This window comes from Magallana gigas, chromosome 10, assembly GCF_963853765.1.
Source record: "Magallana gigas chromosome 10, xbMagGiga1.1, whole genome shotgun sequence".
In the NCBI taxonomy this organism is placed as follows: Eukaryota; Metazoa; Mollusca; class Bivalvia; order Ostreida; family Ostreidae; genus Magallana; species Magallana gigas.
The window spans coordinates 4,371,380-4,432,327 of NC_088862.1; the positions used below are offsets into that span (position 1 = coordinate 4,371,380).

General features: G+C 32.6%; 3 long non-coding RNA genes across 3 annotated transcripts; all 3 read left to right on the plus strand.

Moving 5' to 3' along the window:
* The first annotated feature begins 10,878 nt into the window (after positions 1–10,878).
* Positions 10,879–13,375, plus strand: LOC136272394 (uncharacterized). Its single transcript, XR_010710399.1, has 2 exons — positions 10,879–11,226; positions 13,139–13,375. It is a non-coding gene; the product is annotated as an uncharacterized lncRNA (long non-coding RNA).
* A 17,933-nt stretch (positions 13,376–31,308) lies between these two features.
* On the plus strand, positions 31,309–34,358 carry LOC136272306 (uncharacterized). The gene is made up of 3 exons (XR_010710279.1): positions 31,309–31,401; positions 33,925–34,151; positions 34,227–34,358. It is a non-coding gene; the product is annotated as an uncharacterized lncRNA (long non-coding RNA).
* Positions 34,359–46,550: 12,192 nt separating this feature from the next.
* On the plus strand, positions 46,551–51,933 carry LOC136272335 (uncharacterized). Its single transcript, XR_010710312.1, has 3 exons — positions 46,551–46,624; positions 49,866–50,051; positions 51,862–51,933. It is a non-coding gene; the product is annotated as an uncharacterized lncRNA (long non-coding RNA).
* Positions 51,934–60,948: the final 9,015 nt, after the last annotated feature.

Below are 60,948 nucleotides of genomic sequence, written 5' to 3' on the forward strand. Positions count from 1 at the left end.
GAATCAGCTTGGTCTGTGATATTTGATTTTGTAACTTTGACAAACCTATACGATCACGCTTTTCAACAAACTGCTTGTGAAACTACTTTCGGACTTATTGGTTCTTAAGTTTGCACCTTAATGTGATTAAGAAGACGGACACATTCCAAGTAAATATTATCAAGACGGGTCAGCGTTTTCGATACACCGGCATATCTTCTCATGAAGTACATCATAAAAAGTTTTGTGTCACAATTGCCAGAGGTACAGATCAGTCCTTATATCAGATTTCCTTATACCCCTAGAATTTCATGTTTTGTAAAACAGCTAACGGTGCCTAATGTCCTCCGGTCTGTCTGCTTATGAAGCGGATTTTCTATATTTAATATACAGTATAGTGAAATTATCTTCAGAACTAAATGATAATTTCAGATGGAAAAAGAATGCGAGACAGAGAAGAAATAAATAGACAAAGAGAAAATGCCTTTTCAGTTTTAAATGTAATGAAATATTTATAAACAACATTTGGATAAAAAAAAATTCGGTAATGAACACGAAACTTTAGCGACATAACGCACAACTACTTTTACAAATAAACGCGTTTTTGTTGCGAACGAACCTCTAAATAGTTAATAGAGTAAAAATAGGTTCGTTATATCTCTTTGTATGTCGCTGATTAAATGGAAAAAAGATATTGATGTACATTTCATGAATAGTCAATATTCCTCTTTGCCTTTATAAAGAACAATACGGAAATCATAAAAAAAATATTATTTTTATTTCAGTTATAAAAAACATTACATATACGGATCGTGTATCAATTTTCTTAATCATTTGTTTAAACACTGAAATAAAAGAAAAGAATAAACAAAGATTTAAATAAAATAAAAGTTATTTAATGCAATTTAACTTAATTTTATTTACATTTAGGCATTTTGTTGTACACGCTCATGTGCAGAGTTTGAAAATTTAACTAGTAATCGATTTAAATAAGATCGATCTTTTTTTTCTTTTTCTTTTTTTTTTTCTTAAGTTATATCTCTGTATGAAAAATGTTTTTACGTCGAACTACATGTACAATGTCATGTATAATGAATGATACTTACAAAATTAGAAAAAGTGAATAATTTTGATTTTACCGTACTTTGTACATTTCATCATTATACGAAGCTAACATCCTTTTATAGCGTGCCATAGTAAGAAAACCTCTTTGTATACACAGGATATGTTCATGCCTGTACCATTCTTTGATAACATGTCGATTTCAAAGGATGAAAAATTGAAATAATGATGACAATTTCAATATAAACAAATTGGACAAACTCATTAAACAATTTGTTTTCTGGGCATCTTATATCTAGATTGTACTCCAAGGTTTTCCACTTATCTACTTTTCAATATAACAGACTACGGTAAACAATTTCAATGATTTATTAGACAATTTACATTGCAATAAAGTGTTCCGTAAAAAGATATTAAACACAATATAAAAACTCTTAGGATTACCGACAATAATATGAACACCCCACACAGCGTCAATGCGCATGTGAACTATAAATATAAGCTGCCCAAAAATTGGCATTGATATATAGTTCAATTAGATGTTACATATTTCCAAAAACAATTTTACCTGTTACACATTACAGAGATTTTATGAAGTATCTAATGCCCTAAACATCTTAAACGTCAATGTACAAGTCATATTCATGTACATTGCATTTTAATCGAATATCTGTTCTAAAAAAATCTCATCAGACATTCTGTATAGAAACAAAGGCCTACGTTTTCACCACTGGCCAGATAAGAAGTTTTTCTGCTGAGTCGCAGTATTATGCGTCTTAACCACTTTATATTTATAAACCACGTAACAAAAGTGCTTTGTGATTACAAGATTCGCGATCCCTGGACATCGGACACATCGGACTTAATTCTAAGGGATGAAAACAACCCTGCACAAACACCCCTGGTAGCGTGTTTTTTTCAGAGACGAGTATGTCTTCGGCTCAACAACTCAACGACTTTGTCCGCTGGGCTGTCGGTCCATGAAGAAGAATTTTGGACTTAAAATATAAATATTTCAAATGCAAAAGAAAATATCTCGTTTTAAATGTGGTTTTTGAAGATAAGGGACAAAGAGAAAAAGAGGAAAAGAAAGAAAAAGGGAGCTATTAAAATAGAATAAATTGTCCAAACACAATAAATATGACTAAATTGTTTTTTTTTTTCTTTTAGAAACTACTGACTTAAATATACCTGTTTTTAAAAAAAAAAAATACATTTTTTTTTCAAAATTAGACCAATGTTGTTGCCAGTCAGTCTATTCAAATAGTAATTCAAACTTTCAATCTTGATTTCATCCTGTCTAATATTTATGGTCAACTTGTCAGATTTTCATCTCTTTGTTCGCGATTTAAAAATTAAAATTATGTATTTCAAGGTAAAGATGTAAGATGTGTTATTTCTAGAGTATAGAAATATTTGCTGTGTATTTTCAGTCGCAAAAATTAAGACTTTAACATGAATAACTTCATTACTTTCTTAAATTGCTTCATTATGCAAACTTTGACTCTAAAACGCAGTATAGCAGCAAAACTTGATAGCATGATCTAATATTAAAAATCAAACATTACAGGATTTGATCTCTATCTCTCTCTCTCTCTCTCTCTCTCTCTCTCTCTCTCTCTCTCTCTCTCTCTCTCTCTCTCTCTCTCTTTACATTTTTAAACTGGTTCATACTATGTGTATAACTTGCTATGATGGTTCTAAAAAGTAAAAAACCTCGGTTTTTTTAAACAAATACATGAACAAATTATTTGAATGACAAAAAAAATTTCAAAATTTTAAACGCAACATATTCATCGATAAAAAGACATTCTTAATTGGAGAGTACAAATTAACAAATAAAAACTTTTTTAAACTATTGTGACAATTGCAATTGAAAATGTGTGAAAATGTAAATCATTAGTTGTCAAGGTAGTACTTATTTCACATTTTTTTCCATATCATTAGAGGTTACGATTTTTGACCGCTAATGATATAAATCTGAAATTATATTGTAGTGCATGTATTGTAATTTGTGTCGGGCTCGAACATCGGGTTCGGCGTACTGTTTATCTGTCGGTTCTGAATAAAGATTTGAAAGTCTCGGACGTGCTTTTTGTCCCCGCGGCTTTGTGGTGCAATTGGACCCACACCACACCCTGTACACAGCACCACACTGGTGTCAGAAGTGCGTTTTAATCATACTGTAAGTTTTGTCGGAATTTGTGCGAGATTAGGTCACTTCAATTGTAGGAATTGATCTGCGTTGGTTCTGACCACGTGCATGCATCCAGGGGTAGTGTGAATCCGCTCCTCTGTTCTTTGCGTGCTTTCTTGTATATTAAACTTGTTATCAGATTGTGAGAATCCGCATCTGTATTTTTTAATTTTTTTGGTGCTTTTCTTTTTATTTCTTGGGATCATTATTTTTGATCTTGCACCCCCCCCCCTTCCAACAGCAACTTTACATTATTGTTAGGGGTCATTTCTCGATTTTGTGATTTTAGGATAAGATAGATCAAGTGGGAATATTTTCATTAATGAGCTTGTCAAGTATCACAAAATATCTGGACAAAAACCCACTCCAAGTTCCTCCCAGTCCCATTACCAAGTTGCCTGTACTGGTGTCTGATAGCTTAGGAAATTGTTTAAGAGTACATCACAACAGTAGAATTCCCCTTCAATTCTTCACATATTCAGGGGCTACATCTGCAGTGGCTATCGATAGAGCAATACCTGAACTTGAAAAGCTGTCAAGGGGTAGCAAGCCTTTAGTAGTGTATGTTTGGTTAGGTGTTTGTGATATTACAAAGAAAATACACAGGGGCCCTGGTCACAGACAGAGGCAAATTGAATTGAGGTATAATTCTTTAGGTGCAGCAACGACCAACATTTTAGAACAGTTTGATAGGATAAAAAAATTTGTCATTTCAAAACAAGGTTTTCTAAAATTCATTACTATTCCAGTGTACTCTGCAAAACTGTACAATACCTATTTAGGGCACCCTAATCCTGAAAACTTTGAGACTACAGACAAGTTTTTGATTGAGGAAATAAATGGTCTTAACCAGCGAATTTATGATCTTAATCAGTCATTAGGTCGTAATACTCTTCAGTTTCACCTTGATATTGTAAAAGTCAGAGGTCGTGGAAGACAGTCTTTTAATCATAACCTCTTGAAAGACGGAATTCATCCTGATAGCCAATTATCTGAAAAGTGGTTAAGGCGATTAGAATTAGACATAGTGAATGAGTGCTGGTCTGATGCAACACCAGATGTGCTAACATTGAATGTTGACCCACAGGAACTACTGACTTTATAAAATTAATATCAACAATTATGTCAGAAAGCGACAACATACTTGACAACACTATTACTGCTACAACAGATACTGATGACTTCAATAATCCTTGTTTAGTCATTCCTTCAGTTGAACAAAGTACTGTCATGGTTTTAGAAAAAGTTGACAGGAGCTTAGGTAGCCTCACCCTCAACTTAGAGGAAGCAACAAAATTGATGTTAAGTAAGCAGGATTCAGCTTTAGATAGACAAATGCAATTGGTGATGAACAATGAGAGGCTGTTATCTGCTACGATAGACAAACAATTAAACATTATAAAGAATCAAGAGCGACTTCTGTCTGAATCGATAGAGAGTCAAAAAGAGATGGTTAGGAGACAAGAAAAACTTTTCTCGGACATGACTGAAGGGCTCACACAGGTCCTGGAGCGCTCACTTAGTCGAGGGGACAGCCCCAGACAGGTACACGCATACCAGGACCACAAAACAGAAATGTTGAACAGTCAAGGGGACAGCCCCAGACTGTACCAACATGACGAGGAAGGAAAGCGACAACACAATGCTGCAGAATGGCTTGGGTTTTCAATACCCCATAGAAATACAAACACCAATTGTCATAGCTCATCATATTCAGGTCAAGCTTTGCAGAGAAACCACCAGACAAGTAACGGCTTCAGACAACCTACCTCGACTCCCATACCTGGACCAAGCAACAAACCATTCCAGCCATTGCTAGATATAATAAACCAGTTCGAGTCTGGCCGAAACCTAGGATCTATGAGCACAAGAAATGATTATATGCCAAGGCAAAAGTTACCAGTATTTGATGGGAGTGGAGACTGGGAAGGATTCCTTCTTCCTTTCAATAGAGCAGCACAGAGATATGAATGGGGAGATGAAGAACGCCTTGACCGATTCATAGAATGCTTGAGAGGCCAAGCATCAAAATACCTATGCAGCCTACCAAAATCTGTTCAGAATGACTACCCAAAGTTATTAAAACTTATGTCAGATAGATTCAACCGAAAGGATCCACCTGCTACTGCAAGAAAACGACTAGAGGAAGTAAGACAGAAGGGAGAATCTGATGATGAGTTTGCCGAGACTGTGCGGCGTTTGGTTTCGCAAGCTTTTCCCTCTGTAAGCATTGAACTCCAAGAGGAAATAGCTGCAGAATCCTTCTTAAAGGGTTATAAAAATGCTAAGATTGGATATGAAGCGTTAAACAAAATGCCGAAAACTATATCTGAAGCCTTAGATGTTGTTATACAGTTACAACACAACTTCAGAGCTACAATAGGTCGTGAAAATGTTCAATTCCAACGCCATTCTAGAAGAGTATCCTGGCAAGAGGACCTCTGTAACATTGACAGTGAGGAAGGTAGTTCTTGTGAGAATGTGCGATCAGTGGCATCCCCTGAAGCAAAGGAGAAAACACTGAAGGAGGCAATTCAGGAATTAAAGGCCTTGATAGAGCACAGAACAGCAGAAATGAGATCATCTCAAAGGTCTTCATCCCCCAGAAGAGGTTGTTTTAAGTGTGGAGAATATAACCATTTTCAAAGAGATTGTCCAACATCTCCATTACAATCTCCTAGAAAAAGCGAATTAAATGAGAAGGACACCTCGAAGAAACTTTTTCAGATTGGAGGTGAAAATGGGAAAACAATTAGAGTACCAGTGCAAATAAATGGGGAGCAGACTCTAGCAGTGATTGATACTGGAGCTGAAGTAACTGTCTTATCAGAAGACTTTGTGAGAAACAGAAGCTTAGAGTATTCTGGTGGTAACAAAACAACAACACTGTTAAATGCAGAAGGTGGCAATAAGATGTCTGCAGTTACTGATGTCGGAGTAAGAGTTGATCTGGGAAGGTCATCCATTGATTGGAAGGTCTGCATTGCACCCATACGTGATGAGGTGTTGATCGGGATAGATTTGTTGATGGCCCTTGATGCTGTTGTTTTGACAAGACAAGGTGATTTGTTGGTTAGGGGTGAACTCGTAATTGGAAATGTGGATTCACCAAACAAAATGCATGTAGCAAGAGTTAGCATTGAAAAAGATACCACTCTGCCCCCAATGAGTGAGACAATACTTAGTGGATGTGTTGATAAACCCGATCAACAACTAGTGGGAGTACTTGATCCAGCATCTTTGAAAAATGGTGCTCACACTGGATCCGTACTAGTAAAAATGAATGATCGAATACCTGTTCGAATCCTTAACCCAACCCCCCAAGAACTAAAGTTGCCTGCAGGTACACATTTAGGTAAATTAGTGGAGGCTGAGACAGAGCAAAACAACTCTTACGAGCCACCTAGTGATGTGGAAGGTAGTCAACAGGGTCAAGGAAGTGTCGAACATGTACCATTACATTTGGAGAAATTAATGGAAAATACAACAAAGGGATGTTCAGAGGCAGAGACCAAGGAACTAAAAACATTGTTACTGAACTATCAGGATGTTTTCCCTAAAAATGCCAATGATGTCGGGTGCTTCTCCAAGATTTCCCATCAGATTGTTACAGGAGATGCGTCACCAGTGCGCCAACCAGTGCGGCGAACACCCTTAGGATTTCAAGAAGAGGAAGAACAACACTTGCAGAGTCTTCTTGACAGTGGAGTTGTAGTACCTTCAACTTCAGACTGGGCATCACCTGTGGTTCTGGTCAGAAAGAAAGATGGCGGAGTCAGATGGTGCATCGATTATAGAAAATTGAATGATGTCACCAGGAAAGACTCATATCCACTCCCTAATATTGAAGAATGTTTAGACACCCTTGCTGGCTCTACCATTTTTTCAACTATAGACCTCCAGCAAGGATATCATCAAATTGAAGTGGATCAAGCAGATAGGAGAAAAACAGCTTTTATAACCCGCTACGGGCTCTTCGAGTACACTCGCATGCCTTTTGGGCTGTGTGGAGCCCCGGGGACATTTCAGAGAGCAATGGAGTGTGTTCTTAAAGGTCTGCAATGGAATATGGTATTGATTTATTTAGATGATGTTATAGTTGCCAGCCGCAACATGCAGGAGCACATCATGCACCTCAAGGAAGTGCTCCAAAGATTTAGAGAGAGCAACTTAAAGCTAAAGCCATCTAAATGCCATTTTTTTCAGCGAAGTGTATTGTTTTTGGGGCACCGGATCAGCGCAGATGGAATAGAGGCCAACCCTGAACTGACTCGGGTAGAACAAAATTGGCCTCAGCCTCAGAGTGTTAAGGATGTACAATCCTTTCTAGGACTCACCAACTATTATCGCAGGTTTATTGATAAGTACTCTGAGATTGCCGAACCACTGTACCAATTGACAAAGAAGGGTGTGACATTTAAATGGAGAGCTGAGCAACAGAAAACATTTGATGTTCTAAAAGAGAAGCTTGTTTCTCCACCTGTTTTGGCTTACCCACTGTCTAAGAATACATTCATTCTAGATACAGACGCCTCCAACTACTCAATTGGAGCAGTACTTTCACAGTTGCAGGGTGACTCAGAGAAGGTAATTAGCTATGCTAGTAAGCGTCTTGGCCCAGCACAATCAAAGTACTGTGTTACACGCAAGGAACTTCTTGCTATTGTCACATTCACTCAGAAGTTCAAACACTATCTCTTGGGCAGACAGTTCATCGTTCGTACTGACCATGGCTCCCTTACATGGCTGTATCGTTTTAAGACTCCTCAAGGGCAGCTTGCGCGATGGTTAGAACACCTGAGCCAATTCAACATTGTTTTTCAACACAGAAAAGGCATAAACCATGGCAACGCAGATGCCTTGTCTAGATACCCTTCAGAGCAATCAAAGTGTGACTGTTACACTGTTGGATCAAGCGTATCTGACTTGCCTTGTGGTGGTTGTAAACACTGCATGAAAATTCACCAGGAGTGGTCTCGCTTTCATTCTGATGTAGATGATGTCATACCCCTCGCTGTCAAGAGTGATAGCAGTTTAGTACTTTTGGAAAACCAAACAAATCATGGGAACCCATCTTGTGATGTCTCTGACCCAGATACTTGCTCTGGAGGACACAGTGTCCCCAAGCAGGATGAAGAGACAGAAACTGTTTGCCAAATAACAAGGATGGATGAGTCTGATGATGGTGATGAAGATGAGGAGGTCAGTCCCCAGATATCCCTCAACGCTTACACCAATGAAGAATTGGGACAGAAACAAAGAGATGATCCAGAGCTATGTAAGATTTTTAAGTGGATAGAGCAAGACTTTCCAAAACATCGAGAGGAAATGTTTGCAGAGTCACCAGGTCTGAGGCACTTTTGGCTGATGAGAGAAAACTTGTTGTTGAGCAATAATTGCCTATTCTACAGATGGGAATTTCCTGAAGAAACCCGAAAACTCTTTATAGTGCCAGATGCAATGAAGGGCGAAGTAATGGAAATTGCTCACTGCTCACCATTATCAGGGCACCCTGGAATAAAAAGAACCATACAGCGCCTTCGACAATCCTTCTACTGGTATAACATGACAGATTATGCGACAACTTTTGTAGGTGCATGTGAAAAGTGTGCACTAAGCAAAAAGGCTAACAAAGTAAACAAGTCTTTGATGCAACAGTATTGTGCAGGATCACCAATGGACAGAATACAGCTGGATATATTAGGACCATTCCCCATATCCAAACAAGGAAATAAATACATTCTTGTACTAGTTGATCAGTTCTCTAAATGGACAGAGTGTTATCCACTACCTGACCAAACTGCAGAGTCCATAGCCAGTGTTCTAGTGAAGGACTTTATCGCTCATTTTGGAGTACCCCTAGAACTCCACACAGACCAAGGGCGGAATTTTGATGGTGAATTGATGAAACGACTAGCAGAGTTAATGGGCTGGGCAAAGACAAGAACAACTCCATACCATCCCTCCTCAAATGGGTTGGTAGAGAGATTTAATAGGACTCTTCTCCAAATGATGCGATGCTTTGTCAGCCAGAATCAAGATGATTGGGACGAACATATCCCTCTGCTTGCTGGAGCATACAGAAGTACTCCTCACACCAGCACTGGCCTTACACCTAACAGACTAATGTTGGGTCGTGAGGTTCATCTTCCACAAGAGGTAATGTTTGGTTTAAACCCAGTAGAGGAAGATGAAATTCCCTTCATAGATAAACTGCGATCGTCTATGAAAAAGTGTGAGAATATAGCTCGGGAAAACTTGAAAAGTGCATCAAGAGGTCAAAAACGCTTGCATGACTTGCGTACACATGAGAAGTCGTACAATCCTAGTGATCTAGTATACATTAAAGATGATGCTAAGAAGGTTGGAAAGAGCCCAAAGTTACAGCCATTGTGGAAGGGTCCAGCAGTTGTTGCCAGAAAACTTGGCCAAGTATTATATGAAGTCATTACAAAGAAGGGCTCTACAATACTACATCATGATCGTCTCAAGCCCTGCCTTCTAGAAACGGTGCCTAGGTGGATTTCGAAAGCTCGAAGACAGCTTCAGTACTGTATGGAGTTTGATGAGAGGAGGGAGCAGGTAATCCAACTAAAGGACCTTGAAAATCACGGTGAGGAAAACACCCAAAGTAAAAAGACTGAGGTCAAGGTCATACCAAAACTACCTGATGTTGGCGAGGACATGAATTTAAAAGACGATTCTGCAGAGGAGTGTCGAGACACTAACTTGGAGGATGACTGTACGACCATGAATACGACAACTAGGCGTGGAAGGAAGATTAAACCTCCATCCAGATATGCGTCTTAAAATGACATTATTATTTGAACATTTAAATTGTGTTTATTTTAGCTGATGAATGATTATCCTCGAACAAATGATTAATTTTCATTTCAGAACACTGTTGTTGTGTGACATTTTCCTTAGAAAAAGGGGAGTAGTGTAGTGCATGTATTGTAATTTGTGTCGGGCTCGAACATCGGGTTCGGCGTACTGTTTATCTGTCGGTTCTGAATAAAGATTTGAAAGTCTCGGACGTGCTTTTTGTCCCCGCGGCTTTGTGGTGCAATTGGACCCACACCACACCCTGTACACAGCACCACAATATCATTAGCGGACGGTTAGGTACTTCGTTAATGATAAAATTATATCATTAGTAGTCAACATCCTGACCACTAATGCAACATTATATCATTAGTGGACGTGGACGTGGATTAGTGAGAGGTTGCTACAAAGCACAATTAGAACAATTTACACAATCGTGTTGAGTAAAGGATATTTTGTTTGAAATAGATACAAACATTGTTTGGTTGTCAAGATGTTTACAAGATAGAACACGTTTAATGTGTTCTTGGGAATGTTATCTTAAGGTTTTATTGAAGTACAATAAAATGCTCCATGAGATTCTGTTATCAATTCGTTTTCTTTTATGCCATACCAAAACCCACAAAAAACCTCATACACGTGCCTAATATGTTTGTCCCTTCACATCTAAATCTGCCAAACAAGATATAATATTTTAATTAAGACATTTATTTATGATTTTGAAAAGAACTTAGAGCGATATATTAGTCAGAACACGATTAGATAGAGATCTTAAATCTTAAAATATCCTATATAAAGCAGAGACATAGTTAAAATCCAGAGAAGGTTGACAATCATGTCTATTTCACAGACACTCTTGTTGTTTTTTCTTGTTATTTTAACAACAACTTTCTCCGGCGCCTTTCTTCTCAATGACCATGCCAATGCTTCCGTAGGCCATCCAGACAGTGGCAATTACAACATTTACTCGAAGATAGACGCCTTAGAGAGAAGTTTCCAAAACCTGGAGACGACTGTGCGGGAAAAGACAACACATTCGGACACGCTAATGAGACAGGTGTTACTCACTGTTACTGAGATGGATGCCAAGATGGGAGCAAGCGATTTACTTAACATGAGTCTTGAAATAGAAGAAATTAAAAACAATGTGAAGAATATCACAGGTAAATCACGAAATAATATTAGTAAATGATTTTCTACGGAAATATGTCGGGTTTTAATTGCAAAAAGAAGGCAGTGGGCAAACAAATTTTTTTGCTGAGACAATTACCAAGGCTTTTATGTATTAAATTAACAGATAACTTGGTAAAGATATTTAGGACGACAATTTTAGTTCTAAAAAAATATTGAGGTGGAACAGGACACTGATCACCTGACTACTACCTAGCAATGATGTTTTTATTTGCTATTTCTATTATGACGTCATAACTGTTTTGAATGTATAATGCTTTGATGTCTTTATCCATGATGACGTCATACAAGATTTGATAGATCTTTATCCCGTACATAATAGCTCTCGAATAGTAACTGTCACAACCTGGGTTTGGGAAAATTTAACATTTTTAATTTTAGATATGTGAATGTACATAATCACAAGTAGTTAATATAATCAGATATATAATCTGATAATGATCTGTTTGTGTTTTGATAAATCTAAATGATGCATTACTTTTTTAGTGGTTCTATAACGTTAAATTGAATTTGTCACAAAATTTCATAATTCCAGAATAAGAGGTAGTGGTGATTTTTTTTAAGTATCTCTCTCGAATGCCAAGAAAGTGGCCATGAAATTTTATAAGTTATAAAACATAAGCTAAGGTTGATATATGAAATATAAAAAAAAAATCATTGACAATTTTTTATCTGCCATTACATTTTGTTCAAATTTAAAATCAAAAACTTCCAAATTTGAAGTGCTAATTTCAACAATATTTTAATAAAGTTATGAAATTGCTATGTACAAAAGCAATGTTGTAAGTATTCTAGATATTTGTTTCCATTCTTAAAAGTAATGAATATAATTTGGAAATAAATTCCAATAAATGATATAATTATTGCAGAAAATTAAAGTTATTATTGAAATTCATAATGTTAGAAAAGGGGGATAAGTCCTATCAAAATATCTCCCTTGCAAAGTAAGATAGTAGTCCTGAAAATAATATATGATGTAGTGGACATCTAAATGTAAATGTTTGAAAAAAGCAAAACAATTCATTGCAAATAATTTTACACTGCAACTTCCTTTCCACCTAAACTCGGGCCGATAACAGAATGTCACTGTGACGATACTTGGCAACCAGAGAACGGATCTTTTGCTCTCTTGTTTATTTCTGGGAGTTGATATTTTTAGATCAACTCCGCTATGCAATCGGTCGCTGCAAAAGTGGATGGCCTTTTGTTCTCTAATTGAAAAAATCGCTGTATGAAATAGTTTTTTGAACAAATAAAGATGTTTATTGTATTTATCAAATAATGAATTATTTGAATTATTTTATGAAGGCTGGAGGGTCGTAGGCATTTTATACTATATTGGTCTTCTTAAAAAGCTTTGAATTCAGAAATAAAAAATACTCAAATTTAAAGCAAAGGACAACAGATTTTGTATTTGCAGAATAAAAACTGATAAACAAATCATATCTAAAATTTTTTAGAAAGAAGCTTATAGGTAATTTGTTGACCACTTCTTAGTAAACATAAATCTTATCTTAAATTAATAATAATGAGATATCTCCCTAGTTCTCAGCAATGCTCACTTGACGGTACTTGAAACACAGTTTGAATCATTGATACAATTGAAGTGATGATAGTTTGGCGTGAGGTGATTTTGCATAGAAGCTTTACGAAGTTAAATTTTAGAAATGCGTGTATGTGTATTCCTGATTAGAGTGAAATTACATTCAGGTAAAGAGCGCATATATTTAAAGCGCTGATGACGACGTTAATTTAAACAAATATTTATCTGATAATTAAAGCGATCGGTAATGATTTGTTTTTTCCTGCATATCTCTATATTTTTGTTTTATTTTAAGTATTCATTTCAAATCTATCATTTAATGCATTTTATTTGTGTTGTAGCTACTAAAAATACTTATGTGGGATTCACTACAAAACTACGGTTCTTACAGCAGCACCACCAATGTCATCAAAGGTAATCAAATACTGTTTAACCAAGGCAACGCCTACAACGGAACAGTATTCACGTGTCCAAGTTCTGGTCTTTACTTCTTCCACGTGTCTGTCCTAAGTATGTCGAACGGGAATGGCGTCTATATCTACAAAAATTCGAAGCGATTAACCCTCGCATTTTCTGGTGGTGATCCGCAAAATAATGGTGCTTCGGTGTCTGCAGCCATGTGGTTAGACATTGGGGATCAGGTGTATCTACTGCCGCATAGCTCGTCATTGCATTTAGATAGCAACTCTGCATTTACCGGCATCAAAATTTTGATTGAATTGGCTCGTTTAACAAAGCAAAGTATTGAGGTTTCTGTCATTGTCAAGAGTTTATTAATATTAAAACAATGAATCAGTATTCTTTTAAATGGAAATTAAAAATGGTGTTTTGAATGAAATTTATGATTAAAAGTTTTTGCTTCTTATGAAAGATGAATAAATTACTCTTGATTTAATTTTAAAGAGTGTTGGAAATTATTATATCCGTACGTGTTGTAGTTATGTTTAATCTATTCTCTTGTACGTTCTTTATGTAGCAATTAGATTCTTTATTCATTATATATTATGAAATATCTTGAACTGAAAAAAAACGTTTTTACTAGTCAGCAATTTTTGGTCAATATCAATAAACTTTGAAAAGAAAATTATACATGGTCTAGTCGTACGTGTTAAGACCCTAGTTTAAATATAACAAATAATTGTTTATACCAAGTTTTGCTCAATATGATGTTAAAAGAGAAACCATTGGATATTTTGCTATCGTAGATAAAAATTTATTAATGAAATGGTCTGTCAACAAGATAATTTAATTTCATAATTTCAGATGAAGAACAAAAGTTCAAATTTCAAAGTTTATGAGATTTGTAATCAGAATATCACATGAACTGCACCAATTAACCGTCAGCCGTCCCTCCGAATGCTTTATTTTTTACTTTCTTATTATTTACTTTTTTAAAAAAAGAGGGAAACTTTACCTGATATGTATGGCGTTTGTAAGCTTATGAACGAATATGACGAAATAATTTATCAAATTCAATACTAGTAAAATATTTTTGGAAATTTAATGCCAAAAAAGTGAAAAATCAAATGACTATTTTTAGTTGATATTACTTTAACGGCTGTACATGTAACTATCATAATTTATATATTGGAATTTTAATAATCCATTTGGCTTGAATTGAAGAAATGGATTGATGCTTATAAACCTGCGGTATATTTTAAGTTTATGGAAAAAACGAGTCACGAGTCAGGTCACAAGTATCTCGACATCCACCATGGAAAAAAAAAACACGGTGGAAAACGGTCTGTGTATGTGTATTGGAAAATTTAAGAAAAAGCACTGTGTTGCACCGTGGCCGCCTATACAACTCCGTGGCCACTGTGTTACTCTGTGGATATCATTACCTAAGACGGTAAAAAATAAAACGTATGCTTAAATCTAGTTGAAATACGTCTAAACAAGGATTGAAAGATATATAATTTTGTATATATGATTTCCAAATTTAAAAAAAAAATGCTGACTTAAGTTATGTGGACCCAGAAAATTATTGGGGTTTTCAACGTGATGTTTACTTTTTCTGATCTGAAAACGTAAAAAGGTTCCTTTTAATTTATCTGTTCTTAGATAAATTCAAAAAGATTTGCCAAATATATTTCTTAATCAATTGATATATTATCAAACTGTAAATCAATTTAAGCCATGTGCTTTTTTTCTAAACAGACGTAATGTTGTAACTGACGATTAGATTAGATGTTGGGAGCTTGCCTAAACATCTTATTTTCTGTTATCGGAAAAACCCTTTTGATAGAACATTTTTTGATTTGTTAATTAATTTAAATATAAACCTTAAACCAATTAAAATGAGAAATGAAAACAATTCAGATCATGTTTTTAAATATGTGCAAATGTGCTATATTAAATGACAACAACAAATTACCAGTGACACAAATAATGTGTACTTCAGGGCCCAGTTTTTCAAAAGGTGGTTAAATTTAACACTGCGCTAAGGATAAAGACATGCTAAATCATAATCAATTGATCAGCTAACGCAGTGGTTAAAATCTGTTGATTGAAAGCAATTAAACGTAATGGTTAGCTGACACTGCTTTAACTGAGTTAACCACTTGTTAATCAAGTGGTTACCCATAATGCATTTCTATGTCCTATATATGAAGAGAAAGAAGATTTTGCTTTGGGATTTCAATAAGTTTGATTTTAGTGAAATATATTTAATATGATTATATGTTAAACATCTTTATCATTTCTAGGGTTCCATTCTATACAGTCTGCAAATTTTCAAATCCTTTCATTTCTTGTTGTCTACATTATACTGTTAAAGTGCAATGTAATAGCTTCAAAATACCAATTATAAATTCCTTTTAATAGGTATATTAATAAGGTATATGTATGTATTCTAAAACACAGACCAAAAGCACAAAAATATTTGTAACTAATTTATAGGGTTTCACTTGCACTAACAATCTATGAAAATACATGTCAACCCTTCAGGTGAAAGACCTTTTGATTTCGTTTCTGTTTTTTTTTTGTATTTCTTCTGGTTTTTTAAATATTTTTTCTTCTCTTTTTCTCCAGGGAGAGCTTTTTTGTTTCAAGAGATATTGAAAGAATTTTTCTTTGTGTTATTGACCATTAAACGTTATGGTACCAAATGACCCTTTGCTTGATACCTCTCAGAACTTACACAGTTGTTGCCCTTGAGTTAACAAATTTGATATCGCTACTTCTCTGAAACCATGACAGATAGAGACTTATAACTTTTACCAATGCCTTTACTACACTTAGAGGGTTCTTCAATTTAATCATACCGAAAGAATCTGAGCCTCCTTCTAATAGTTTTTGCTGCTGAAAGTATTTAAATTTCTATAAAATCACTTCCAACTTTTTTTGTCATAGAGACTTCGGACTACTTGGGATGGAAGCGCCTACCTTGGCCGAACAAAATGACATAAAGGTCAAGGTCATTTTGAAATCCGTTTATCTATGAGTTTTAAGATCTCTTTTGTTTAGGGTGGTAGAGAAAACCTTTTCATGAATTACGTACATGTAGGACATCTTAAAACATTTTAAAATATGGCCTCTTGTCTCCTACCTTTAGAGATTACAGAGTTATTGCCGCTATTGTACGATCTGCTTGTTATCGCTACTCTTCTAGAACCAAAAGAGATAGAGACTTGAAAATTTTACCAAAGTCTTCAGTTCACTTAGAGTGTTCTTCAATTAATTCATACCGAAAGGATCTGACCCCTTCTAATAGTTATTGCCCCTGAAAGTATTTAAATTTCTTTAAAATCACTACCATTTTTTTTTATTTTTTGTCATAGAGACTTCGGACCCACTTTGGATGGAAGCATCTACCTTGGCAGAACAAAATGACATAAATGTCAAAGGACAAAGTTATTTGGAAATCCGTTAATTAATGAGTTTTTAGATCACTTTTTTAGGATGGAAGAGAAATACTTTTTCATGGATGTAGTAGGCCATCTAAAGATATTTTAAAATAACCCCTTGACTCCTACCAAAAATATTTACAGAGTTATTGCCCCTATTGTATGAAAAGTTTGTTATCATAACGCTACTCCTCTGAAACCGTTAGATGCAGAGACTTGAAAATGTTACTTATGTATTCAGTACATTTAGGGGTTTCTTCAATCTCTTCATACCGAAAGGGCCCAAGGCCCTCTTCTAGTAGTTATGGCCCCTAAAAGTTTATTTAGTTTGTTACAAACACCTACAACTTTTGAACTTTACATCGTAGGGCCATCAAACGACTTTAAATTGAAATGTTGACCTTTACCAGTCAATATGACATAAAGGTCAAAAGTCAAGGTCAAACAAATAAAAAATGCACATTCACCTTTTTTGCTTTTTTTTATAAAGTAACATTAATTTTTTAATTAATTATATTGAAACAAAACGTTAAGGAATAATTAGGTGGAAAGACCTCTAATTGTTCGAGAACAATTAGTTTACTACACAGCCTTTTTTATTTCAAGAGATATTGCAACATTTTTTTTATATTATTGACCATTAAAAGTTTTGGCACCAAATGACCCTTTGCCTGATTACACCCAGAACCTACAAATTACTGCCCTTTGTGTATGAAGTGATTGTTATCCCTACACCTCTGAAACCTTAAGAGATAGAGACTTGGAACTTTGACCTTGACCTTTGACCTCTTAGAACTGATGTGTCATTAGTATTTGCAACATATAGATTAATTTATATGTACAATTAGCTCTGGCAAACTTCTCCACCCCCTTATTTTCAGGCTTGACTTTGACCTTTGACCTTGACCCTCGACCTTTGACCTTTGAACTCGAAGAACTGATGTGTTATAAGTTAATTGTATCTGCAACATATATATATATAAGATTCAGTTAAACGTACAATTAGCCCCGCCCCCCTCCCCCCCCCCCGCTTATTTTTAGGTTTGACATTGACCCCTGACCTTGACCTTTCACCTTGACCTTTGAACTCTAATAACTTATGTGTTATAAGTATATGCAACATATATATTAGATTTAGTTATATGTACAATTAGCCCCTTCCCCTCCTCCTCCTTTTTTTGTACAAGGATTGAATTCTTAAATGAACTCGAACCTCGATATTTGAACTTGAAGTTTAATATTTCTTTTTGAAAATATCACCTTACTAAGTGTTTCAACTGTTTGCAGAATTTTTTACAAGTCTGAACCTCTGCCTGCGATTTGACTCGTGACCGCGTTTTAGACTACGCCTCCGAATAAAACTTCAAGCTCCAGTAAAACTCTGTAGAACTTGGCGAAAATTTATGGAATTGTTTCGCACACCTGCATCTAAAAGCCTGCTAAATTTCAAACGAAATGAACTATATTGAAGAAAGTTATCCACTCCAGCGGCATCAAACCATCATCCCGAGAAACGTAGTTCTAAGGCTTCGATATTTATATCTAATAAATTCATGCTCAAATTTCACTGAAAATCAGTGTTTACATTCCTATCAGCAACCTGTGACGACTTGTGTTGAAGTTTTACGAAAGATAACTTCCTTCCCAGACCCCGATTTTATATGAATTTAGTTTACATTTTCTTTCAGTTTGTTTATTTCCGGACTTGGCTTAAATACACGACTGGCCTTATTTCAGTTCAGATTTTCCGTACTCTTAATCTACAAATGCACGACAGATTTCTAAGCACGGGCATTTCAAATCAACAGGAGAATGTGCATTAGTTGAGCCGACGTGACATTCCCAAACACCTTCAAATACCCGCTGGCGACAAGAGTTTGACCTGGCCTGTTTATTTCGAAGTCAACGCCATCCGGCCACATTGTTGACAAGCAGTACTGGTTTTTATTAATAAACTGATGAACAAATGCGGTCCTCTCAACCAATCGCTAAGCGCCTATCTATTCCAAAGGTTTCATAACATTTGGTATCAACTTCAGATGGACGAAAGAATGCTCCATCTCTTCTTTCTATCATCATCCTATTTGACTACACAACTCAACAAATTTTACCTTTTTCAACTAACAAACGAAATAGCGTAGTGGCTACACTCTCGCCTACAACTCTTACGGTTCGATACCGCATTGCGGAAGTATTTTTTGTTTTTGTTTCGGTTATTGATTTTTCTCTAATTACTCAATAATTATCAACATTTTTGGGAATTGGTTTTAATCATTATGAAAGGTCCGTGAACAATTAGTCTACTAGTCCTTATTATTTTTCTATTCTATTTTCCAAGGGACAACTTTTGTATTATTAGACATATTGAAATAATTTTCTTCATGTAATTGACCATTTAAAGTTTTGGTACCAAATGACCCTGTGCTTTATAACCCCCTGAACTTACAAAGCTTTTGCCCTTTTGTACGAAAAATTTGTTATCGCTACTCCCCTGAAACCATAGGAGATAGAGACTTGGATCTTCTACTAATGTCTTCAATACACTTAGAAGTTTCTTCACTCCCTGCATACCGAAAGGATCCAAGGTCCAAGGTTAATGCCCCTGAAAGTATTTAAGTTTCTATGAAATCACTTCTAACTTTTTTTTAATTTTTGTCAAAGAGACTTCAGACTACTTGGGATGGAAGCGCCTACCTTGGCCGAACAAAATGACATAAAGGTCAGAGGTCAAGGTCATTTGAAAATCCCTTAAATTATGACTTTTTAGTTCTCTTTTGTTAAAGATGGTAGAGAAAACCTTTTTAATGGATGTAGTGGGACATCATAAGAAATTTCAAAATATAACTCTTTGACCCTTACCTTGAAACAATTATAGAGTTATTGCCCCTATTGTACAATATACTTGTTATCGCTACTCCTCATTAACCATTAGAGATAGAGACTTGAAAGTTTTACTGATGTATTCAGTACACTTAAACGCTCCTTCAATCTATTCATACCGACAGGGTCCAAAGTCGCTTTCTAGCAGTTATTGCCCCTGAAAGTTTCGAACACTCAATAACAAACACAAATAACTTTTGAATAAATAATTATATATACATTGGACCACCTGGTATTGAAGCGTCTACCTTGTCAGATCAAAATGACATAGAGGGCAAAGGTCAAGGTCAAGTAAAAAAAAGATTGAAAACTTAATCTTTTGACACTTTTTATGAAGTAACACAGAAAAAAATACTTTATTCTATTGAAGCAATCTTTTTTTAAACATAAAAATCGATGAGATGGAAAGACCTCTAATTATTCGAGAACAATTAGTCTATTAGTTGATCATTTTTTTTCTTTTTTTTTTTTTTCCAGGGACACCTTTTTTATTTCTAGATATATTGAAACAATTTTTTCTTTATGTTATTGACCATTTTAAAGTATTTTAACAAATGATCCATTGCTTGAAAAAACCCAGAACTTACCAAGTCATTGCCCTTTGTGTACGAAAAGCTTGTTATCGCTACTCTTCTGAAACCATAAGAAATAGAGACTTGGAACTTTTACCAATATCTTTTGTACACTTAGAGGGTTCTTCAATTTCACCATACGAAAGAATCCGAGGCCCACTTCTAGTTGTTATTGCCCCTGAAAGTATTTGAATTTCCATAAATTCACTTCCAACTTTTTTATTATTTATCATAGACTTCAAACTACTTGGGATAGCAGCGTCTACCTTGGCCGAACAAAATAACATAAAGTTCAAATGTCAAGGTCGTTGAAAAAATGTTAAATAATGAGTTTTAATATATCTGATGTTTAGGGTGGTAGAGACAAACTTTTTTCATGGATGTAGTAGGACATTTTAAGACAATTTAAAATATAGCTCATTGGCTCCTACCTATAAATATTTACAGAGTTATTGCCCCATATTGTAGGAAATGCTTGTTATCGCTACTACTCTGAAACCATAAGATATACATGCAGAGACTTCGAATTTTTACCAAAGTATTTATTACACTTAGAGGATACTTCAATCTATTCATACCGAAAAGATCTAAGGCCCCCTTTTAGAAGTTATTGCTCCTGACAGTATTTAAGTTTCTATAAAATCACTTCAAACTTTTTTTTATCATTTATCATCAAAATTTCGAACCAGTTTGGGATGGAAGCGTATACCTTGGCCGAACAAAATGACATTTCGGAAAAAAGTCAAGGTCATTTGAAAATCCGTAAATTAATGAGTTTTTAAATCTTTTTTTAAGGATGGTACAGTAGGACTTCATCAGACATTTCAAAATATAACCCTTCATCCCCTACCTTTTAACAATTATAGTTATTGCCCCTATTGTACATCATGATTGTTATCGCTATTTCTCATAGACTGTGAGAGGTAGAGACTTTTAACTTTTACCAATGTCTTCAGTAAACTTAGAGAGTTCTTCAATCTATTCATACCGAAAGACCAAGACCCCCTTCTTGAAGTTATCGCCCCTGAAAGTTTCTTAAATCTGTAAACAACACTTACAACTTTTGAACCTTACATCGTAGGCCCTTCAAACCACCTTAAATTGAAATGTTAACCTTTACCAGTCAATATGACATAATGTTTAAAGGTCAAGGTCAAGCAAAAAAAAACTGCATATATAAGTTTTTGACATTTTTTTTAAAGTAACGCAGAAAAAATGTTTTATTAATTATATTGAAACAAAATCTAAAAAATAATAATGTGGAAAGACCTCTAATTGTGAGAGAACATTTAGTCTACAAGTTAGTAATCTTTTTTATTCTGGTTTCTACTCCCTTTTCAACCATAATAAAGTAAATACCGGTTAGAACTACCGGTGTAATGCCTTCCTTTGATTAAAAAAAGTCAGACGCACCCTGGTAGCTGGAGGGATTATAGAAATCCAACAAAAATGTTCAAATTTTACTTATTTGATGCATAAATACAATACAAAGGTAAAAATATGTTGTTTCTTGTTCATTTTAAAAGTAATTATTATAGCAGATGTTATAATAATGTGAAATGGACATTTACATATCCTGCATGTAATGTAAATTGAGACAATTGGAGTGTGTGATTTTTCAACCCTGTAAAATTAATACATCTAAAATTTCACTTTTGAATAGGCAGGAACTAAAAATCTTGTATTTTTTTCTTACATAGTGTATTCAATGATAACTGCTTTTGTCTCCATGTAAACTTCATTTGACAGAAAAGTATGCTTTAAAAAAAGAAAGGCTTTATCAGAGGCGTTCTAGGATTAATGTATATTTTTATGCAAGGACATTATAAACATACAAAAAAAATGTATTGAATATTTAATCTAACATTGTTGATTAAACACTAACATTTATCATTTAAAAAATGCGATTCATTCTTATAAACTGTGATAAACAAAAATCGGGCCATATATATGTAACATTCTGTGTATATTTAAGTTTATTTACCGGGTATTGCACATTTGGATGAAAATCTTAACTTTTATATTATAAAAGTACAAGTATAAAGTAATCAACACACTTTTTTACTGGAAAGAGAGAGAGAGAGAAGATTTACAGTTTTATTGTTTTAAATACTTTATCATTTGGAGTCTATGATACTTTAAACAATTTCATAACAAAAACGTGTTAGACATGTTAATAGCAGAGAGAGAGAGAGAGAGAGAGAGAGAGAGAGAGAGAGACAGACAGACAGACAGACAGAGAGAGATAGACAGAGAGAGAGAGAGCAGAAATGTTAATATTTTTTGTCTAATGTGTATCATAATTTAAGCTTATTAGGATTTATACATTAGATTTAATGTCATAATAATTGTTCTCCTCTTGTGCATGGTAGAGGCTTAGAGGTTGGTTGTCATGAAATACTTATCTTTCTCAGATATTTGATTCTGTATCATGCAAATCTAAGAATTAAAAAGGACAAAAAGACAACAAGTGTTAAATAAATACAATTAATATAGTCATATTTTGGGACTGAACTTCATATTCAAATTCACAAATTTTGTTTCAAATGGACATGATTAGAAAACATGTACTGACTTATGTATATGTACCCTGGTGTATGCATATGAGTCTAATATGAGTTAGATGCATTTTAAAACATGTAAACATGATGATTTTGGTATAAGCAAAGCAGTTCATATCCAGGTGACATTAATTTCTTTATATTTAAGTAATAGAGACGAATCTGATTTTAACTGAGAGTGCAGTAAATGTAATAATAATTTCCTTCAAATTTTCACGCAATGTTGAAATATAATGTAGTCGTAAAGCAATTGAATGCTCTGTTATATATTGTTGATTGTGAAATACCATGACAATTGAAAAATTGTCACTATATTTTATAAAAAACAAAACCCTTAGTGAAAAAAATAAATAAAAGAATCACACCCCATGCGTGAACCTCTCTCAACTTCACTTCTTGTCTTGGTATGCATGTTTACTTAAATTTCTTCTTGGCTGCAGTTTGTGGGCCTCAGGAGATATGGCTGTAGTACAATTAGGTACCAAGAATAGTAAGTGTCACCAAGCAGAATACTTTTTTTCACACCTTCCATGCATGTTCTCCTTCTTCCAAATTAGCAAATCGTTAATTCTTATAGTTAGAATACAATTTTCTTTTTAAATTATACAGATACTTAAAACTTGTCAGAAATATATTTATTAATAATGTAAAACACATATGAAATAGATACACTTAAATATGTGCATCATGTTAGCACTAATTGAAATCAATAGAACTATATCTAGTTTTTATAAATTGAATGCTTCAAAATGCAGTTATTTTTAAGAAATTTATTTTTTTTTTAAAGATGATATTATATGAAATACATGTACGTAAAAAATCACATCAATTAATCCAAACAGATAGTTTTAGTACCTTTTCATTGCTTGACTGTAAATAGCATTTATTTAGATGTTTTAAAAAAATAATCATGGTCAACCAAAAGGGAGATAAATCTTGATATGCAGTAACCAACATTGGAAATAAAATAATGTTAACATGTTCACTCAATATTTATTTATCAAGAAGCTAAAACTTCTTTTCTCATTCTCATTGAAAAATTCAAGGAAAAAATGCATTATATACCTAGTTCTTTGAAAATGCAATCAATATAATGTGCCTTACAAACAAAGACAACGTTATTACTTGCCTTATCAGCAGGGACCAGTACATACTGATCGTGTAGTCTGTCTAGTTCTTTTCTCACTTCTGCTTTATCGAAAACAGAAGGAAAGACGGTTTTCATTTGACCTCTCAGTCGTTTAATACGAGATTTCATTATACCACTGATGCTTTCAACCTACTCTGACTAGGTATCAAGTTCTTCTTTTTCATATTTTGCCCAAAGCTTGGCGTAATCTTCAACATAATTCATGATGTTTATAAAATTACGACGCCATGTGAAGGATCTGAGTTCCCTAAATTTTGGTCCTTTCATAATAAGTGATCTTAGGTCTTCGTCCAATTGCAAAGAGGTACAATTGAAATCGATGAAAGGGAAAATGTCCAAGACATCTTCATTGACAAATTATCATTTTTTACTCGAAAAAATTTCACAGGAACGAAAACAGATTTCTTGGGGAAATTTATAACTAGGAATGTTTGAATCTTTTCTCCATTTGGAAGTCACTCGGATTACCTCGTGCAATTATCAACGTTATCATCCGGACTTGCTGCAATACAAAAACCCCGTAGACATCACATTTTTAGCAGCGGATTGAAACCTCCTCCAATGAAGGGATCCTTTAAAATAAGGGGTTTGAACCATGTGCAAAATCCTTCTTCGATAAGTAGGCTATATATTCCAGTATCACACAAATTACTGCAACATTTCATGTCAAGCCGGTTGCTCTTCCGTATATTATATCATATGAAAGATTCTTTAAACCTTAAAATTTTGGGGAAATGCTTCTTTGACCAATTGTTTTAGTTGAAGTGGCAAAAACAATTACACCGGCGGCCATATTTAATCACTGTGTAAAATCTTAACAAAGAAACTGGGGATGGATTAAATTAAACATAAAGTTAACACATGGTTAAACTCTAACACACTTTTTAAAAACGTTAAACCATGTGGTTAACTCTAACACAGAGTGTAAGATCAAGATCTAGTAAATGAAATGTGCCCACAGGTTTATGAAATTCAAGATATAAATTCTTGTAATGATTCTTCATAACAATATCTTTGTTTCAAAGGGTGTTCCGGGGCTTACATGTCTGGTAAACACAATGAAAAATCAATGTTTTAAACAACTATCAATAATCATCAAAGTTCCGTCAATCATCAACTATTTAAATTTCTCTATGAGCACAAAAAACGCGATTTACGGAATATTTTTTGACTAGTCATTGCAATACCTTTGACATATACAAGTGGTATCTATTCCGTTAACGTTGCCTGTGCACATATAAAATATTTACGTATATGGGTACAAAAGAGTGAAATCCGGTTTAAGTTGGGAATTTATAATTCTGGGCTGCGTTTTACAAAAGAACTTACGACAAAGTCGTACTTATTTTTAGCCTCATGGAATGCCCTTTGGGAAACAAAATGTATATATTACCATTAATTTACCCTTATTTCATTTTCTATAATTAAGGTGTTCTGCTCTCAGCGGAAAACCTTACTATTATTCTGAAAATTTTTCAAATTTCTTATTATTTTTTTTTCTTCTAGACGCCAATTTTGATCCTTAATATCTCGCTCATTTGTTTACCGATTGTTTTGAAATTTTCAGGACTGATAACATGCCGCGTGATGTTGTCGTTGCATATTTTAGTTGAGGAAAATCCCTATCCGGTTTTTAGCTATTCCCCTTTTAGTAAAATTTAACGTCTTCTTTTGTCCAGGGGGTTTAGCTTTAACGATGACTGGCAGAGTCTCAAAGATGGGCTGGTTTGGAAGCTAATACATTGAATATGTGCGAGATATATTTCATTTATTATTTAAATGCAAATAAAAGGGGTGGTATAGATGTTGAAACAAAGGTAAGAAAAAAAATCAAAAAAATTCGCGTATTTTCCGTGTTAGTTTTCTACCTGATAAAAATTTGTTGTAACATGTCTTTTAAAAGTTCTTGGTCTTACCCAGACCTTTCATTCGGTATACCGAAAAAGGGGCTGGCCCTTAAAATTAGGGAGTTAGGGGCGTCCAAAGTTTCTTGTCAATAACTTAAAAAGGAATAAACATTTCTAATGCATTATTGAAGCAAAGTTGTAAAGAAATTAATTGTGAATCCTTCTATAGTATTCGATTTAATGTTTTCGTAATTCAGAGTCAGTATTTGCAGAAACAATTGTTGTCAGTTCGGTCCATTTTTTGTGGGGGTGCGCACGTTTATGAGGTTATGAAAGGGCTTCTTGTAATGCACTAACTGATACATGTAGCGCGAAAAAATAATTCCACATAAAATTTCCAAATGTTTTTATACATATGTACATTTTCATTTTATATAGATAAACCTCTTTGACCTTATTTTTGTTTTTTGTTTCATAACTGTGCCCCTGTCTATATTTAGATGCATTACGAGACTCAGGTAACCGATCGATAGGAGAGTCGCTAGCTGTATTCAGGCCGTCGCCTAGACGACAGTGCATGTGCTTGTAGAGCTGGACATACACGATTAACGCCCCACTGTGTTACTGTCACAGAGACATTTGAATTGTTTCAGTACTGGGAGATGTGTTAATAAAATGGTTCCAATGCATGGTTATTAAACTCAACTTTTCTACAATACGTATACACGGCCGTCATATTAAGCACAATTTGTATTACTGACATGACAAATGTACGCTGGGAATTTAAACGAACGTGGAATTGCTCCCGATAGAACAATTCTTTTAAAGCAAAAAAAAAAATACTGATTTGCGATGGATATAATATAATTATCATCGTGGAGATGATTTTAAAATTCGTATACGATAATATTTGAATCTAAAGTCGCTAGTTTTAAGTTACGGTTATTAGGGATATTAATTATGACTTGCCCCGCATTTCAGGTTTTTTACTTGCAAAACATTTACAAACGAAAATACCAAACAACCCTCAGCAGCAACTTGTAAATTATTTATTCCATACACAATTCTAAAGAGGTAATTAAATAAATTTTATAAATGCTTTATACTTGTATTCCCTATCTTCCATGGAAAAAAGTGGCATTGAAAAAATTGTTCAATGTTCATCAAATACGCTGTAGTCTTAGCAATCGAAAATAATTAACAAACTGTATATTGATAGATTGACATATCAACAAACATTCAGACCCGCAATGTGTTTTCTTACAAGTTCTATAAAACGTAGACTCAATGACTGAATTCTTTACCGTTTTCCGTCTGGGTTATTTTGAATCACGTGTGTACGTTATGTGTAGCCATATAGATGAACACTTTAAGTGTTTAATTTTTAAAAGAAATTGTGTACATGCAGAGCAATGCAATGCTAGGACAATAAAATTCCAACAATGTATATGGTGAGGCCGGTCAGACTGATACTGGTTCTGCTTGTTCTACAAATAGCGAATGTAAGACGAAGTATTTGGGTGTTATATTTTAAACAAATATAAGTATTGCTTTCTTAAAAGCTTGCATTACTCAACAAAGTATTTTATTGGAATCATTCTTACATATTGTAGTTACCTTAGCTGCATATATGTACCGCTCGGTCTGTATCCCGGAAAAATCTACAGACTTGCATCTAACATTACCTTTAAAAATACATTTTAGAATTTGCCGCTGTTTATAAATTCATTAAAAAGACGCGCAGAATCAAGTGGTAATATGTCGTTTGATATGGGATTTATGACGTTTATTTATATTGTTTTCATTAAAATTATTTCATTATTTCAAGCTTGTGGGTGGAATGAGATCAGTTTCACATGTTATATGACATAAAGATCTCCTCTCCCCACTTTTTCTCGAAGCAACTATTTTTATAAAATTTACATAAAAAAAAAATTGAATTATCATGGAGTTGCCCCCCCCCCCCCCCCCATTTTGGTAGCATGTAAAAAAATGGTATGAAAATCATGAAATTATGAGTGAAATTTTGAAAAAATTTGGAAAATTCAAAATTATTTTTCTTTTCTTGCTTGTCAAGATTTGTTGGATGAGTTTGCCCCCCCCCCCCCCCCACTTTCAAAAACGATGCTACGTGCTTGGAAATTACTCATTTCTTTATTCCCCTCTTGAATAAACAAAACAAACTAACAAACTAACAAACATAACCGATCCGGATAAATATAATTACATATATCAAAAATAAACTTAAAAAACAAACTACACATTCATCCTTCACCCACAATATTGCCTTTTCGATATTTGTCATCGTTGTAGACCCGTGTAACAATCTGTTAAGTAGGTGCTTGCACGAAAAAGAACCATTCTTTTGATGTAAAAAAAAAAAGAGAAGAAATTCGTTCTTAGTCTCTCTTTATGCCTGTTTGTTAAGTTCATTTTGAATATCCTTTTGTAATTTAAAAAATGCGATGTAAATTTTTTTCATGCAATATTTCGGATAAAGCAATGAAGAGTTGTTTCTTGAAATTTTATTAGACCATAAAATTGTAAAATGCTAACATTGAAAATTGTGCCCGATTTCTTTCTTTTTTAAAGGTAAAACTTTACTGATTTAAAAAATGATTCTTTGAGACAAACAAATTGACATAATCAATTAGAGTTTGACAATCTCTAACTGCAGGTCTGTAGCTTTTAGTCAGAAAAAGAATCGGATGGACGACCTAGGACACAGATCGTCCATCCGAATTTCTTGAAAATTGCCATTATTTTCGGACGCGGACGCAATACTCACCGAGACTAAATGGTTCGTATCTTTAGTTTTGAGTTTTAACTGCTTTGAAAGGTAATATTGGTTTTCTGATAATTATGAACATGAATAATTAAATAAAAATGGTTAAAATTACCGGCATCGGTCTTCTCCGTGCGCGGATCTAGAAGGGGAAGGGTTCCAGACCCCCCCCCCCCCCCCAGGCGAAATTTCTTTCAATAACGTGTACATTATAAACTTACCAAATATGCCTCGGACATCCCTTGGCAAACTCAAATAACCGTCTGACTTTTCAACCCCCAGCCCGGAAAATTTTTTTGATCCGCGCATGTTCCCCCTCCTCGAAATACAAAATTATTCTTCAAAACCCCTTGTAAAATTTCCAGGATCTCCGCATATATACTAAGAGATTCATTGGCGCTTGCGTTTGATAAAAATGCGTGTAAAACGTTTGCCAATGGTCTTTTTACCTTCGTACCGGGCATAACCACAGTCCCACTCTGTGAATAAAATGCGGCGAATCAAACTAGAGACAAAGTTTTTAGATCTGCTTTTGCTTATAAACATGTAGTATCATCGTGCAAAATGCACTGTTCAATTATAATTTTTTTTACTTTACTTGTAAAATTCAACATCTGTTTCGTAATTTTTTCTCACAGTTTATTTCTTACATAGTTACTTTTTTTTTATTTAGTGATTGACACTTTTCAGACTTTATATGTGATTTCAAAGAGACAGAGTGTCATGTCTCAAGGACTGTTAATCTCATTTTCATTCCTTGGACATCAAAGACTCATTGAGTTTATTTAATTATTTTATATCTGTGAACCTTTCACTCAGCTTACTTATATCATTACCTGTCAATTGCAATTTATACTCATTGTTAAGATTCTTATAAATAGTTATGTACAATTGTCAATGCGCAGTCTGGAATACGGCGGCCAGCCCGGCCACGTCCGACTCTCCCAGAGTCTTGAGTCCGGAGGCCACTTCTGGCCATATCCGATTTGTTTGTAACGTGTCTGTCTGTTAAATTGTTATAATGTTGCAATCGTTGAGTCTCGTCCAATAATGTGGAATCCTGCATCAATTGCCTGTTTATTTCTCTGGAACTGTATACTGGTGGACCTTCGGGTATATGGCAAACCTACCCTTCGTTTTAGCTTACGGCCCACAGCGCGCCCCAACCTTTTACCTTATACACTTTACGCCAACATTCCCTCACCCGGTTCGTACTGCACACGACCGATGCAGATCCAGACGAATTCTCTATCACCGTAAAATCTACGCGGTCACATAAATATAATACTTTGTTTCTCAGTGTTTACACATCTAATATTGTACTATGGTCAGCTATACATTTTTTGTAATACGTCACAAGTATGACGCAGCTACGACGGAAAACCTAATCGTTGCTTGCAACGAGCTCGTCTCTAGTTATATTGTACAGTCATTAAATTGAAATAATGATAAGTTTGTGATTTTTAAGCATTTTGTAGCGTTTCCGAGTTTTAATCAACTTTTCCGTATGTTTGTTAGCGTAAAGTAAATCTCAATGTAATATTTAGGTAGTAATTAACCTTCTCATGATATCAACGCAAATTCAAAAAAGATACAAATGTTTATTAAAATCCAAAAGTAGAATGAAATTAAATACAAATGAATATCACATAATAAATTCAAAATACAGGTAAACGAATGAAAGGCACTAAAGTTAAAGTTAAAAGTCCAATCCAAATCAAAAACTTTAAAACATCTCTCATCTCACTTCTCTCATCCTCTTTAATTGCCCCGGTTATATATACCTAATTACTTCTCTTAATCCTCCTTTACTCCCACTGAACTTTTCCTAGGTCAGACTATCAATCTAAAGACTATTAAATAATAATCACTACCCCTTTGCTCTCCACACTACCTATTATCTAACGCTTTCCTCCTAATGCAATTAACTGCTCCCCATAACCTATTTACAGTCAGGATCAACAAAACAATTAAACTAACCTAAGGAATACACATAAAATAATGAAAACCGACTACCCTACTGAATAGAATGAAAAGATAGGAGAAAAATATTGAAATTGGAATTATTTATTCTTCAATTCATTAATTTGGTCGTAAGTCGTAAGTTCTTGGCGTCATTTCCCATGCTTGTTTCAAAAACGGGATTTGTCTCAAATTAACTTTGATGAGTAATGACAAATTAGCTGCTGCTTCATTTTTTAATGATTTTCATAGGCCAATATTATATACCAAGTGTACTTTGATCTTTGATTGTGCGTGTGACGTTGTATTTTACAGCGTTGAACGTTTGTGATGTCATAATTAAACCCGTAATTTTAACCTTTCATTACCTTGCGTTTTACAATGTAATAACTGCAGTAGCTTTCCACAAATTTTAAATTAAAAAAATATGCTGAATATAAATATAAAATTTTAAAAGATCAAAAGGCATATAGTAAGTTTATTAGATTGAACAACCCATGAGCTATCATATGCAGACACGAGGTCACCGAATAAGACGCTGAAATTTGGTATTTCCTTGTGCCCCCTCTGGCCCTGCATAAAGTCACGACTTACTTTAAAATTCAAAGTCATACAGACTACATAGAATTATGCAGTTCATGACTTGCAATTCAGATATAAAACTAGGACACAGGATTGCTTAATATGACCCTTAATGAAAACTTCTAAACTTATTCTCATTGCTCGCGTCCCTGCACGTAAATGACAATGTTTATTCCATTGCCTCGAACTAAATATGAAAGGTGCAATATGTATGGTATTAAGGTAATTCGTGACCGATTTGTCATTGAAGCAAATAGACTTAGTACTCTGCTTATCTCTGAAAGAAGATAAAAATTAGACTCCTTATATTTAAGACACTAGAAGATTTGTTGGAAAAGAGGTTAAAAGATAGCAGATTGGGTAAAACCAATTTTCGTTTCAAATTAAATCACAAACGAGGAGCAATGGCTAGCGCAGGTAAGGTTATTCAGTTTTTTGTTATTGATTTAGTTTTATTTATCCCTTTACAAATTGAGTGATAAATTTTGTTAGTTTAAAAAATGGCTTTCATAAGATATATTTTAACTAACTATTAATACTCAAATCATTTATGAATCCAACTATAACATGTTCATTGTTAGACTTCCTATGGTTACACACAGTACAAACAAAAGTATATATATATATATATATATATATATATATATATATATATATATATATATATATATATATATATATATATATATATATATATATATATATATATATCCCTAATTATTTGCAATTGTGTCGATTTATTTTCAAAAAGAGGAAGATCTGTTTTGGTAACAAGTTACACAATATAAGGTTTAAATTTTTATGTGAAAGAATGCATTAGGGGTAACTGTGGACCCCTTCAATTTATTTTCGCAAGTTCTTCATTTTTAGTTTGTTTTATGTAATATTTCATAAAATAGGATTTTTATGATTAAGTCAATTTAAAAAGTAGTAACGAAGATAAGGTTCAAAAAGATAAAAAAAAATTTCTAGAGTTATTTTAAAGATATGCGAAAAAACATTAATTGTATTAATTCTATTATAAAGAATAATGTGAGTTTTCGCATTAGGTCATCATTTACCTCGTGCATTAAATATGATAACTTATTCCATTTACCCAACCGTATGTTTTGTTTTTGTTTATTTTGTTTTTGTTAACCAAATTTCAGCTTATTTATTTTATTTCAATTCTTATAACCAAAGCTGAGTTAATGTTTTTCATTTCAATAAACAGATGTGTGTTTATTTATTTTTTCTTTTCAATAAACAGATGTGTGTTTATTTATTTATTCATTTAAATAAACAGATATCAAGGTTTTTTTTATTTCAATAAACATATGTGTGTTTATCTATTTTTTACCAGTAATTCGTTTGAAAGTTACAAGTCCATGTAGTTTGTGACCCATAAACCGTTTGTAATAGAACAAATATTGTGTTTTAGATGTAAATTCTTTCAACCTCTATATATGAAGCTATATCGGTTTTTATACCCCCCGTAAACGAAGTTTGGGGGGTATATAGGAATCACCTTGTCCGTCTGTCCGTCTGTATGTCCGTCCGTCTGTCCGTCAGTCTGACCGTCCGTCTGTCTGTGCAATCGTGTCCGGTCCATATCTTTCTTATGGAGAAACATTGGAAGTTCTAACTTCACACAAAGATTGCTTATGACCTTAGGGTGTGTCATGACCTTGACCCGAGGTCATTTGGGCAAGGTCAAGGTCACTGGCAGAAAACATACAAAATTCGTGTCCGGTCCATATCTTTCTTATTGAGAAACATTGGAAGTTCTTAATTCACACAAAGATTGCTTATGACCTAAGAGTGTGTCATGACCTTGACCAAAGGTCATTCGGGCAAGGCCAAGGTCATTGGCAGAAAAAATACAAAAATTCGTGTCCGGTCTATATCTTTCGTATGGAGGAACATTGGAAGTTCTTACTTCACACAAAGATTGCTTATGACCTATGGTGTGTCATGACCTTGACCCAAGGTCATTGAGGCAAGGTCAGGGTTACTGGCAGAAAAAGTGCAAAATTTGTGTCCGGCCCATATCTTTCTTATGGAGAAACATTGGAAGTTCTTAATTCACACAAAGATTGCTTATGACCTAAGGGTGTGTCATGATCTTGATCCAAGGTCATTTGGGCAAGGTCAAGGTCGTTGGGAAAATAGTGCAAAATTCATGTCCGGTCATTATCTTTCTTATGGAGAAGCATTGAATGTTCTAACTTAACACAAATATTGCTTAGGACCAAAGGGTGTGTCATGACCTTGACCCAAGGTCATTCGGGCAAGGTCAAGGTCACTGGAAGAAAAAGTGCAAAATTCGTGTCCGGTCATTATCTTTCTTATGGAGAAGCATTGAATGTTCTTACTTCACACAAATTTTGCTTATGTCCAACAGTTTTAAAAAAAATAGAGCAGTTGTTATTTAAATAAAATAGACGGTGAAATAGATTCATCCAGTATTTTCTATAATTGGAAAAATACACGCATTATGATTTTTATCTTAGCGGGGGGTATCAATTGTGAGCTTGCTCACAGTACCTCTAGTTATGTTAAATATATATTTCAATTGCAAAATAAATCTGTGTTGTTTTAAAAGTCGGGCTATCATTTCTGTGATTGATACACATTTTTGGAAATGAAAAATTATAAAACCAATGTCTATTTGCACGCTAAGACATTTTTCAATGTAACCAGTAATTTTAGGGTGTTTTAATGATTTTACCCATCAATCACTACTTGTTTGAATATAGTTTAGAGTAAAAATAAAATACTAGAAATAACAAACTAAAATATGTTCATACAATTCAATTATATATATATATATATATATATATATATATATATATATATATATATATATATATATATATATATATATATATATATATATTGGGGAATGCAAAATTATTGCTTATAAATCAAAAATCGTGTAACCGAAAACTTTCTTTACAGATAATCTTAACAACGCTGAACCATTGCAAATAATACAAATTGCTACAAGTAAGAAAAAAAATGGAGATACACTTCACGAGTTGAAACTGAATGACGAAAACATCAAAAGAATAATGTTACATCCTGACGTGAAGGACAATCCTGTTATGATCGTGTCAATTGCAGGAGCCCTTCGAAAGGGCAAATCGTTTCTTCTTGGATTCTTTTTGAAATATTTGGAAGCAGAGGTAACCATTTATAAGATTGTAAGAAATGTATCAAACATGTTCTGGACAATCTCTTAAAATTTGTTTCAATGTTAGATGGATGCTAATTGGTTGAATGAGGATGATTCGATTGAAGGATTTGAATGGCGTAATGGAACAGATCCAGTAACCCATGGAATTCATATATGGAGCAAACCATTTCTACTCGAAAGTCAATCTAAAGGAAAGGTGTGACATTTTTTATATCTATAAAACTAATTTTATAATATTTACTTCTATAGAAGTTGTGTTTAAATGGTTTGAACATATCTAATTGTATACTTAATATATAGGGGGTTTGAATAGAAGTCTGGCAACTAACAAGGTGTACAAATAATTAACTATTTTCATAAAACATGATAATTCTATGGAAAGAGAAATGTAAAGAAAAAACATCAAAACAATTTTATACCTATGTAAAGTTGTAAGCATTGATTATTTCTACACAGCACTGAAAATCCAAACACCTAATATCAGTATATTAATTTCATAGTCTCAGTTATTATTAACGTATAAAATGCAAGTCTATAATACCTAAATTTTGTATTTAAAATTGTTCATAAGATTAAATGTTCTTGCATTCTAAAATAGTTTGCAAGTTTGAAAAAAATTATACCCCCCTTTTTTCCTTCCAAATGTGTTTCAATAAAGATTAAGTAATATTTATAAAGAAATTGATTCCCAACTACAATTGAAAAAATAATATCATTAGTAGTTGTATTTCAATAGCGGTTGCAAAGTGATTCCCAAAACATTTCCAACCATTATTAAAATAATTCATTTCAAAAGGGGTTTTATTTCAATAGTGGTTGAAACAACCTTATCAGTTTATATCATCATTTCATGATGCTAAATGATAGTAATGCACTCTTCAGTTTCATTTTACAGGTCATTTTCAGACAATAATGATTAAACAATTGAATGAACGGTTTCATTCATTTAAAGAATGTTAATTGCAGAACATTTACAATTTCAATAACAGTAAGATTTCTTCTTTACAAGTACAATTGAATTTAATAAAAAAAAAGTATGTTATTTAATTATACATGTACGTTTACATCAACATCTATAATAATGTTGTGATAAAAAAAAACGCAATCAAAGAATATATAATTTCTATTTTGTTTTATACATTGTTACTATTTTCTGTTTTATTTTTAAGGTAGCCATATTGCTAATGGACACACAAGGAGTTTTTGATTGTAAATCAACAAAACAGGAGAGCGCAAACATTTTTACACTCAGTAGTTTGATAAGCTCTGTGCAGGTATATTGAAAATGCATTGTCTTTAACATTTTACCTGTAAATTTTCGGCAGTTCTTTTTCACCTTAATCTTTGGTAAATATAATAAATGTTTTGCACAGCAAATTCTGTTTTGCTGATTACTCATCATGTGTTGAGATATGGTATTCGAAGCATTCAAATGTCATGATAAAATATATAAAAAGCTATTGCACTATTACCTTGTTATTGTTAATCTTAAATCATTTAAAGTATATCCAGTGTTCTGTGATGTCATACTTTTTATGTTAAACTTTAAATTCTTTAAAATTTGTGCAAGAAAGTTTTATTAATTTTATGTGAATATAATTTACATGGATGTAATTAGAATTAATGGTAGGTTTAAGATATTTTTGCAGCTTGATTTTATCCTAAATATCCAATTTGTTATATATTTTATCCATTCAAAGTGGAAATAACTCTTTTTCTGACTTTTCTCTCAGTTGTATGTCTAAATGCTATAGTTTTTGTTATCCCAACGATATATATATATATATATATATATATATATATATATATATATATATACACTAGTATATCCTTTGCTCAACGGGTACGAATATTTTCATACCTTTTTTTCTATATTGTATTGAAATACATTTGTACATGTACCGCTATAGATAGTTTATACATGTTTTATATTTTCAGATTTATAATCTGACGCATCAGATACAGGAGGATGATTTGGAAAACCTAGAGGTAAAGAATTATTGAATATCTTTCTATAAGTATTGTTCAAAAGACATTTTAATTTTCTACATGTTTTAAGTGTATTTTGAAAGATTAACTATACAGTTGCATTTCTAATTGAAATGAATTTTGGTATACGTGCCTTGACATGGTTTATTTTGATTCAATCAGTTTAATTCTAATTTATTGTGTAAAACATTGAGTAATTTTACATGTTTTTAACTACACTGTTGTCTTTTTATTGTCAAACTAGGGACAATTATTGTTCACTTTTCCATAGAATACAGTCACGTTATTTGGTTTCACTATAAGTTTCTTGGGTGTTCTAACAATTGTTGAAATGTGTAGATCTTCTTTTGATTCGGCATAAGATCTGTCATCGGTGCGCTTGAGTCCAAGATCAAACTATAAACGAACATTGTTCTGAGCCAATCACGGCCGAGAATCAGGTTTCCGTTGAATCCTTTTGTCACATAAAGTTTATGGTCTAAATTTAACCCTGCAATCTTAAATGAAATATCAACATATCCTATTGCAATGAAAGAATTAGCATTTGCTGTGTAGTAGTTGGGGCTATATGGACCGTGGATATCGGCCTGAATAGCTCAGTGGTAGAGCTCTTGACTGGAGTTGTAGGGGTCCCGGGTTCAATTCTTGGTCCAGCCATATGTTTTCAATATATGTCCCTCCTTTCCTATTACATTCCATACCGCCCCAACTTCTACATTCCTCCCTCCTTAGATGATCTTTCCTCTCGAAGATCACCCCAGGTTCTTCCTCTGTCAGGAGTTAACCTGTCAGATCCAGGGGCAGGTAACGGCACCAAATGTAATAGGAAAGGAGGAATACATATTGAAAACATATGGCTGGACCGTGAATCGAACCCGGGACCCCTACTCTAGTCAAGAGCTCTACCACTGAGCTATCCAGGCCGATATCCACGGTCCAAATAGCCCCAACTACTACAGCTGCTTGAAGTGAAAGAATATCATGTTTTACACAATGTGGGGCGGGGAAAAATAAAAAGATACGGCTGCGCCAGTATCTACCAGCGCTCGTAATTTATTTTTACCAATTTTTTATTTTTGTTGCTATTGAAGTTGATAGGCACTTTGCTTACTTCGAGATAGTTAACCGAGACATTGAAAAAAAGGTTTAACCTTGACAGTTCAAGATATATCCTTTTTCTAGTGTTTTTACCTCGGAAAAGTCCTGGTCACGGCACCATAAAAGTCTGTGTGATCCTTCACTTGTTGTTCTTTAGATTTTTGAACTCTTAAGTCATTTTGTGTTTTACGATGATTTTTAAGCACAGTTACTGTAAAGTGGTATATATAAAAGCAATACGTCTTTCTCAATTTCATCATAAGCACAAAATCAGCATATATAATATGAAAGTGTCACTTTACCTTTACTGGTCATAGTTCATAATTGACTTATAAAGGAAGTCCATTGAAAGGTTAATTACAACCTAGAATCTTAATTTCTTGCATCTGTTGATCATCGTTCAAAGGTCAATCACCACTGAGAGTTTTAATCTTCCTGGTCATTTTGCTGACACCGAGAATTCTAATTATGTCACTTATCATTTACGGTCCATGACCTCATGAACTTTAAAACTGTTTACAAGTATCTTTTCTTACACTCGTCTCGCATTGTCACTTGCACTCATGTATTCAAGTATCGAGAGCACAACAAGTATATATATATAAATATATATATATATATATATATATATATATATATATATATATATATATATATATATATATATATATATATATATATACAGCAATACTCGTTTATAACGAATTTCAAGTGACCATAGAAAAAACTTCGTTATAGCCGTAATTCGCTATCCGTTTGTAACGAATTCGTAACAAATATTATAGCAAATTCGTTATAAAATAATTAAGGGTTTTTCCGGCTAACAGTTTTCTAAACTATTGTTAGTTATAAAATTAGTATTACCGTCATTTACAAAAAATGTCAAGATAACCATTTCATTTCAATTTTTTTTTAAAAATTCCGTATACCATTTGAATGTGAGTATTTTATATATGCATCTTAAAATTGCATGTTTCTACAATGAAATTTGAAATGGAAAAAATTCGTTATAAAAATGATAAAATACGTTAAAATTTTGCTAGCGGGGATCTTAAAAATTACTTCGTTATAGCCGTAAATTCGTTATAACCGTGTTCGCTATATACATCAATTTTATATAGGTTTATATAAGAAATTTGCCAGGACATGAATAATAATTCGTTATAGCCGTAAATTCGATATATCCGTGTTCGTTATATTCGAGTTTTGCTGTATATATATATATATATATATATATATATATATATATATATATATATATATATATATATATATATATATATATATATATATATATCTGGTTACAAATGTCAGCATGTAGAACAATTGCTCATCTAGTTACTAGTTATATGAAACTGAATTGTGTCTGTTAAAAAAAGTTTTGATTACAACGATGACAATAGTTGACGAAATGTTCTTCACAAAGATTACTTCCTTATAATACAAGAAACATTTATTTAAATTATTAAATTGTATTATATAACATCTATTTTTTTAGGTTTTGAGTGTTTTTGTTTTTGATTTTCAATAATTAATAGATATTTTTAAATTTCGTTTTCAGTATTTTAGTGAATTTGGAAAACTTATCCAAGAGAAATCAGGCATTAACGATGCAAGCAAACCAGCAAGTGTTTAGTACTTTCTAGTAACCATTTAAAAACTTTTCTAATTCATTCATTTTTTTTACTTAAAAAACTTAAGTCCATAATGAAATTTAGCAGACTTTCGAAATCTTACACTATCAATTCTTTCTGTAGAGACTTATATTTTTGGTCCGAGATTGGGGATGTCCACATGAATTTCCGTATGGTAACGTTGGAGGAGAAGCTTACGTTCTAAAACAATTACGGGTAAGTATTTATAAACAAAATTATATCGAAAGCAAATCGAATTTTTTTAACTATGAATTAATATGCCATTAGCTATTGAAATGATTCCCCCTTGCAAGAAATATGAAAGTAGAAAACGATAACATCAACAGAGCAGGAAATGTTCAATCAGAATCTTTTTTATCTTGTTGTATCGTGAACTCGGGGTCAATTATTTTTTGAAAGATATTGACTGGATCGTAACATTAGATTCCTTTAACATATATACCTTAATTTTGTAACATAGAGAGAAAATCCAATTTTTTTTTAGACTGTAACATTTACAGTGAAATTCTTTGACTTATTAATTTCAAAATTGGAAATTATATAAATGATCTAGAGAAAAAAGTTACCCGTACCCATCTTGATGACATTGGCCCATTTTCTATCATATGGTTTATCATGCTTCAAAAAATGTTGTCAGGGTCATAACATTGTTTTCCTTGATTACACAGTTTTTGAAGTATTCCAAAAATAAGTGTGGATTACAATTGATTTCTTTGAACATTTGTGATAAACAAGTTGATATATACTATGAGTTTAACTTTAATTTTACGCGTTACTAATGAAACTAGACTTTGACCCGTGCGTGCACGGGTTAACATTGCATATGTAATCGGACATTTACGAAATAGATACATCGACACACCGTATTGCAATTGTTGACATATACATAACCAAGCTTTAAGCCTACAACAATGCTATTAATTTCACTTCATTCTGCTAACAGTGTCTCGGGACAGGCCCTCACCAAAGTTAAAATGCCTACCATATGTCCGTAACGTAGCTAAAAAATCGCTCCGAAACTATTTTTGAGAATATTAATGAAGCTGCATTCAAAAAAACAGTCAATTTATTTATAACAAAGCATTTTGAGCCTGTAAATACCTTTCATCTAAAAACCTAATTCATATTAATGAAAAATTCAACGTTTTTTACCAACGTTTTTTTACTCGCTTCGAATTTACACACAATGTTGACATTCGGAACTTTCATTTTAAATGCACCAAGTTAGTGTTATTTCCCCTATTTTCTTTGATGAACAGAATAAATGACAAATTTTTCATGAAAATTTACACATACATGTACTTGTAATATCGTTTCTGAGTTTATCCATGCAATTGTAATATTGTTGAAACATAAACTTAAGAGCCTCTCGTTGTTTAGCGTGAATGCGCATGCGCAAGATTGTAAAATCCAAACAATCCAGGTTATTTCCGAATTTTTTAAAGGAAGTTCGTTGATTATTAATTAGCGAAGTTTGATTGAGAAAAAATTAGAACAAATTAGCAATCTTCAAGAACCAATGAAGTTTAAAATATATAAAACAAAAGACAGTACTCTTCCGGTTTTTTTCGGCATTAAAATCCAAAAATTTGAATATATGTATTATTTCAATATAGTAGTATAGATGTATATTAACAAAATTGTTAATTAAAAGAGTAACCAAACTCTTGCTACCTATATACAAGTTTTTAAAAAAAATTTAATACACATGGACGGGAGCCTCTCAAGATATTTGCGCTATCGATCGAACAATAGTTAATAAAACAATAAAGGATAACCTGGTAAATTGATATTTCAAAAGACAAGAATTGTATATAATTCACATCCGGATAGTATAAGCTAATGCATGATAAAACAGTATACATATACACAACATCATGAAATGATTAACGCACAAAAGAATACTAGGATAGTAAAAATAATTTGGCGGGTACTCTGGTGCGGTATGGCATGGTATCACACTAGAAGCATATTGATGGTACTTTTTAAGCTACTTTGGAAGGAGTTCTGTCTTTTATTGAATTTATAATAAAACAGGAAGAACTAAATCAACAGCAACAGCTGAAGAAAATTCGTCAAAACCTTAATGGGGGATTCCTAGAAATTGGTGGGTTTCTGTTACCTTATCCTGGCAAGGTCGTTGCAACAAATCACCTATATGCTGGACTGGTGCAAGGTAGGATATATATATGTATATATATATATATATATATATATATATATATATATAATATATATAATATATATATATATATATATATATATATATATATATATATATATATATATATATATATATATATATATATATATATAATTATTATTATTAATATTATTAGAGGTATTGGAATTTTCAAACAAGCTCATTTTTTAAATGCTTGTTATCAGGATAGATATAACTACACGTTTTAAGATGTATGTTTAAGCAGAGCATATATACATATTTGGTTTAATAACGGGTTTTTGTTCATGTTCACCAATGTGCTGCACTACCTTACTTTTTAATGTTCTTATATTATTCTACCTCTTAAACAAGTTAACCTCATAACACACGGATTAATTTCTTTTGTTATATTTAGAAAAGGAGACAAGAAAAAAAAATGATTGCCTTCATAATTTGGTTTTAAGCGCACCTGAGATGGAATTTTTAATTGTATTTTTATAATTTTTTGTTCAGCGTCCATCTTTCCGTCTATATTAGATTTTATATTGTCAACTTCTTACTCAGACCCACTGAGTGAATTACAAACAAACAAAGCAAAAAGGAAGATTGGGTAAAGGAGACAAAAAAAACTTGTTTAAGGATATGTGAACATTGCATGAAAATAATTGAATAATTAAACAAAGTTATTTAAACAAACTCTAATGGATTCGCCCGTGTCAAAAATGACAATTTAAGCATATGTAAAAAGTTCGGTTCCATGGCAATGCCATTCAAACATACCCATGTTCAATAGATTTGAACAAGCAAAAAAATTAAATGCAAATTAAAAAATGTAATTAAAGACATATGGACAATTATCTAGAAAACCTTTTTAGCAGAATATTAGTTTTTAAAAAAAATTTCCCTGAAAATTGATTATTGAAGTCCTTTTAATTTAATCTGCTATTTCAGTATGAATTTCCTTTTACCACTAAAATGGTGTGATTTTTTGACGTGAGCCGAATTAGAAAAAATACAGACATCACTTTTACCTAAATTTAGACTCCAAATTTTAAATGGTAATTTGAGGAACTGATACAATGCATCAGATTAATGATTAGCGTATCATTTTGCTAGTTAATTATAAAATAAAGATTATAACGTCTGAATTTCTTCCGACATATATTAAGTATATGATACATACACTATCCATCAGTAAGAATAGATGTATTATTCAGTTTGAAATAAAAAAAATCTTCAATAAGTTATATTGTGAACCTGCATAAGTTCTTGCAAAAAAATAAATAAATAGAGTTGTGTTACAAATATTACTAGTAATTTAATTTAAAAAATCCGAATTTCCTCTGATCTAAAGTCACTCTTTGCGCTCCATGAAAATTAATACTGCCATTGATGATTTCTATAAAACCAAAAGTATAAAGAGAAGAGGATTCTTTAGGTTTTTAATGGTAACTACCTCAACAATAGTTGTACATCTCATATAATAAAGACACTCTGGTGTCTGTACACAGAAAAAAGAAAACATGCATTAAAGCTTTTATGCACACAGTTTTTATGAATACTTTGTTGAAAGATTTTAAAATACAATCAAACCAAAAAAAAAGAAATATCACACGCATCGTAAAAACCATACACAGATTGTATATTTTTGGAATTTACTCTGTCGATTTTTAAAACTTTGCCCGATTTGCAATAAATTGCATACAATGAATGATGGGAAATGTGTGAATCTTTCAAATGATTACAAATATAAAATTACATGCGATACCTGATCATGATATTTCTTTAAATTACATCATCTGATTGGTCTATAGCAAGTTAGCACTGCACATTCTAAGATGCTTTTTGATTTGATATCATTGAATGGCATGTTCTACTTATGAATAATTTTTAAAACGAGGCCAGCTACTGACAAAGAAGATGATGAAACGGGATCATCAATAGTCTCGATTTAAGTAATCATTGTGTAAGTATAAGTTCTATGGTCGATAGAACGATCTTGTCAGCAAATACAATCTTTTACTAGGTCAAATGCAGACTGATGTTTTCCATACTTGTTGTTAGACAATTATAAATCACCGCATTGTCTAAGTTTTTTTTTTCGTTTTTCCGATTACGACAAAGAGCACGCGGTAGGTGTGACCGGACAGCAGAGGATGTTCACTTCTACTTGGCATCTGATCCTATCCCTAATATTTGTAGAGATACTCTTCGTCATCACTACATTTCATTGAAGTTTGTTTTCCTGGGGTATATTTGGACCACAATTGAGAATGAAAATAAATCTTCTTAAAACGCATTTAGACAGAAAGGCTTTAACTAATGTGAAAACATCCTCAGGAAGAGGATTTTTCAATTTGTTTCAATCAAGATCAACGGGGATTAAAAACTTTCAAAATGTTAAGGTTTCTCGACACACCAAAATGTTATTTGATGAATCGATAGAAAATCTTTTTTTCAAATATGATTCCATAGAGATCAATATCGGTTTTCAGTTATTTTATATGATTTTTTTGGTATTTTTTCAGTGAAACGGGAAAAAACTGTTTTGAGGACAAACACGGTATTCTAAGGATTAGAACTTGGTGTTAATTAATGTTTAGTATAATAATGAATAAATACGTGCCAAAAGTTGTTTGGTCAAATATTTAATTTCCTGAAAATCAAGATTGTAATTCTTTTATATCTTTTTCATCTATGGATAAAATTTAAAGAATTGCATATAGTCATATAAAGTTCTTACTCAACAATATTTTACAAAGATATTGAAACGAAAATGCAAAATTTTAGGAAAATTGCTATTTATCAAATTGGAACCGATCCCAATTGAATAAAAAACTGATCCCGATCAGAATTACTTTTAAAATTGAAATTTAATGAAAATTTTGCAGTTTGTTCTGAGTAATTGATATGAATTTAAAAGTCAGTAATTGACCAAACCATTCAACAGCTAAACAACCTATTTTTTTATTTTTGCAAAATTGTGATACATTTTAACTTTTTATAGATTTGTTCGGGATTAGTTTGATTACAACTGGGATCATTTCGATTTTAAAATTTTCCAGTTTTTCTTGAATTTTATTATTTCGTTTCAATTTCTTCTTGAAATATGATTGTACAGCAATTCAGCACTTGTTTCATGCAAATAGCTGTTTTCAGTTTCTTAGTGAAATAATTTTATTTGATATTTTGAGGTCCGTTTCTGCAAATATTATGTTTTTCACAAACCTGACCGATTATTAGATGCCATACCGAACTGATAAACATCTCACTAAAATTGGAATGTCTTGTGTTAATTATTTTACTACAAGAGCAAAGAAAGTTTTGGATAATAGTCCTAAAGTTAAACAAGACCAAACATTTTTCGTTTCAGAATTATTCTTTTTAAACAGAAAATTTTTTTCACAGATATAAACGAAGAATTCTTGGAATTTGTCAAGTTACTAGTACCCTATGTAGTATCAGAAAACAAGCTAACAACAAAGCGAATGAACTGCAAAGACGTGAAGGGAAAGGACATGCTGGTTTATATCAAAGTAAGATTCAAATCACGACATTCACTAGAAAGGTATCCTTATAGAAAAATTACTTTCTGAATTCTTCTGTAGATCAATTGATTTCATAAAGATCATGCCTTTGCAGCTTTATTCACTCAAACCCCTAAATCTCGTAGTATGTCATTTATCTGATTTCATCCAATCATTCATTTTATGGAGTTGATTACTTCTATTTTTGGTTTTACAAAACAATATTCAATGTGATTTATTGAAGTAAGTTGTTTAAGCAAAAACATCTAAAAATGCATATTATTAATAAATCTAAAGCTCAACAGTACTTCTTGTATTTTGGTACCATATATTTGTGTTCATGTGCAGTTCAAGATAAATTTATGTTACGTCGTGTGCCGTTGTATATGTTTTGTAATTATTTCTAACAAGTGTCAAAAATACAATATCTTATGATAAGATACACTCTAAAACAATATTGTATAAGCAACATTAATTATATTATATCGTGTCATGTCAATCCATATTAAATCCTATTTATGCAATGTGATTCAGTATCAATAGATACATGTCTCATTACAAATCTTAAGTCATATTTTACTGTGTAAGAATATTGTTCTAACTGGAATCATGAAATGGTATGTCATACATTAATCATGACATGAAAAAAGAAATGATTAGCTGGTACTAGTAATTACTTGAAAATCAAAATCAGGGATTATTTCCAATGCTAGTTATATGCTTTAGATTTACAGAACTAATATAAACGTTCCGTGTTTTAGCAATTTTAATTTTCGAATCAAGCTACTCTTGTCCATTACTCATTTTCCATTTATCATGCATGTCTTTATGCAATTGAAAAAAAATATAAGCTTATATATATGTATATATATATATCTTTTATACTCTCTTAAAAGTTAAAGAAAACGTTTAGCTTCATCAAACTATCTTATCATAAATAGGTTACCGTTAATGTTACAACAAATATAGTTTGTAAAAATTTTTGTTGCAAGTTGTCCCTTTTTGTACATCTTTAGAAGTGTCACTTTTATCGTCTATAATATATAAGTGATATTTCTCGCAATATAAAGATACATGTATTTACCTTTTTTGATATGTTCTTATAACATCTTAATTTTAGGATTACGTGAAGTTTTTGAAAGATGGGGACTACAATACTTTGGAGACAGCAGTTGAGGTTTGAAAGTTTTCAAAAGTGTCAATGGATTCCCATCGTGTGAATGAAAATCTCTCTCTCTCTCTCTCTCTCTCTCTCTCTCTCTCTCTCTCTCTCTCTCTCTCTCTCTCTCTCACACACACACACACACACACACACACACACACACACACAAATCCAATAAGGCACAATTCAAATCATGAAAACATGTATTTTAGCGACACCAAACTGTTTAATACTATGTCACAAAAAATATCTATGCAGCCTATTCAAATTTTTTTATTACTAGATATCAATTAGACCTCTATGTTCGTCCATGCACAATTTGGTTTTAAAAAACCCAAAATCTAATTTTAAAAAATAATAATCATGGTGAAAGACTCAGGGGTGGGTATCAAACCCCGTTTTTTTTTGTTTTTTTTGTTTTTTTTTTGGGGGGGGGGGCTATGCATCATTATAAATTATATCACATTGTTTAATATTTGTTTAATGTAAGTGAAATTTTATCCTCATTATTTCACAAAAATAATTTCCTGGTTTTTTTAAATTTTGGTTGATTATTAGAAATGCCTTACTAAAGCTTCGTTATTATTTCTTTATAAAAAAAGTGACAATTTTCTTTTAAGTTATTAAAACAGCTGTGCCAATATCTTTTTTTAACGATTAAAAAATGAAAACCTTGAATTTGTTGTCTCCAAGTTTCAATTATTGTCTATTTTTAAATTTGTATGTAGGGGTTATGACAATGATAGTTTTATCAATAAATTACATGTAGATATATATGTATCGTTGCTCATTTAGGATATAGCAGCAGCATATAGAAATTCGGCATTTGAAAAAGCACACAGACTGTATAAGGATGAAATGGAAAAGGTAAAATAGCAGTGTGTCACAATTGTGTTAGAGAAGCATATACACTTTAAGTTGCATGTAATTTCACATCGTAGATATCACAGGGTGAATGACCATCTTTAAGTCCTCCTTAAAGATAGCTTAAAGGTGTTTAAAGGTAGCTTAAAGACGATCTTTAAGCCATCTTTAAGCTATATGTGTTGCTTAAAGGTTGCTTAAAGAAAGCGTAAAGATGGCTTAAAGGCAGCTTAAAGACTATCTTTAAGCCACCTTTAAGCCACCTTTAAGGACAACTTATAGGTCCTTAATGTCCAAACTTCTTTAAGCCACCTTTAAGCCACCTTTAAGCTACCTTTAAGCCACCTTTAAGCCATTAAAAAAAATTTAATTCAATATTGTGCTTAATTTCCAACAAAATGTATTAACTTGATGAAAGAAAAGGTATTAAAACCGTTTTTGTTCTAGAAAGAAAAATGAAAAAAAAACACACAAGAAAAACCGGCCACGGCGAGAATTGAACCTGGGACCCTTAGTTTACTAGCATCACCACACTTCCTCTCCGCCACGGCAACTTACATATATATGAGCGTTTTTATATCCTATATATCAGTGGATATTGAATCACTGTATTGAATGTGTTTACTTGAAAAGATTTTGACAAACCATTCAGTTTGTAACAATCAATTATATCTAATTTATAAATTACATGCATGCATGTATATAGAATGAAATACGGAACTTGGTCTTCAGTGAATAAAAATATATTATACCTAAATGGAAACCGTTAGGTTCACTATAGTAGGCTTTCTTAGTTAATAAATTTAAACCGAGTAGATATACGTTCATCTAATTTATAGCTATAAAAATGTAAGAAAGAAAATGAAATCATTTCTTTTATTAAATGCATTGATACTATTAGGGTATTTGTTCAATTTCCCGCAATTTCCCGGTTTTCATGATCGCGGCGCCGTTCCAATATGTTTAAATATTTACATGTAATTGTATGTACATGGTTTTTAAACTAACAATTCTATAACAAACAAAATTACCAATTACCGGTGACGTATTTACTGCATGTGGCAATTGCAAATGACTTGTACATACAATTGTATTAAGTGCCAGGCCGGGTATATTTGACATATTTACCCTTATACATATAATTAAATAATCAACCCCTATTTATGATCACCGGTACATTAATTAATTAGCCTCAAACTTTGACTCTTACATACATGTATCGTTAATTTGTAGACGTAACATTTTTGAAACCCAAAGCTAGGAAATAATACTTTGAAAATGAATTACAAATGTAAATTAGCTTTTATTCACTAGACTTATCGTATACCCATACATACTAAGATTTAACGCCTTTAGAAACCCTGACGTGCACCTGGGCACACGACACACTTGTTGTGTATATCTTGTATATTCTGTGTTAGTTCCAGGGGTTTTCTTAAGTTGGACAAACAATAGACTTTAATTAGATATACACAAACATGCACCTGGGCACACGACACAACTGTTGTGTATATCTTGTATATTCTGTGTTAGTTCCAGGGGTTTTCTTAAGTTGGACAAACAATAGACTCTAATTAGATATACACAAACGAACAAAACTATGTCCAGACAAACAAAGCAGTAATATCCTGCCCGATATAACAAAAGCAGTTGAGAGTCTTTTCATCTTTAACATGTATCTAGCAGATCTAGAGTTAGAAATAATGAAAATTGAAAAAAAAATACAAACCTTAAACCGATTATCAAATTAAATCATGCATTTTTGGTTCATTATCTTTATTTTGTTTAATAACCGGATGAACTGAGAGAGAGAGAGAGAGAGAGAGAGAGAGAGAGAGGTTTTTTCACCGATTAATTTATAATAGGAAACAAACATACTTTAATTAGTTTTATGCACATATTAAGATACAGAGACTGCGCTCATCCCTACAATAATATTGAAACCCCCCCCCCAAAATTATAAAGAATTTTATAACGGCAATCTGTGTCCATCGGAGAGGTGCTGATGATAGCGATCTGTGTTTAATGGAGCGACGATTAAAACCGCCTGGAACACCCCCCCCCCCTTCCTTGGAAATTATATTATCACTCGGATGACCCCCTCCCATCCCTATAAAAGAGCTTTTGCATTTAATATATGTTTTTATTGTTCAGCTTGATCAATATTGACTCAAAGGCCACTTAAAGACAGTGTAAAGGCAGTGTAAAGAGAGCGTAAATGCCACTTAAAGATGCTTAAAGGTGGCTTAAAGGTGGCTTAAAGAAGTTTGGACATTAAGGACCTATAAGCACTTGCTTAAAGGTGACTTAAAGGCGGCTTAAAGGTTATATAGCCTTTAAGCTCCTTTAAGTCACCTTTAAGCCACCTTTAAGGACTTGCTTAAAGATGGTTTTTCGCCCTGTGTATTATGTACTTTTAACATTTAAAAAATTAAATCCAATATAAAAAAGAGAAACAAGAGACAAACGTTTTGTTATTTGGGCTGTATTACGTTAATTAACACATTGATGATGGCATGACTGATAGTGAAAGTCATGTGGAGTTGATCGGAAAGTACGGTTAACAAATTGAACAGAAAACCATAAAACTCCAATAAAGTAATTCTTATGAAGTCTTAGGAATAATCAGCAAACTAAATTAGATGCAGCGTAATCAAATATTGACTAAACGGTATGTACACATGTATGTTCTCATTATTAAGACAGTTTTTCCTCTGTCGTTGTACACGATGTTGAAATCTGATTAGATGAACAGTAAACTCTACTTTCATATTTAAATTGTACTGACAGTTAAAACATTGCTTTAAAAAAGAAAAATACTCCTATAATCCTGTGTTCTTCAGTGCGTTGATGCATTATTCCAATTTTCGTCAAAAAAGTAAACACGTTGGAAAGGTATTTTGAGAACTAATGGAATAGCTGTTTAATCAAGGACAAGCCTTAGTTTTTGTTAACTGAAATATGTTATGTTTTGTGTTTAAGGAAACCCCAGGATAGTGTTGTTCGATTTCATTTTTAATCGACGTAGGCTTTTACACATTATCATATGATAATGCACCAAGGTTAATATAATAACTGATTACATTGCACCGATGTCTTATAAAATAGGAACTACACAGTTTATTGGTCTGAATTAAACCACATCTGTGTTTTACATTTTTTTTGTTAAATTTTCAAAAACAAATAAAAACAAGTACCCGTTTTAGGAATCCTTTTGCATAACATAACTTTTTCTTTTTACTAGTTTGTCGGAAAGGGTTTAGCATCTTTGGACGACCTACAAAAACATCATACTCTTACAAAGAAAAAGTCATTGAATGAATTCACGGATTATCCAAGGATAAAAGTTGCAGATCATGAACACTTGTCTTTGATGGAACTTGGAAAAAAAATAGAGGATACATACCCCTCGTATGAAAAACAAGCCTATGTAAGGAACCTTTAAATAATGTTAACACTGCAAATATTTGCTCATCAATACTTCTTTATTAAGCTGCGGATCAAAAACAATGTCTTTGAAAAATTTGAAATGTTAATAGAAGACAACTATCCCTAATGTAAAAAAGGGCAATCCCATGTAAATAACTCTTTTTTAAAAACATGATCATCAATAGCAAATATATATTTACTATTTTATCCATATGTAGAAAATATTATCAGGTCAAAAAGTACACGTACATAGAGACTTGGATAACAAGGATATGCTCCATGTATGACCAATTTCAAAAACAAGGCAAGCTACTGACAACCAAGTTGATACTATTTACCGGGTTCTTTTTTTAAACCGTTAGTTTGTACTTACATGTAAATTTCTAACGAGTTCTTTATCGAAATCAATTAATATTAGAAAAATAAAAATAAAACTGTCAATTTATCCAGCCGGTCCATCGGACACACGAAAACGACATTGTGTCTGGTCCATATCTTTTTTATGAAGATGGATTGCTTATGAACTGAACTTGTGTCATGATCTTTAAGCAATGTCATTTGAGCAAGTTCAAGGGAATTGTTTAAAGAATGCTTAATTATACTATGTGATATATGGTATGAATTGAAATAAGAAATCCAAATTTGACAAAAACTTGCTTGTGTCAGGCCATATAAAATTTGATTTTAGATTCTCATCCCCAACCGCCTTTCTGAAAATGCCCCGATGTATGTTATTTTATTTTGAAAAAATAAATGTGTAGAGAAAATATTCAGAAAAAATACGGTCTTGGAATACCAAAAACTCAGAACATTTAATGGTTGCTTGACATGTAAATTAATTCCAGTCATTTTTCTTATCATAAGGATACAAATGTCTTTATGCGGGAAAAATTAAGTTGAAATAAAATGGAATTTAAAGCATACAAATTCTGTGTGTACTCATGCATACCATACCATGCAAAAGGCGAACTGTATTTTGCACGAAACGAACTGTAGCGTTCAAAAAGTGTACCGAACCAATCCAAGCATATGATATATAACCACGTGACACGGTCTGTACAATCATTATATTGTTTATAGAGTAATATTAATTCAATGAGAAAAAGATTTTTTTAAAATTAATAGAGCATTTTGGTCACTTCTTACGGACTAAATTATGAAGTTTTTGCATGACGCCAAGAATCCAGAAATGACGTTTCAAACGTGCGGCGGGTTTTCTTTCCGGAAGCTTTATAAAACTTTTTCGATCTAATTTAAATAAGGTGAATTTTTCAAAGTGCAAAAATTTGTCATTTTACATGTACGCAGACTTCATATATTTTTATTCTATCTTTGACATTACTTTTTGATCATCCCTCGTTTATCCTATTTCTTTTAGTTCATTAACGTACAATAATGTACATTCGACTATCATGTCTATTTATTTGGGTTAAAGGACACTCTTTTATTTTGTACAGTCTTTTTTTATCGTATCTATTTATTGTAATATTCTACAATGAAGATATTAGGTTCATAACAATTTACTTTCAAAAAAAAATGAGGGTATAAATTCAAAGTCTTCAAACTGTAATTGTTGTTTGGATGAAGTACTATGTATGATTGTGTTAGGTGCAGGTCTGAAGCTCTCGGTCTGAAAAAAAAAATCCGATTGACGACATGGAAGCTACACTTCCTTACGCATTACTGATATGAGCTTGTTTTATAGTAATAAATTCCAGAATACAAACTTAAATCTATAAATGTAAAAGAAAGCAATATGATTTATTATATCAATGTCGGTGATCCATTCAACAATTGTGTTGCATGTTTAGGCCATAGCAATGGAACAGAGAAAGTCAGCATCTCAAAAAGCATACAAATATTATGAAGATGAGATGGAAAAGGTAATAGCAATATTGGTTATTACTTGTATATCTTGTTGAGAAAAAAGACACAAGAAAATAAAACTCAAAACAACAATTGTTAAACAAAATTCGGAAATATTTAAAAGCTGTTTGCAATTATAGGAAATCAAAACTTTTCATGCTTGTAATGTTTTGTGTTTTTTTTAATTTGGTTTACATTATTTTTTTTATTTTTTTTAGTTTTTCAAAAAGTGGGATTTCTTATCTTTGGACGCTCTAAAAGCTGAACACATTTTGACGAAGGAAACGTCATTAAAAAAATTTAAGAATTATGAAAGAATACAAGCTGCGGATCAAGAACAACTCTTTTTAATCAATCTTGAACAGACATTAGAAGACAAATATCAATCGTATGAAAAACATGCCTATGTAAGTATCTAATTAAAGATGTAAAAGTGAACTGCAAACATCTATTCACATACACAACTATACAGAACCAAATTGGTTAAATATCATGTTTTTAAACTTAAGAAATAATTTTATAGTATGAAGTTTTGTGAAAACAAGGCATTATTTTGATTTAAAAAAACCTTTATTCGTAAAATTGTTTGATTTGTTTAATTACCCACACAAAAGGACAACACTTAAAAGAAGAGGAAGTGGAACAAAGTGGGTAAACTATTATCAAGGTTTTTAGCTCACCTGAGCTGAAAGTTCAAGTGAGCTATTCTGATCACCTTTTGTCCGTCCGTCCGTCCGTCTGTCCGTCTGTAATCTTTTCACATTTTGAACTTCTTCTCTAAAACCACTGAACCAAATTCGTCCAAATTTGGCTCAAAGCATTCTTATGGAAAGATGAATAAAAATTGCAGAAATGAAAGAAAAATGTTCATTGAAAACCTCAACACTGTAAGAAAAGAAGAAAAAAAAGGGGGTGCATTTTAAAAATCTTCTTGTCAAGAACTACTGGAGCAAATTCAACGTAATTTAGCATGAATAATTCTTATGGGGAGGAATATATAAATTGCAAAAATTATGGGCTAATTCTGTTTCAAATCCGAGTTATTACGAAAATAATAAGAAAGAAAAGGCGTGTTTCAAGCAATTTATAGCATCAATGAGTCTTGGTAAAATGGGTAGGTATGACCGGGCAGGGCAAAAATAAAGATTAACAGTTATTAATCTGCCAATCTCATTAAAATTTCAAGATATTAACTGACCAGTATATTTGTATTCGCTGTCAATATTGCTGCGAAATAATGCGTAATTGGAATTGATGATTACCGATCTGCCCCGGCTTTTATTTTGCCCCGGCCCGGGTTTGCTTACCCATTTTACCAAGACTCGTATTCCATAATTCTAAAACGAGGTTCTTTGTTTAAAGCAGCCATGACACTATATGATAAACGGGTCGATTTGACAATGATGAATTTGTTTGTTGTGCAACAGTTCATGTACGAAGGGAATCTTTGAAACATGCAAAATACATTGGTGCCGATTTTGTGAAGTAAATTGAGGCTAAATATTTCAATGCGTTGACAGTTTTCACATATGACGGTGGTATTAGCTTGTTGTGATTTTCGTTTCGTTTTTATTTATGCTTTGCGTTAACCTGGGAACTGTCGCTTGTATTTCCTGATTTTTACGTATCAAATCAAACAGAGACTTCGGTAAATCAAACAGTTTACTGTTTACCTGCGCAAATTAAGCAACATCTGATGTATTAAAAAGGACTAAACTGCAATTCATTCAGGCTATCGCTAATTCGGTATCATCCGTATAGAATAATGCAATATGTTTTGTTGAGATGCGCGGCATTTTCTCGAGTTTATTCAGTTTAAATAGAGTTTAATATCGCTGACGGAAATATGTAGGTATATACATGTATATGATTCATTTTGAAAAATAAATTGTGTTCTTTATTTGTTATTGTGCATGTTTCTTGTGTTTAATTGTTTACAATTTCTATTTACTTATCATATTTGAGTTTTAAGCTTCGATTTAAAGCAAGATACAGAGATTTGCTCACAACTCTATGTTTGTACACAGATCTGGGGCCATTCATTTTTTCCATTGTAAATGCCGAATAGGAAATACCAAGTGAACAAAATATGACTCAAACCTAGCAAAATTTTGAGCTCATCTTGCTTATAATTTTACGATTGACGCTGAAATTTTGGTTGATCATTAGAAATTCTATATGAATTAGAGTATGTTAAATATTTGTACACAAAAAAATTAAAGAATCATGTGCTGTATATAACTACTCTCTGAGGCCCCCTCTTTATACAATGAATAATGTGAAATGTGAGTAAATAAAAACGACATCGTTAAAACAGTTTCCATAGTTCTGACACATTTCTGTTGCGGGGATAAAAGAATCGATATTCCGAAGAAAATATTACAGCGGAAAATTATCCTGCTTTGTAGCCAGCTGTTATTTTTTAATAAAAATGAAAATAATGGGTGGGCCATAGTAAATTAGAGTGATGTGCCTGTCAATACGGTAACATTGATTTTTATAGCTCTTTGACATTTCACGTGACAACATTTTTCATTCCAGTGTATTCATCAATCAGGTGTGAGTAATGTTATAAAAGTCACGAGTTTACGCGAGGTACACAACAGTCATTTAATTATAATGGAGAAGAGAAATTAAAATTTGGAATATTTTTAATTTGAGAAATTGAGCGCATTGAGGTGCAATTTTCTTCTCTACATATATACATATAGGAATTTTTTAAATAAAATACATTAACTATTTTATTTTTAAAAAATACAATAACTAGTAAGTAGTTGGGGAAGAAAATGTACCTATATGCTTTCATATATTTTGATCGCTTTATTAAGTGGGGGAAGGGGGCAGAACGAAAATACAGGGAATTAGAAGTTATAAAACAGTGTAACCCTACCAAATATTCAGTTCTATATCTTGCATAGGATTTTCTTATTCTGTGTAAAAACAGTATTTCATAAAGGTACAATGTCAAAGATTACGTGTATGCAAAAATAAGCGTAAAATTAGAATACTTTACAATATTTATTTTTTCGTTATTCTACCGAGGGCATTATGGCACAATATCTTTTGAACGCCCATTGTTGCTCAGGTGAGCGATGTGGCCCCATGGGCCTCTTGTTTAAGTAGACGTTCGACAGTTACTACCTATTTGGTCGAAGCTAGTGATTTGACGCTATGAAGTGGCATAATAGCGAGGACGAACGATCCCGGGCAGTAGGGCAGCTGAAAGCTGGCAAAAACAACACCATGTTGCAGAAAAACTTCATGTTTTCCAAAGCGTAATAAGTAGTTTATAAAACCGATATTAACAGTCGGGAAATTGTCAAAAAAGAACGAATCGGGACGTCAAAAATATACATGTACATGTTCATTTACGAAAATCCGCGAGGATCGTCAATTGACAAATGTTTGCCAAAAGGCAGCGTTTCCAAAGTGCTGTTAAGCTTAGTGCAGGTAGACGGATTTCTACTGAAACTATGGAAAAAAGACTTCACCGGGCAATTCTTAAAGCTTGCCGACCAGCCGTAAGCCCTGAATTAGAATTGCAGCATCCAAGAGATCGATTGAATTGTGCAACAGTACACATAAATTAGCAACATCATTGGCGCTCTGTCCTTTTCTCGGACAAGTTGCAATTGTGTTTTAACCTCCATGATGGCATAAAACTTGTTTGGAGATCAAAGGGGAAAGATATGCCGATTGTTGCATTTCTGATCATGACAAATTTAAAGCAGGGCTCGGTGATGATTTTGGCAAGCATTAGTGTTGACTACAAAACTGGCTTGTCTGTTCACGAAGGTTCACTGGCAGCTTTAAAATACCAAGATTGCAGGTGCTTATGAGGAGGGGTTTTTCTTCATGGAGTAATGCTCGATCGCTTAGAGCCCGAATCGTAAACGAGTATTTTGGAAAGTAAAACAATTCACTGTATCGATCGGTCAGATCTTTTTCCAAATCTTAACACGATTTAACATGCGGAGAACATTTTCAGCAACGCATTTCAGCTTTTCTAACATTTCTTAAAAAATCGACAAGAACTTCAAACAGCGCTGCGTATAGAATTGCAAGCGATTCCTCGCTGGAAGGTCATACAAAATACAGAAAACCAATGTTTTGGCATGAAATTTTTCACTTTTTCCACTTTCAAGTCACAAACACAGGAGGGTTTTTTTTAGTGAATGTAAGAAACGATCTATAGCATGTGTTCATACTTACTCATCAACATAGGCCTACTTATTTTCAAAGGTAGAATATACTCAGCAATGTTAAGGGTGTCCATGAAAAAAAATAGCGATATTTATCACATAATACGTCAGCCTTTGAATAATCTTGATGTTCTATTCCAAATATTTGTTACACGAAGTGATATTTTACCAAAATACAAATTAGATTATTTGCTATCGCATGAGTAATTTTTGAGTCTCCGGGGAATACCATGTCACGTGATACTGCTAAAAAAGATGAACCAGGAATAATAGAAAAAAAAATCCACAGTACAAATGCTTAACGTAAGCAAAAATAATAAATTCTGTTTCTAACTTGTAAAATTTTTTCTACAAATTTGAAAAGTGCTGGGAGCTTATCATATTTAGTGGGAGCTTAATACATTCAAGTAAGAACTGTTATTAAATTCATCTCAACAGTGTATGAACAGAAATTTGCAAGGAATTCCCACAGTTAACGCTTACTTATGTGATATGCGTAGCGAATTCATACACCTCCTAGCTGTAATGGAATATAATGGTAACACATGTAAATTTCAATATAATTGATTAAGTGTAAGCCCTTGCACTGCAGTTTATTTGACCCGTTTTATTTTAGGCGTCATTTGCGTAAAAATCAAATGCAACACTGACTAAGATCATGATTTTCATTCATATATAATTAAACACTGCGAATGTCTTTAAAATAATGTTAGAATGTTGTTTCTGGTCACAACAGTCATTTTTACCAAACCAAATTGGAAGAATTAATTCATTTGTTGTCCTTTCCAATATATATATTGATATGGGTTGGGGGGTAAGTGTGCGTTTGTTATTTACACATTTATGTTTGTAATGATTTATGTTACTCTGCTGGTAAAAATATATGAAATACTTTTTATATATTACCATGTTTACTGTAATTATGATAAATATTTTTGTGATAATTAAAGAAAGCAAGAAAAATCAATATTTATCAAGGATTTATTATTATGATCAACCTGACAAATACTATAGAGATTGCACATCTCTAAAAAACTGTTCAACAAAAGTCTACTGTTTTCTGATTTTTAGTATTTTTCAATCATTATCTGGAATTTATGGAAAAGAACCATTCTTTTTGAAATATATATATATATATATATATATATATATATATATATATATATATATATATATATATATATATATATATATATATATATATATATAAAACACTGTGCTGAATAATTATGCCAGTGCCAAGGTGGCATTTTTGCACCCGCTTAAGATGCAGTTTCGGAAAAATCTATATATACCAAATGATAGACCATTGTCTAGAGAGTATATAACCACTTTTGTTTTTAGTGTATTTTACCTGACAGGTGAGATATTTACCTTTAAAAATTAATATCCTATAGGAAAATGATAATTCCCATAGGAGAATTGATTCCCCTACAGGAAATATTGACAATCCTATAGGATTTTTTAAAAGTCCTATAGGAATTATATTTCCTATAGGATATTGATATTTCCTGTAGGAATTTGATTCAGACATGTAGTTTTCCTTTAGGATATTAAGTTTTTCTATCGGATTTTATCAAATCCTACCGGAATTGAAATTCCTATGGGAAGTTCTTGTATTCCGATAGGAAATTTCAAATTACCTATAGGAATATTGTTTTTCCTACGGGAAAAATTATTTTCCTATAGGAATTTATTTTTGAAAGGTAAACATCTCACCTGACAGGTGAGATACAATGATAACCAATGTGGTTGTTAACTCTTAAATCAATGGTCTATCATATGGCATATTTGAATATTTCAATATATGCAGCTTAAGCGGGTGCAAAAATGCCACCTTGGCACTGGCATAATTATCCGGCACAGTGTGTTATATATATATATATATATATATATATATATTTATATATATATATATATATATATATATATATATATATATATATATATATATATATATATATATATATATATATATTGAAACACAATAAAAACCACAGTGGTCGGCGAGTTATATATAAAAAGTAAAAAAAGAAAACACGAAAAACGTGTATTATATAGCTTCTGAAGATTTTAAAATGAAAGCGCTTAAGCTATATTGGACGTTTGTCGTGTTTTCTTTTTATCTATCTATCTATCTATCTATCTATCTATCTATCTATCTATAAAATTTAATTTCAATTGATATCAATGGAAAATATTGTGATAGGTTACATTAGTAATAGGATATATATAAAAACAAACCAAATATATATGTAGTTAGTGAGTAAAAGAAATATTTATAGAGAACCTAATTTTTTTTAACACCATGCACCCAAACGTGTCCCCAAAGGACTATTTACTGTTTAAAAAAACCCTGAAATTGAATAATGTGTCATAATTAGCAAACTATTGCTCTAAAGATAACATGAAAAATGAATTACCTTATTATTTTGCACAATGATGGCAGTTTCAATTTCATTAATATCACAAAATAGTACAGGCATAATTAAATGATTATCCTTTAAAAGGTGTCGAAACTCAGTTCAACGCTTTGATTTTGTCTATTCATACATGTAATCTACATGAAAGAAGGCTAATAAAATAACACATTTCGATTTACATAAACAACATATTCAATCCAGATCCTGGTTGTTATCTTTGTAGTGCTAGCACAGTGTTTGGAATTTCTGATCAAATGCGAGTCATTTTTATTTCGATATAAGAGACCAGTAAAAAGCTACAATGAGCCTTATAACTCTGTCATTTTCTATTAATCCAAATGGTTGTTATATGTTTAGGTCGTAGCAAAAGAATACAGAAAATCAGCATTTAAGGAGGCATACGAATTATATGAGACTGAAATGGAAAAGGTAATTGCAATGCAGTTCATTCAATTTTGTTGTAAAAAAGGTAAAAATAACATGTTTAAGCATAATTATAATAATATTTTTGTATTACAAGAAATCCAACTGTTATAATAAGTTAATTTTTTGTTTAATTTTTTACTCATATGTTTACAAGCTTTTTGAGAGGAGTTTATTCGTAACCCAAGACGGTCTGAAAGAACATCACAAAATTACAAAGAAAAAGTCGTTACAAAAATTTACAGATTGTCCAAGAATAAAGGTTGCCGAGAAAGAAGAGTTCTTTTTGACAAAACTTGAACTTGACATAAAAACAAAATATCCTTCGTATTTGGAAAGAACCGTTAATATGAAAATGGTTATTCCGTGTTTAATAATCATTGGTGCTGGACTAGGATATTTTGTTCCATAGCGGGAACTGTAGCTACTATTTATAGAATTTGTCACCAAGATTGCATCAACAACGAAATTGAAATCAACTGAACCTTTTTGATTGTTTGAGACGTGTCTGTGTATGTTTATTCTTCCATGGACTTTGACATACGTTCAACCTTTTAAGAAAAAATGTACTATGTGTATCATGCACATTTTTATTAGAAATCTGCAAGTGTTTATGGAATTTTGTCATATTTATATTCATGCCAAAAAATTGATAAAGTAATACAATAAAGTTATTATTGAATATCACTTATCTTATATGTAATGACATTGTTTTCTAAATGTAAGAGTGTGATTCAAGAAACAGCTCCCAGTAGTGCAAAACAATTAGTAAAATGACTTTATTCGTGTAAAATTTAAATGTAACATCAAGCGGATTGATAATTTTTGTACATGTCTCGTATTGTAGGTTGGCAATTTATGTTATACAATATATACATGAATTTGTTTAAGCAATAAAATGATGCATTACAATCTGAATTAAACTACATCTAAATAAACGTTTTGTTGTATTTACGGATTTATTTGTTGTACGGATTTTTTCGGTACATAAAATAGCAAATGCAAAGGCATAAAAAACAGCAAACCTCCAACAAGCGCACACAGCAGCTACATGAAGGGGTTGTGGCGCAAATAGAAGCCTAGAGCAACCGCACAAAGCAGTTTAAGTAAATTATGTATAACGTAAACGTGACTACACACATGGAGTCTTCTTTCAATACCGATATCGTTGACGTCACATGCACACATCAACAAAAAAGGAACATAACTGATAAAACGCACTACATTTCTTCCGCTTCCATAAAATGGCCTTTATTTTGAACCTGAAATGAAATCAAATAATGTGGCAAATGACCGCATTGCAAAGAACAGCTAGTACGAATTAACATAAAATAATTAGTTAGGCTTTTATATGATAACACCATTTTAAGTTGTTTATGGTTTGTGTCAATACAACGGGCAATGTCACTCCTTAATTTCTGCAATTCTCCTTGGATGTTGAATAATAACCCATGGAGTATTGAGTCCCTTCGAGATAGATACTAGGGAACGGTAAGCACCATCCGAGTCTAAAAGAATCTTCGTCATGGTTATAGCGAGGAGGGCACCTTCTATATCATGACACTCGTAAAGCCTAGATGTAAAGCCAAATTTAACATTAGGCAATCTGTCTCTCTTATCCAATACCTCGATAGCGTACCCATTGAAACAACGCCTGGACACTCAAGGTCCTTATGCCTAACTCCTCCAAGATTGATAGGAATTCTTTAGCAGTGCATCCGGTTTGAGGGTCCCCGCAATGCACTACTTACGCCAGGTTTCTATCTCTAGCTAGAGCCAGAACCTCTCTTAGGAACGACCGCTGGCTGTACACAGTGTTCTGCTTACTCTGATTTGAATTTTAGCAATTGAGGACGTGCAGCAGTCGCGCGTACTTTTGTAGTCTAACTCAACTTCCCCTGACTATACGCAGCCCGGCTCGCACAGAAGCTCACACAACCTCTCTAAGGAGTACTCCGTGTTGGTGACATGTGGGAGGACACCA